The 72,089-nt window shown below is 35.1% G+C and overlaps 3 protein-coding genes across 8 annotated transcripts; all 3 read left to right on the forward strand.

Moving 5' to 3' along the window:
• The first annotated feature begins 9,765 nt into the window (after nt 1-9,765).
• LOC132549965 (aprataxin and PNK-like factor) lies at nt 9,766-32,711 on the forward strand. Of its 6 annotated transcripts, none has more exons than XM_060213951.1 (16): nt 9,766-9,853; nt 10,813-10,911; nt 11,645-11,716; nt 12,042-12,208; nt 12,410-12,447; nt 12,803-12,879; nt 13,113-13,266; nt 14,213-14,272; nt 15,002-15,091; nt 17,452-17,544; nt 17,733-18,050; nt 18,776-18,900; nt 19,963-20,495; nt 21,351-21,443; nt 25,414-25,469; nt 28,030-32,711. In XM_060213951.1, exons 2-16 carry the CDS (start codon nt 10,819-10,821, stop codon nt 28,257-28,259), a joined length of 2,199 nt encoding a protein of 732 aa, XP_060069934.1. In that variant the 5' UTR covers nt 9,766-9,853; nt 10,813-10,818; the 3' UTR covers nt 28,260-32,711. The 6 variants fall into 6 exon arrangements, with proteins under 6 accessions (XP_060069934.1, XP_060069935.1, XP_060069936.1 ...); XM_060213952.1 differs by having other exon boundaries at nt 18,779-18,900; XM_060213953.1 differs by having other exon boundaries at nt 17,455-17,544.
• Nucleotides 32,712-34,872: 2,161 nt separating this feature from the next.
• On the forward strand, nt 34,873-57,309 carry LOC132549963 (legumain-like). The gene is made up of 13 exons (XM_060213949.1): nt 34,873-35,034; nt 42,421-42,518; nt 43,408-43,489; nt 44,094-44,179; nt 47,646-47,721; nt 48,032-48,094; nt 48,975-49,044; nt 49,594-49,712; nt 50,065-50,154; nt 51,036-51,116; nt 52,046-52,171; nt 53,733-53,909; nt 54,597-57,309. Exons 1-13 carry the CDS (start codon nt 34,873-34,875, stop codon nt 54,696-54,698), a joined length of 1,332 nt encoding a protein of 443 aa, XP_060069932.1. The 3' UTR covers nt 54,699-57,309.
• Nucleotides 57,310-66,787: 9,478 nt separating this feature from the next.
• LOC132549978 (galactose-3-O-sulfotransferase 2-like) lies at nt 66,788-68,674 on the forward strand. Its single transcript, XM_060213973.1, has 2 exons — nt 66,788-66,834; nt 67,483-68,674. The coding sequence occupies exons 1-2, from the start codon at nt 66,788-66,790 to the stop codon at nt 68,672-68,674; spliced, it is 1,239 nt and encodes a 412-aa protein (XP_060069956.1).
• The last annotated feature ends 3,415 nt before the right edge of the window (nt 68,675-72,089 follow it).

Genomic DNA, 72,089 nt, shown 5'->3' on the forward strand with positions numbered 1-72,089 from the left:
AGTACCTGTCAGTGTATACAGGGTACATGTCGGTATATACTTGGTAACTGTCGGTGTATACCGAGTACCTGTCAGTGTACACAGGGTAACTGTCGGTGTGTATACAGGGTACCTATCGGTGTATACAGGGGGGGGGGGGGAGCATTTTTCAGTTTTCTGCATCTGTATTTTTTATAACTTTATTTCAGTGATTTTATCGATTCTACTTGCATTCTGTCGAGCAGTAGTCTATGCTGATTTTTGATGTCTATGTATGTTGTCATATACTGATATTTCTTATTGATTGTTATGTACATGTAGTCCGACATTATTTTGTTTCCATTTGTATCTTTTCTAACTTTGATTTATTTCAATACATTATATCGACTTATCCCAGTATTATTGTGTCGTTATTTTCCTTCAAAATACGCTCAAAATGCAGGAAATGGAGCCAAAATTTTCAAAATTTTCTGGGGGAGGTCCCCAAGACCCTTCGCCAAAGCTTCGCGCCTTAGGCGCTCGCGACGCACGGCTTCGCCGGCGTTGCCAGATTTTTACCCCCCCCCCCCCCCCAACTTTAAATCCTGGCTACGCCACTGGTTACTTTATATACACGGTAACTGTTTGTGTGTATACTAGGTAACGATTGCTGTATATACACGGTAACTGTTTGTGTGTATACTAGGTAACGGTTGCTGTATATACACGGTAACTGTTTGTGTGTATACTAGGTAACGATTGCTGTATATACACGGTAACTGTTTGTGTGTATACTAGGTAACGGTTGCTGTATATACACGGTAACTGTTTGTGTGTATACTAGGTAACGATTGCTGTATATACACGGTAACTGTTTGTGTGTATACTAGGTAACGGTTGCTGTATATACGCGGTAACTATTTGTGTGTATACTAGGTAACGGTTGCTGTATATACACGGTAACTGTTTGTGTGTATACTAGGTAACGATTGCTGTATATACACGGTAACTGTTTGTGTGTATACTAGGTAACGGTTGCTGTATATACACGGTAACTGTTTGTGTGTATACTAGGTAAAGGTTGCTGTATATACACGGTAACTTTTTGTGTGTATACTAGGTAACGGTTGCTGTATATACACGGTAACTGTTTGTGTGTATACTAGGTAAAGGTTGCTGTATATACACGGTAACTGTTTGTGTGTTTACTAGGGAACGGTTGCTGTATATACACGGTAACTGTTTGTGTGTATACTAGGTAACGGTTGCTGTATATACGCGGTAACTATTTGTGTGTATATAAAGTTAATATCAATGTGTTCCCTGGTATAGACGATGTGGAAAATTTCTGGGAGATTAGCTTACCTGATTGCATTGTTTTTCTGAATTTAGTTATTTGATATTTCTCCGTTGTTAAAAACTACATAATTTATTGCCCCCACCCCGAGGTTTGAGCGTAGTTTTACATGACTTACATGACAATGCGAGTTATCTATTTGTGATACAATGCTCCTATCTTTTTAATGCAACACATTACCTGATGCACATGTAACTTACCATTGAACTAACACCCCTCCCCTCTCCCCCTTAAAAATATTTTGGATCATAAGTTAGATTAAAGAATATTTTAATATCGTATACTTTTCGTATCACATTTGATTTCATTTACAAATGCAGTAGTGTTTACTTATTTTACGCGTTAATTAAGTCACACATGGACACAAAATCCAAATGTCATAGATACCAATCATATTTCGTGGCCTCATTTCAAGCTGACTATACTACAAAGTGACAGCCAGGGTGTCATACTTAAACAAATAATTGTCAATTACTGTCAGAATAACGAGAGAAATATCGAGGAAAAAAATAAAAGCCGAAAAGTAGCGTTCTGTGTGGCTATCATAGTTAACTCGTCATATCTTCCTCACTCAAAACATAGGGGGAGATCGCACCTTATACAAAACAGTCTTTAGAGAAATTCATGTGTAGGTAAAAAAAAGAGAGAGACTGACAGAGGATGGAGATGTTTGATGTGATTAAGGAGCAGAGAGGGGAATACTGGCATTAACAAGACCGAGTAAAAGTTAATTAAAATCCTCGATTTTCCGTACACTCTCCTGCTGGTTGCTCCGACGTATCATTTACTGCTCCAAATCGATTCCCCCAAGTTTCTAAACCAGAGACCTTCATCAATCGTAAAATGTAATATGTGACCCTACAGAAATTCTAATGTAATCTTTAGCCCTGTTCATCCCGGTAAAACACCTCTAAAGGGACATTTAATAAAATTTTCCAATCTTAAAGGTGGTTTCTACTCTTGGTTCTGAAATTTTCGAATCTAATGTAATTTCATTCGGTATGTACAGAAAAAAAGACTTTATTAGGTTACCAGGAGAGTGCCGATTATTGCACGATGATTCACGAACAAAAGGTCAAGAGGGTTGGTCACGTGATGCACGTGTGACGCACGTTATTCATACAGACGACCCATGGGTACGCTAACTTTCTTCACAGCAAATAGTTTTAAATTGTGTTTTTTTTCTCTGTGTGTTTAAAGCCGGGAAGAAATTAAGACTTAGTGGAAACACATGCAGAATGACCACAACTTTCAGCAATAGAAATATTTAATGGAAGTAAAATCGGAAGTCGAGTACAAGTAATTGAATATCATCCCAATATGGCGGATTCGATACTGAGGCTTATCTATAAGAAACTTTTTAAAAAATACACAACGTATATAATTGCGTACGTACATTATTTAAATGTATCAATATGATATATCGCGTTCAAATATTAACAATTAAGTAATTAAGACGATTACAATGCATCAATCATTCTGACCTTTGACCTTGTGTTTGAACCTATTTCTGCAGAAAGACCTGCTTCTGTCTGTTTGTCGATGTCTCTTCATTATGCATATACTGACATTTCAGTGACAGACATTTTAGAACAGCACTGAAGAGTCACGCAATCGGTACCACAGCACCCATTGCTAGAACTTAAAGACAAAGAAAATATTTATAAATAACATATTCAACAAGTGACACAGCACCTAAACGACTTCCTGACCTTTCTAAGTAATTTAATTGTTGCGACCGTACATGCAAATGTAGCAACAAAACTGAAACCGATTGTCAAGCAAAAGGCGTCTAGCAAGACTATATTGTTGACTGGAAACAAAGTACAAAGTCCTAAAACTATCCAGTAAAATTTTTGAAGAATGTACAATATTTGAATCCAACACTCCTGGGATTGAAATCGGCCTCGTTTTTTGTTCCGTCCTAGAATCGTGTATGCAAATACGTTTTTTTATCTATAATTTATCATAAATTCACTTTTCCATCACAGACAAGTGATGATTTGAAAAAGGTACCTGTTTGATAATGCTTATTAATTTAGACAAGTCTGAACTAATGTCAAAGTGTAACTGTCCTAACTAAACTATGATATGAAGTATAACCCCCTCCAAAGAGTGGACACCCTCTCCCTAGAGTAAGCACTTTCTACAAAGAATGCACACCATCTCCTCCGAAGGAACACTCTCTGAAAAGAGGGACACTCTCTCCTTACAGGGAACAGTCTACAAGTCTATAGGGGAAATCCTCCTTCTAGATAGAACACTCACTAAAAAGAGGGGAAACTTCTCCCTAGAGGAAGCACTTTCTACAAAGAGTCAACACCATCTCCTTCGAGGGAACACTCTCTACAAAGAGGAGACACGATCTTCCTCGAAGGAACACTGTCTGCAAAGAGGGATTATCCTCTCGCCCGAGGTATCACTCTCTGCCTAGAGGAGAAATCATCTCAGTAGAGGGATTATCGTTACAAAGAAGGTACACCCTCTACCATGAGGGAACAATGTCTTCAAAGAGGGGACACCTTCTCATTAGATGGGACACCAACTCACTCGACGAAACACTCTCTACAATGAGGGGACATCCTCTTACCAGAGGTATCACTCACTAGAAAGAGGGAACATCCTCTTACATGGGTACACTCCATTCAAATGGGGGACATCCTTTCTCTAGAGGGAACACCGTCTCACTCGAGGAAACACATTACAAAGAGAGGACATCATCTCCCTAGAGGGAACTCTCATTCTAAGAGGATACACACTCTCTCATTAGGAACTACTCATTACAAATAGGGGCACCATCTCTCTAGAGGAAACATTCTCTTCAAAGTGGGAAAACCCTCTCCCTAGAAGGAACACTTACTAGAAAGAGGGGATATCCTCTCTTTAGAGGGAACACTCGCTTGAAAGAGTGGAAATCCTCTCCCTAGAGGGAACACCTTCTACAAAGAGTAGACACCATCTCTCTAAAGGGAACACTTTCTACAAAGAGGGAACACCCTCCACATAGAGGGAACACTCATTACAAAGAGGATAGACCCTCTACCATGACAAAACTATCTCTGTCCCTAGAGGGGACACCAATCCACTCGAATTAACTCTCTCTACAAAGAAGAGACATCATTCGCCAAATAGGGAACACTCTGTACAAAAGCACAGTACCCTCGACCTAAAGGGAACACTCTCTTCAAAGAGGGGAAACCCTCTCTCTAGAGGGAACATCATCTCCTTCGAGGTAACACTCTCTTCAATGAGGTGACACCCTGTCCCTAGACGGGAATACAATCTCACTCGAGAAAACAGCCTATACACAGAGACACCCACTCCTTAGAGGGTATATTCTCTGTAAAGAGGGGACATCATCTCTTTTTAGGGAACACTCTCTACAAAGATACAGTACCCTCCCCTAGAGGGAACACACATTTCAAAAAGGGGACACAATCTTTTTCGAAGGAACACTCACTACAAAGAAGGGATATCCTCTCAATTGAGGGAGCACTCCCTACAAAGAGGATACACCCTCTCCCATAAGGGAACACTCTCAACAAAGAGGCAGTACCGTCTCCATAGAAGGAACACTCATTACAAAGAGGAGACACACTCCCCCTACAGAGAACACTTATTACAAAGAGGAGACACCATCCCCCTAAAGAGAACACTTATTACAAAGAGGAGACACACTCCCCCTAAAGAAAACACGTATAACAAAGAGGAGACGCCATTCCCCTAAAGAGAACACTCATTACAAAGAGGTGGCACCATCTCCCTAAAGAAACACTCATTACAAAGAGGAGACACCATCTCCCTAAAGAAACACTCATTACAAAGAGGAGACACCATCTCCTTAAAGAGAACACTCATTACAAAGAGGTGGCACCATCTCTGTAGACAGACCACTCATTACAAAGAGGAGACACCATCTCCCTAAAGAAACACTCATTACAAAGAGGAGACACCATCTCCCTAAAGAGAACACTCATTACAAAGAGGTGGCACCATCTCCCTAAAGACACCACTCATTACAAAGAGGTGGCACCATCTCCCTAAAGAAACACTCATTACAAAGAGGAGACACCATCTCCCTAAAGAAACACAAATTACAAAGAGGAGACACCATCTCCCTAAAGAAACACTCATTACAAAGAGGAGACACCATCTCCCTAAAAATAACACTCATTACAAATAGGAGACACCATCTCCCTAAAGAAACACAAATTACAAAGAGGAAACACCATCTCCTTAAAGAAACACTCATTACAAAGAGGAGACACCATCTCCCTAAAGAGAACACTCATTATAAAGAGGGGACACTCTCCCAAAAGAGAACACTCATTACAACGAGTAGACACCATTCCCCTAAAGAGAACACTCATTACAAAGAGGAAACACCATCTCCCTAAAGAGAACACTCATTACAAAGAGGAGACATCTCCCTTAAGAGAACACTCATTACAAAGAGGAGACACTCTCCCAAAAGAGAACACTCATTACAACGAGTAGACACCATTCCCCTAAAGAGAACACTCATTACAAAGAGGAGACACCATCTCCCTAAAGAGAACACTCATTAAAAAGAGGATACAACATCTCCGTCGAGCGAATACTTTAGAATGAAGAGACATCCCTCTTCCTCGTGGGAGCACTCGCTACAGTGAGGGAACACCCTCTCCCTATATGGAACACTCTCTACATTGAGAATACATTATCTCTGAAGAGGGCATGCTCTCTACAAAGAGAGTACACCGTCTTCCAAGAGGGAACACTCTCGACAAACACAGGACACCGTCTCCCTTGAGGAACAGGAACACTCTCTACAAAGACAGGACACCATCTCCCTTGAGGAACACTCTCTACAAAGACAGGACACCGTCTCCCTTGAGGAACACTCTCTACAAAGACAGGACACCGTCTCCCTTGAGGAACACTCTCTACAAAGACAGGACACCGTCTCCCTTGAGGAACACTCTCTACAAAGACAAGACACCGTCTTCCAAGAGGGCAAACTCTCTACAAAGACAGGACACCGTCTCCCTTGAGGAACACTCTCTACAAAGACAGGACACCGTCTCCCTTGAGGAACACTTTCTACAAAGACAGGACACCGTCTCCCTTGAGGAACACTCTCTACAAAGACAGGACACCGTCTCCTTTGAGGAACACTCTCTACAAAGACAAGACACCGTCTTCCAAGAGGGAAAACTCTCTACAAAGACAGGACACCGTCTCCCTTGAGGAACACTCTCTACAAAGACAGGACACCGTCTCCCTTGAGGAACACTCTCTACAAAGACAGAACACCGTCTTCCAAGAGGGAACACTCTCTACAAAGACAGGACACCGTCTCCCTTGAGGAACACTCTCTACAAAGACAGGACACCGTCTCCCTTGAGGAACACTTTCTACAAAGACAGGACACCGTCTCCCTTGAGAAACACTCTCTACAAAGACAGGACACCGTCTCCCTTGAGGAACACTCTCTACAAAGACAGGACACCGTCTTCCAAGAGGGAACACTCTCTACAGACAGGACACCGTCTCCCTTGAGGAACACTCTCTACAAAGACAGGACACCGTCTCCCTTGAGGAACACTTTCTACAAAGACAGGACACCGTCTCCCTTGAGGAACACTCTCTACAAAGACAGGACACCGTCTCCTTTGAGGAACACTCTCTACAAAGACAAGACACCGTCTTCCAAGAGGGAAAACTCTCTACAAAGACAGGACACCGTCTCCCTTGAGGAACACTCTCTACAAAGACAGGACACCGTCTCCCTTGAGGAACACTCTCTACAAAGACAGAACACCGTCTTCCAAGAGGGAACACTCTCTACAAAGACAGGACACCGTCTCCCTTGAGGAACACTCTCTACAAAGACAGGACACCGTCTCCCTTGAGGAACACTTTCTACAAAGACAGGACACCGTCTCCCTTGAGAAACACTCTCTACAAAGACAGGACACCGTCTCCCTTGAGGAACACTCTCTACAAAGACAGGACACCGTCTTCCAAGAGGGAACACTCTCTACAGACAGGACACCGTCTCCCTTGAGGAACACTCTCTACAAAAACAGGACACCGTCTCCCTTGAGGAACACTCTCTACAAAGACAGGACACCATCTCCCTTGAGGAACACTTTCTACAAAGACAGGACACCGTCTTCCAAGAGGGAACACTCTCTACAAAGACAGGACACCGTCTCCCTTGAGAAACATTCTATACCAAAGAGAAACATGAATATAGCACGTCGCAAGACAAGACGGTTAGCGTACAAAGGGAAACAACTCGCAAAGCGAACAAAATTCGGAATTAACTTATTATCCCCCGCGAAACGTGTTTGCGGGGAATATAAATTTGGGTTTCGTGCGTGCTTGACTGAAAGTGCGTGCGTGGGTTTGTGCGTGTGTCCTTCCATCAGAGGGTTTTCCGGTCTATAACTTCAAAACCGTTCAACTCAACTTCATAAAACTTGCAGTACATATCAGATTAGTGCCTTAGTTGTGCCTGTTGCTATTGACGACATTTCAATTTCTATATTTGTGTGTTACCATGAAAACATATCCCAAAAAAACAAAATTAGTGTTTTCTTTCCTTTTCAGGCTTCCACTTCAAAGCCATTGCACTGAACTCCACAAAACTGTCTGTATATATCAGGTTAGTGCCCTAGTCGCGCCTTTTCTTACTGAAAACATTTTATTATTTTATCTTTTTTTCTGTTACCATCAAATTTCGATTTCTTGTGACTTCTTGTATTACTCCAGAGCTTTTAGCGTGTTGCATAGATTTGTTCATGGACAATACCAAGCTCTATTAAAGTATTAACAGTCAAACACACAGGATCTACATCAAGATATAAACTCTTGATATATATGTGTGTGTGTGTGTGTGTGTGTGTGTGTGTAAAATAATGTTGAAGTTCAGGATATGCAGGGAAATTTAATTGATAGTTGAAAATGACAAAAGAAGACGTTACATTTTGCACTAGCGCTTCCACTGTTAAGATCTTTAGATGATAGTAGCGGTACATAATTGAGTGACGTCACAAATTGTTAAACCGGTATATGTATATATATTCATATCATATTTGGGTTTTACATCAACAGCTGGGGTAGGGGAGATAATGCCACGCTTTACGACTCCATGTTTGTCTATCAGATCAGAAACCAACTTGAAACACATGTTAAGGTCATTTTTAAAAAAAAAGTCTAAGTTAGTTCAGTTCAAATCAGTTGATAGTCTAGTTTAGTTAGGTTAAGGTTAGGTTTAAGTTTACTTTTCAAACTTCCGCTTCACAGGACTATAGGAAACTATATGACAGTACATTTCATTGTTAGCGCCTATGTGGTCAAGTTTTACTGGATGTTGTTGTAGCACCTATTTATTTTAGCTTTGCTCTTATTTTGCTGCTACGTATTTAAACTTTAATAACAAATTAAGTCTTAGATATTTGCAGCATGATTCTATTACGTTTTGGCATGGACGGACTTGCGTCTATATCTAACTCATTGATTTTCATTATACTGTACCTATCTTACTACATATCACTATCATTTGTAAGCTTTTACAAGATACAAGAAATTTTATTTTCTGTCGTATACAGTAAAAACATATAATGTTAGCGCAGAAGAGTTATTATTACGACAAACTTATAAAAATATAACGCAAACGGAACAAAATCACAGAATGAATAGTGAAATAAAAGTCAACACTACATGCATAACGTAATAGGCATAATTTAAACATAACAAAAATACCACATTGAGTTAATGGTACATAGCACAACTAAAAATACTATAGCTTCATGTTATTTCAAAATCAAAATATAATCACAACACTAATTCATTTAGAGACTGATTTCTGGGTAAAAATCAGAAAATAATCAAGGATTTATTTTTTAGTAGTAAAAATAATGTTGAGTAAGAAAACAAATCATCTTTGCACAGATAGGTCAAGTACAAATGTGGCCATTCATGGTGTGGAACAGCCTCCGGAATTCTCAAAAGTGTTCACATCTCCGCAATTCATTTGGGAGGCTGTTCCACACCCGGACAGCCACATGACACTGGAAAGATTTCTATCCATACATTGAAGATTTTTTACACATGGAATGTGTTGTCTCTCCTTGTAAGCAGATTTTAAAGAATTTATTAAATCCTACACATGTTTATATTATCTGATGTACTGGACAAATATTGTTACCATTCATATAAAACACGTGTTGTGGCGTTACATATTCTATGATTAGCCTTCAATAAAATTCCTTGTGTCTGTTATTTTGTGTGCAATTTTAAAAACTTTCATCACACGAAGAAGCTATATTTACTCAACATAAGTCACAAAAACTAAGACAATAAAAAATGATCTAATTTCCGTGTTCCAAACTTGCGCAACTCGCGGCGAAAAATAATCGTGTTATCGTTCTTTTAGAGAGCTCTTATGGCTTGGAGGCAAGAAAAATGCAAGGGAAAACAAGAAACATGCGTTAGTGAAGAGAAGAAGCTTGTCTTTGATCATCTTTTCCATGGTGTCACAAACAAAATGTAATTGCGTATACATTGCAACGTATGCATGATTGTTATTTAGCACTTGTTCTGTTTCTACTGTCCAAAATATCTCCCGCGTGTTTGCAAAGCATCTTTTTGTTTACCCGTCCATCATCACTTTCGGCCCCGGCGGCATTGTCCTTTCTGTACTGTGTGTACAGTTTCTCATATATGCATGCTCATCATTAGTTTATAACGGATCATTCTCTCTAGTGTTGATAGCAGTGTAACTGGATATTATACCAAGTTACACCATACGTGTATATAACTCCGTAAAAAAATGAAAAATACCCGCAAAAAAAAAAAAAAAAAAATGAACTGTGGCAGAAACATTCTCGGTATTCGAATACATTTTAAATTTGTTGCACACAGAAACGTAAATTGTGGATATCATATCACTGCATTAACACATATGTGACAATTAAAAGCAGAGTTGCAACATTCAGTTTCACAAACTGCTCATTGCCATCTGTGGACACGAGTGCTTTTTTTTCATTAAAACATGGAAAATGACTTAACAATTAATAATATGATAACAACTAGACTGTTTATCCCAAAAGGGCAGAATTATAATAGCTCTGGTAGAAGTAATCTTTATAAAGACATTTACAATTCTTGTATCATTTAAGGTCACGCTCATGTCCACAAGTAATCCTTTTGGGACTTGTTTATAGTTCGGACGTTTGCCTGTGTTTCTTGTCGGAATCCCTTGTAAGGCCCTATAAACTATATTCTTCATTGTCAAACATCCGATATAAATGAGTTCCAAGGAGGAATCCAAAAAGGGATTAGAACACAAGTGAGAAATTAGTAAATCATCATAGACATCTTCTGAGTCATGCTAAATGCTGTCCAGATGAAAAAGGATATAACATTTCCCAAATTATGACACAGCTATACTTTCCAGTAGAATTTCTAGTAAATATAGAAAGTAATTTACAGTATTTTTTTTTCAGAAAAAAATGTCCGGTATATCACTTATATCATTGGAGGGCAGTGACGTGATAGATGTACCACTTACAAAGACCGTGATAGGAAGGGGACCTTTCCTGCAGGTGAAGTTGTCTGCTATCCTGATTTTCAGTAGGCGTTCATAGCAGCATGAATGCAACCTGTGTCACTGTTTTTAAGCCAACTCCATGTAGTACTTTATGTTCTCTGCAAGAACTATTGAAATGATTTGTATTATTACACTGATGTGGGAATTATTCAATTTAAATGTTATTTCAGCTTTGAAAGGAACATTATTTAGTTTCATTCCAGCATTCCATGAAACTGAAAAATATTCCTATCAAGACTTATCATTAAGATTGAAACCCATCCTGTGATCATAAGTTGGATACAAAATTTGCATGCAAACAACATTTTGATCAGGTAGTGAAACCATGTTTTCAGTCTGAAGTTCAAAATGTGTAAAAAAAAATATAGAATATAGAATTTTTCCCCTGATGTTAATGTTATTTATTCATTGTTTATTATTGTTGTAAGATATTTGATTATTTTATGATGCCTGAATTTCATTTGCTTGCAACATTGAATGACAGCAATCCACACACATCAGGTGTATGTATACGCATTCATACATTAAAAACAAATCCTGGACACATCCGCCACAAGGTGACATGTTGCCATTGACTCCTTCAATTATTATCAAACGTGCAGAGTTTGATGGGTTTTTTTCACTGGGAAATGAAAAGAAAAAAATGATGAATCAGAAAGCTGCATTTAAGTACACAAAATGGAAAATTAATTATTATTATTCAATTCTAAACCTACTCTTTCTTTCAGGTCACTGATAAGAAGGTTTCAAGGAACCATGGCATACTGGAAGTAGAGAATGGAGATTTATACCTGACACCTGTGAGTATATTTTTCATGTGTATGCTTATTAGTAAATTTAAGATATTGTCTAGTGTTTCCTTCCTTCCTTGCAGCTTTTATCCTTGAGGTGTATAGATTTTGACACTAAAATTAGGGGGGTCTTAAACTATATTGTGATATTTTTCATGAGTGTGTTTATTGCCCAGTTAACATTTGTTGTATTCAGACATTTGAATGGGAAATACTACCAAAAACAGCAGAAAGTCTTATCAATTCTCAAAATGTGTATTTGTTCTGAAAAAGAAAATCTTCAACAGTAATACTGCAGTATAGCTGTAAACTATACTGTTTGTTTCTCTTTCAGACTCACAGTAATCCATGCTTTTTCAAGAAAAATGGAGGAGGCTCAGCAGTGGCTCTGCCTAAGGATGAAAAGCGATGCCTCCGGGCAGGGGATGTATTTGGCTTACTACCAGATAAACTCTTCTTTAAAGTAAAATCAAACAAAATCACAAATGGAGCCAACAAAGGGTAAATGTTGTTTCATAGAAAATTTGTTGATTTATTTGTGTCTCCTTGGCCAGATATTTTAAGAAATATTCTCAGTATTGTTTATTCAAAAAGTAATAAGAAGTGAATATTTTTATGAGCACACTTGTTGTCAAAACAGAAACTGATTGGATGGAAAATATTTAGTTATTGTTATTAATGGTATGTCATGTTTATTTCCAGTGGCGTTCAAAACGATACTGCAGCCCCGAAGTCAGCAGGTATGTTACATCACTTCTCAGTTGTTTTTCACTTCTAAAGATCACGAGATTTCTGACAAGAAACGTCACTGACAAGAACAAGAAAACCTCTGTGACTTGGTCACATGAAATCTTTTGCGTTATGAATATCTTGCTGGCCCAAAATTTAAATTGCATGCACCATTTATGTTTTTTTTTTCTCTTTGATATTCATATTTTGATCAAATGATTTTTGAAAAATATACAAAATAAGGACAATTTTGGTTTTAGCTAGGAAAGAGTGTATTCTAAAACATCCTTGCAACTGGCTGGTATTCTGTATTCATACTTGTCAATTTAAACCATGTGAACAGACGTACAATTTTCATCTTTTCAGATTCAGAAAATGAGGAAAAAGATGAAGAGGAGATGGAAGAGGAAGATGATGAAGAAGATGTTGGTAAAAAAGGAAAGGTAAATGCAACATGTATTTCCTTATCAGCTTTGTGCATTGTGTTTCATAAAGTTTTGGGTAATTAAAGTTGCTTAACGTGATTTTAATTCATGTAAAGTTGTTCAGTCAGGTTTATAGAAATCTTATTTAGAAGCTTTGGTCATGACATAGAGTTGTGTAACAGATTAGGATTTAAGTTTTTGGAATATCCTATTTGTGAAAATTGATTATGTTTGTAATTCTGTGGTTTTAGAAGACAGTGCGACCTCCAGGAAAAGGTGATATGAGTATGCCAACTGACAAGAAGCGAGTTCTGCCAAACTGGATGGTACAGATAGCCAAAGTATCTGGGGGTCCAGCTAGTCCGACCAAGAAGGCAACTGCTAAACCTGATCAGAAAAAAACAGGTAGGACTAAATATCTTCTGAGAAACTTATTCAGAGGGAATCTGGATTCCTCTGATGGCCACAGTTGATGGATGAGACAGTTCTGTTAAAATGGAAAGACAACAACAGAAATTTTACAGTGTGTCATTGCTTTATGAATGGTGGATGTGGTAGCATTAAGATATTTTTTCTATCCTTATTTCACTAATTTGAGTAATGTCAATTCCAAGTGCTAAAACTTGTTCCCTGATCTGAGCTACCATAGATCACTTCTTTTATTAACTTACCTGGCCTGAAGGGCCAAGTGAGCTTAAGCCGTTGTGCATCGTCCGTCCATTGTCCAGCATCAAATTTTTCCCTAAAACAACTTATTTTCAATAACCAGTGCACAAAATGTTTTGATATTAGACCGGGATGTTCCAGGGATGAAGCCTGAAAAAGTTTGCGAAAAGAAATGACCTTGACATATATTCAAGGTCATGGGGTCAAACTTGTTAAAACATTTAAACAACTTCATCTCATGAACTTTACGGCCTAGAGGCAAGATATATGGCTAGTATGTTCCTTGGATGCAATCTGACAAAGTTTGCAAAAAGAAAGGATCTTGACTCATATTCAAAGTCAAAGGAGTCAAATTTGCTAGTATATATATACCAGGTGAACGATGCAGACCCACTGGGCCTATTGTTATTATTGTAATATCTGTATTGAATGTTGAAAGTTTTGTGATTTTCGTTTAAAGCAATCAAATTATATTGGAACAAATGAGGATTTCGCGGTCTGGATGTGAAAGGACAAATAGTACATATGTGTCTCATTTTTTCACAGATTATATATTTGCTTTTACTGTAATGTACCATGACATTGAGAAGATACCATCCATGTGGAAATAACTTGCAATGTGGTAAATCAGAAGTAAATTATCATGTTGTTTTAATTAATCAACATTCATCATATTGGTTTACAGCAACACCAAAAAAGGGAGAGTCTGATGAGGAACAAAAATCACCCAAGAAAAGAGGCAGAGGTATGAGTTACATATTTATCATATGGTTGGATTATCTTTCTACTCTCTGTGTGGCTCCAAGTTTAGTTTTATTGCAAAATAATATACAATATAATGTATGATAAAATCATAAAGCACAGCATGTGTATAGCTCACAAAGGTCATTTCAGGCCCAAAAGTCTGTATATAATGAAGTGAAAAACATATGTTGTAGATAATATTTTTACATGTCTACTGTTTTATGGACTTTCAGACTTTGATTTGACTTGGATTTATCCATATATTGGAGCTATACACATTATCCCAAATTCAATGACCAGTATATATTGATATACATAGAAGTCCTGCTCTAAATAAGATGATTAAGTTTGCTCTAAAGAATTTGCTGTGACCTACATTGTTTGCTTCTCAACATGAGTAGACTCTACATTAGCTCAAGAATGTTCAGAGGAAGGCAAAACTGTTAATCACTTAAAGATGTGTGATATTTCTTTCCGATTATCCAGCTTATGTATTAAGTCTTGGATTGTTGATGATAATGTGATGAAAGGTTTAAGAAAACCATAAGATATCTAAAACCCCAGAACAAACGACCTTGTAGCAATGTTCCAGAAATGAGATCTTTGTCAGGTATGCAATATAATTTTATAGTATATAGGTTAATGTATGGACAAATAGAAAGTCTAACTGACTTAGATTTTTATTCCCTGCAGCTGTTTTATAATAGTACTTCTGATATATTTCTTACAGGAGCAGCTCCAAAGAAGAAAGATTTCAGCGAATCAGAAGAGGAAGAGTCAGAAGAAGAATATAAACCCAAGCCAACCAGTCGAGGCCGTGGTAAGGTTCAGTGATAAACATAATTTATCTAGTTGAGGCAGATGTAGGCTCAAAAGATAAAGACAAGCTTACTAGTCGAGACTGAGGTCAGGTCCAGTGATAAACACAAGCCAGTTAGTCAAGGCAGAAGTCAGGTCCATTGATAAACCCATTCCAACTAGTTGAGGCCTTAGTAAAATAATAACAAATCCTTTGTCGGGTAATCAGGGTTGAAATTAGATCAATTAAGGCTAACCTGAAATTAGTTATGGGCCAATGATTAAACACTAGCTAACAAATGTCAAGGCCGAGGTAAAATTCAATGATATGTACCTAAATTATCAACTAGACCAGGCCGAGGTAAAATTTAATTATATACACCTAAGTTAACAATTAGACAAGGCCGAGGTAAAATTTAATTATATACACCTAAGTTAACAACTAGACAAAGTCAAGGTAAAATTTAATGATTTATAACTAAGTTAACAACTAGACAAGGTCAAGGTAAAATTTAATGATTTATAACTAAGTTAACAACTAGACCAGGCCGTTGTAAAATTCAATGATATATACCTAATTTAACAACTAGATGATGCAGAGGTAAGATCAAAGTACTATCAATATATGCCATGCTTGACTTATTCAGTTTCTGTAAATACACTGCCCTTCCAATAAAATGCTTCTGACTGATGGTGAATGGTCTTGTCTGAAAAGTTTACACTGAAAATTTATACCAGTTAAAAGATGTTTGATTTTCTGGCAAATTCGAAATGCTCTATGTTGGAAAGTAGGTCATGTCAATCCAATGGCCCTCTGTCAATTTGATGTGATTCTCCTACAAATCTGAATCTGATATGGTGTAGAAGTTAGTCACAAAGATTTTGTTCTTCTAAGTTAAACCATATACAGTCTAACCTGTATTATTCAGTCACTGTTGGGAAATTATGAAAGTGGCCTTTATAGAGAGGTGGCCTCTTAATTGAGGTTCCTTATTTTCGAACCCAAGTTGCGGTAATTTGCACATTGACATTTGAATACAGTTTAATAATAAGCTATAAAACATCATCTGTTATTATTTAGTATCTTCTTAAAAAGTAATTTGAAGACAGACCAATCTTTATTTTATGACAACTATAAATACAAAAGAACAAAATTGAAAGAAAGGCATGTACAAGTTTTAATGAAGCTATTGAAAAATTCTTAATCGAACAACCTTAATGTACAAAACATTTTCTTCATGGTTTGGTTTGTTAATGCAAAATTATTCCCAATAATTGTTAATATTTGTTTGAATATATTACATTTACGACCAAGAAAACGTAAACATGAATTATTCATTCTTAATCCGCCTGTGTTTTTAATCAAACACTCGATGCCATGTCTAAACGGCATCACGTAAAGACTAGTATCTAGAGTGGGCGGGAACTTTATAATGACGTTGCATGAAAAATGGCAGTGGAGCGGAAGCGCTCCAGTATTGTATTTATTGTTCTTACAACCTTCGAAAACGAACCACTGCGTTGTTTTTGCTTTCTATCCATTAAAATATTTTTTTATGAAATTTCTCATCCTAGTTACCTGTTATCGGGAATGTTTCTGGGTTTTACTCTACTCCTCATTAATATTCATGACCTCAGGTCACGGATAGCCGCTCTCTATTCTAGTGAAATGTTGATTTTACGAAGGGAAAGCACTCACAACTAAATTAGGTATTTTTCAACAGTGCATTTATCCTCTCTTAATGATCAATATTTTGTTCAATACAGAAACTTTCAATCCAATATATCTATCGAACGTAAAATACCGGTTTTCGATCCATTATATTGAGTACCGGTACAGAGCCCTATCTTCAAGAGTTAAAGTTTTACATTTGCTGCTCATATTTCGAAGTGATTTGCCACAATAGTGATAATATGCCTGTATTGTGTATACCAGTGACGTAAATGAAATCAAACTCAATATAAAATGCATGGTGAATTGTGTTTACGTGCCATCAGCTGTTTTCTTTGTAGGAATGTTCACGTAGCGAGAAAACATAACTGGCTGGCTGCGTTAGACAGATGGCCATTAAATTAGGTATCATTAAGGAGCAAAAACGATTGGGAGGGTCTGAAAACGGTCGTTATAAGCAGGTTGCCGTCTAACTAAGTTGGCTGTTATGACAGGTTAGACTGTAGTTATAATTCATGGACCATGGAGTTATAATAATACCTGACAAAGGACGTAAAACCAACAACAACAAAGTCACACAATGTCCTGCACAATCTTGTTCAATTACAAAATAGGAAGTTGAAAATGACTTTTACTGTAATTATATCTGTATCTTTGTCAGTAACATTGGCACAAAGCTTTTCACTGATGATCTTGTCTTATGAATGCAGCAGCAACTCAGAAAAAGAAGGCAGCCAGTGAATCTGAGGAGTCTGAAGAATCAGAAGAGGAGTACAAACCAAAGCCTCGTGCTCGAGGCAAGGGTAAGTTTCTAAATTTGATTTCATGTCAACATAGACAACATTAATTTACTCTTGCTCTAGACATAATGTAGCAGCACTCACGATATCAAATCTAATCAAGACTCCAAACATTGATACAATTTTTTTATGGAGAAAGCATGGATCACATATTTATTTGTTTGAATATATGCTTTATTTTCTCTGATTAGCTACTCCTAAAAAGAGGAAAAAAGATGAGGATGAGGAGGATGAAGATGAAGACGAGGAGGAGGAGTACAAACCTAGAAATGCTGGAAGAGGACGAGGAAGAAAACCTGTCGTCAAATCTCCATTAAAACGAGCGAAGAAACAGAGTGACTCTTCTGAGGAGTCAGAAGAGGAGTCACCAAAAAAGAGGAAGGATGAGTCCGAGGAGGAGGAAGAGGTGAAAAAAAAGCCATTTAAAAGAGTTAGACGAGTGCGAGATTGGAATACCCCATCCACAAGTCGACCAGCTCGGTCAGCAGCTACAAAAAGGGGCAGTTATGGTGCGTATATTAACTTTACCTTGCTCAGTAGTCATAAAATGGCAACAAAGAAAATACCAACATGTAAATAATCTGAACTCAAAAGAAAAAGGATTGACATAGATATATATTACACCATAATTATGACATAAAAACCAATTAGTAGTTTACATGACATTAAGACTTTTTGAGATTATTATGACATAAAAACCATTTGGTAGTCAGCATGACATTAAGACTTTTTGAGATTATGATGACATAAAAACCAATTGGTCGTCAGCATGACATTAAGACTTTTTGAGATTATGATGTCATAAAAACCAATTGGTAGTCAGCATGGCATTAAGACTTTTGTAAGCTAATGGTGACATATAAAGTCAATCGTTAGCTTATGTGGCATTACATCTTTTTGATCTTAAGATATATAGTGGTCATTGGCCAGATTAACCAACAGATTAAATTCTTCACAGTTAGGGAAATAATAAGAATTATATCTCTACAACCCAATAATTTGTTTACTTTATGCAATGGACTATGTTTGCCATCATTGATCTTTTTGAAAAAATCAGTTGTAGATCATGGATTTTGAGATTGTCACTACTTCTATCACATTTACCATATCGCCAAAAAGGAGAAACTCAGGTTAACTTTTGTTGGCCACTTTCTGGATTATTAAACATTCTATGAACTTATGCCAGGTGTGCAGTACAGGTCTATTGGGCCTCTTCTTTATCCATTCATTGTAGTAGATGAATTTGTCGCCCCTGATGACTTGTCTGATGAAGAGGAGGATGTGTCAGATGGCAAGGACAGTGACTTTGTACTGGATGATGATGACTCGGGCAGCGACTGGGAGGCATCAAATAAGAAAGTAAGTGTTTTGGATTCATATTCAAGTTAAAGGGAAGAAAAAGGTTCGTTTGTGCAAAGCAAATTCAAAACTGTCTAAATGGAATGTATATTCCATCTTGGAGGTATGGCCTAATATTAAACTGAAGGAGAAGTGAATATTTAAAAATATGGAATAAAATATTTGGCAAATATACAAGTAAAGGTAGAATGATTTTATTGAGTTTGAAGGGCCTGATTGGTTTTACCGGATTCTTCTTATTGTAAATCTCGCTTTTTCCACTTTCCTTCGTAAAGGTTGCTGACACTTTTCTCCAAAACTATAAGCTGGATCTTCATTAAGGTCTGACAGATTAATACTGATGGCCTCCAGATGAGCAAAAAATTATCACTTACTGATTTGACAAAAAGGCCTCCATCTTCTGGCTCCTGATTGAATAATACCTTTTCACACATAAATTTTGTTCTATTCAGCATATCAACATCAAAGTGGATTGAAATTATTAATATAGAACACTTTCTTAGATGGTGTAGTGAAAATATACATGGTCAGCTAATGGCTGTCAAATGAAGCCTTCTGATTGGTCAAAATTAAGATATCGTCTGATTTTTGTGAAAATTGATGTGTAGTTGAAGTGTGACATCTGAGACACGAAAGTGACATCTGCTTTCTGTTTGAACGAAATGACTAACAGGGGATTAGTCAAAAGTTTTTAAAGATGTACCTCAGGGTTCCCTGCCTGTGTCAGCTTTATTGCTTAAAACGTTTTAAGGTGTATGTTAGCTGTTCTGAAGAACTTTCTTCTTTGTGTTTAAGTGCTTTAATTAATGTAGTTCTAGACTGAACAAATAGATTTTGTTGTAACAGGTCTTGTTACAGTTAATACTTGATTTTTTTGGTTGGACCATCCTTGAACTGAGGGAATGTGAAATAGAAGAATTCAAGTGCAAAAAGGTCAATTCAGTTAATATAATTTTTCTCAAGAATTTAACCTCATATTTCTCTCAACCATGTATTTCACATTATATTTACACTTTAAAATCCACAGCTTAAACTTATTGGATATTCATTGTTATATTATAGTCAAAAAAGGCACAAAAGAGGACACCAGGTCGTAAGAGAGGACGTCGAAAGCGAGGTTCTGATAGTGACTCTGATGAAAGTTATGTTCCTCGTGTCAGTAAACGCAGAGCAAGTGCTGCAGCAACTAGGAAATTCAAAGACTTTGATGATGATGATTCAGATGAAGAATACAGACCTAGACCTTCAGCACGACGAGGAAGAGGACGACGAAAGAAAGAAAGTAGCGATGAGGAGGATTCTGAGGAGGAATACAAAGCCAAGAAGGGGCGACCTAAGAAAAAGAAGAGTGAAAGTGAAAGTGAAGAAGAGGAGGAGGAGGAAGAATCTGAGGATGAAAAGCCTACAGCTAAAAAAACCCAGAAAAAAGAAAAAGATGAAGAAAGTGAAGAATCTGATAGTGAGGAGGAAAAGAAGAAACCATCAATGGCAGCAACAAAACAACAATCAAAGCCAGTAACGAAAAAAGAGAGTGATGATGATACACCGAAAGTGAAAAAGAGAAAGAAATGCATGTTTGGGAAGAAATGTTACAGGTATGTAAGCTGTAATCATATTAAGTTGGGAAGGCAAAAAACAGGAAATTTAAAGATTCCAAGAGATTACCAGATCATCACGTATTATAAAGATAAAAGGAACATTTATACTTCTGTAAATGTTATTATGATACACCGTATAAAACATTAGGAAAAATACTGTAGAAAACATCAGTTTCATTTTCTTTAGGTTTCAACAAAGGTAAGCTTCTGTGAATATCTGGTCATTCTACCCATAATTCATTCATCTCATGTCTTATTTAAAGGTTGAATTTTATATTCTGGTTTGCCTGTAACCATGGAAATAAGGAATTTTTCACAAAGATGAACATACCATGATACAGGTATAAGAAAAATGATAAGTAAAGAAGGACATGTATGCAATACAGATTCATATCATATAGTACCAACCCTGGTCTTGTGACTTATGTTATAGTACCAACCCAGGTCATGTGATTTATGTTATAGTACCAACCCTGCTCATGTGACTTATGTTATAGTACCAACGCTGGTCTTGTGACTTATACCATTAGCTCATATGGCCCGAAGGCTCTTTCATGCCTTTAAATTGCTACTAATCATAAACGACCAACAGGATTTTGAACAAGTTTGGTCAGGAGCATTCCTGGGGGAAAGGGAGCAAATTTTGAACTAATGGTGGGTCTCAACCTAAGCCTAAGGGTGGGACCCATGATTGGATAATCACCAAATTTTGTTTGAAGCAATCTTTTGTGAAGAGGAATCAAATTTGTCAGGTGAGCAATACAGGCCTTAAGTGCCTCTTGTGTTATAGTACTAATGCTGGTCTTGTGACTTAATGATGGTAAATTGCTACCAAGTTTTCTTTTATTGCAGAAAAAACCCAGTTCACTTTGCCGATTTTTGCCACCCAGGAGATGATACATTTGACGAGGAAGACAGTGAAATGTCAGATGATATGTTAGCCAAGTAGGTAAACATATCCATTGTAGGCAGCGGTGTCAGATGACAAATGTATACATGTCTGTTGTAGGCAGCTATGTCTGGCGACTGGTGTATACGTGTCTGTGATAGGCAGCTGTCTGGCGACTGGTGTATACGTGTCTGTGATAGGCAGCTGTGTCTGGCGACTGGTGTATACATGTCTGTGATAGGCAGCTGTGTCTGGCGACTGGTGTATACATGTCTGTGATAGACAGCTGTGTCTGGCGACTGGTGTATACATGTCTGTGATAGGCAGCTGTGTCTGGCGACTAGTGTATGCATGTTTGTGATAGGCAGCTGTGTCTAGTGACTGGTGTATACATGTCTGTTGTATGCAGCTGTGTCTGGTGACTGGTGTATACATGTCTCTGATAGGCAGCTGTGTCAAGTGACTGGTATATACATGTCTGTTGTATGCAGCTGTGTCTGGCGACTGGTTTATACAAGTCTGTGATAGGCAGCGGTGTCTGGCGACTGGTGTATACATGTCTGTGATAGGCAGCTGTGTCTGGCGACTGGTGTATACATGTCTCTGATAGGCAGCTGTGTCAAGTGACTGGTGTATACATGTCTGTTGTATGCAGCTGTGTCTGGCGACTGGTTTATACATGTCTGTGATAGGCAGCTGTGTCTTGTGACTGGTGTATACATGTCTGTTGTATGCAGCTGTGTCTGGCGACTGGTGTATACATGTCTGTGATAGGCAGCTGTGTCTGGCGACTGGTGTATACATGTCTCTGATAGGCAGCTGTGTCAAGTGACTGGTGTATACATGTCTGTTGTATGCAGCTGTGTCTGGCGACTGGTGTATACATGTCTGTGATAGGCAGCTATGTCTGGCGACTGGTGTATACATGTCTGTGATAGACAGCTGTGTCTGGCGACTGGTGTATACATGTCTGTGATAGGCAGCTGTGTCTAGTGACTGGTGTATACATGGCTGTGATAGGCAGCTATGTCTGGTGACTGGTGTATACGTGTCTGTGATAGGCAGCTGTGTCTGGTGACTGGTGTATACAAGTCTGTGATAGGCAGCTGTGTCTGGCGACTGGTGTATACATGTCTGTGATAGGCAGCTATGTCTGGCGACTGGTGTATACATGTCTGTGATAGGCAGCTGTGTCTAGTAACTGGTGTATACATGTCTGTGATAGGCAGCTGTGTCTGGTGACTGGTGTATACATGTCTGTTGTAGGCAGCTACAGTAAATTTCCGCGTATGTTGCACACTTTTTCAAGCTAAAATTGTCGTGTCAAAAAGGGGGGGGTGCAATATGCGCAGGAACATCCCATTCTTGGGGTTATCATTCCTGAGTTCTGCGTCCGCCATATTGGATTACCTCCTTTCACATAGTTATATGTAAGAGTCATCAGTCCTATATGATAGTTTGGAGATAAAAACAACAAAAAAATGAAATTAATTTTGATTGTTTTAATCATCGGCCATAAACGCTAGCATTACGGTTAATCTGTTTTTTTTCCTTTCCTGTCGTTCGAATAGTCACAGTCTTACTATGTGTTGGGGCTATAGTAGTATCTGAAGGTAGATCGAAAGTAAGCGGTGTTTGGTCGGCATTCCCAATCTTTGGGCGATTGTCGTTCTCCTCGGGATACTCAGCATGTGTCCCATTGATGCCTAAAGTTGGTGACCCCATGACCTCTCTTGATCTGCATGGCCTGCAGGAGCAGTTCTGTTGCATTGACAGCGATGCCGGCATGGTGATCTCATACAATGTTGAGCAGCTCTCTCTCCGTCTCTTGAGTGTTTCTCGCTGTCGCACCTCTGTCAGCCCATCTGGTCAGTGGTTGGGACTTTAGACGTTCTTTTTTCTTCCATGCCCTGATATTTGACTCTGGAATGTCGAAGTGGCAACCGGGGGCATGAAACCCAAGTCTCTCGGCATAGTCAATGGCGTTCAGTTTTTCTTTCGCTGTAAACGATGTGCGCTGTTTCCCCATGTCGAAGTCAGTGTAAACAATCTATAATTAAGTATCTTTGGACACCGCGTTAGTTACAGATATCGGGACAGGGAAGGATTGAAAATTATCAGACAGTTAAAACAACATCTTTTCTGACCAAAAGCACGCGTTCAACCCAAGCCAGGTGTCATCAATCTCCTCGTACTCAATGTGTAACCTGTTAAGAACGGTTAATTATCCAATTAGCCAAGCCTTTCATGCTTTCTAAGTCAGGCACCTGTGTGAATTTGTTTACATGTCTGTGATAGGCAGCTGTGTCTGGCGACTGGTGTATACATGTCTGTGATAGACAGCTGTGTCTGGCGACTGGTGTATACATGTCTGTGATAGACAGCTGTGTCTGGCGACTGGTGTAAACATGTCTGTGATAGGCAGCTGTGTCTGCCGACTGGTGTATACATGTCTGTGATAGGCAGCTGTGTCTGACAACTGATGAATGTCTGTGATAGGCAGCTGTGTCTGGCGACTGGTGTATACATGTCTGTGATTGGCAGCTGTGTCAAGCGACTGGTGTATACATGTCTGTGATAGGCAGCTATGTCTGGCGACTGGTGTATACATGTCTGTGATAGGCAGCTGTGTCTGGTGACTGGTGTAAACATGTCTGTGATAGACAGCTGTGTCTGGTGACTGGTGTATACATGTCTGTGATAGGCAGCTGTGTCTAGCGACTGGTGTACAATGTCTATGATAGGCAGCTGTGTCTGGCGACTGGTGTATACATGTCTGTGATAGGCAGCTGTGTCTGGTGACTGGTGTAAACATGTCTGTTGTAGGCAGCTGTGTTTGATGACTGGTGTATACATGTCTGTGATAGACAGCTGTGTCTGGCGACTGGTGTATACATGTCTGTGATAGACAGCTGTGTCTGGCGACTGGTGTATACATGTCTGTGATAGACAGCTGTGTCTGGCGACTGGTGTATACATGTTTGTGATAGGCAACTATGTCTGGCAACTGGTGTATTCATGTCTGTGATAGGCAGCTGTATCTGGCAACTGGTGTATACATGTCTGTTGTAGGCAGCTGTGTCTGGCGACTGGTGTATACATGTCTGTGATAGGCAGCTGTGTCTGACAACTGATGAATGTCTGTGATAGACAGCTGTGTCTGGTGACTGGTGTATACATGTCTGTGATAGGCAGCTGTGTCTAGCGACTGGTGTACAATGTCTGTGATAGGCAGCTGTGTCTGGCGACTGGTGTATACATGTCTGTGATAGGCAGCTTTGTCTGGTGACTGGTGTAAACATGTCTCATGTAGGCAGCTGTGTTTGATGACTGGTGTATACATGTCTGTGATAGACAGCTGTGTCTGGCGACTGGTGTATACATGTCTGTGATAGACAGCTATGTCTGGCGACTGGTGTATACATGTCTGTGATAGGCAGCTATGTCTGGCGACTGGTGTATACATGTCTGTGATAGACAGCTGTGTCTGGCGACTGGTGTATACATGTCTGTGATAGGCAGCTTTGTTTGATGACATAGTCTAACATTTTCACTGAATCATAGAACCTAACTTCTACTAGAGATATCATATTGACACATTATTATTAAAATTTTTAAATAAGATTGTGATGAAAGATTTTATTGACAATATAGTATTGTTTATTTCCATTTTTTTTGAATGTCTGAAAATCAAATAGATTTTTTCAGACTCAAATCTTTATCCTCATTTTCATGGTTCTTACCCAGTCTTACAAAACAGAAATTTTCAAGACACTTTTCATTTATCACTGTAGTATTTATTCATTGATTTTTTTTGTTTTTGTTTTTTAGGGTTTCATTTTTTCCTTTTATTCATTTATTGATCTATTTTATTTTTTTCTACTTTTATGATAATGTATTGGGTAGAGAAAGGGTTTTTACTAAACATTTTTCACCAATATTGACCATTCATTATTTCGAGTGATTTTTTTTCCACACAAAACTCCACTTTGGTACTGAAATAATGATATCTATTTTTCATTCTAGAAAATTTGCTAAATACAAGGACAATATGAAAGAAAAGGCAGGCCTAAATAGAAAAAGTGAGTACATTATTTTTGAACATAATCCACAGTTAGCCTCTCTCCCTTATTTTCAGTAAATTACCTTTTTTCATTTTTTTTTTTTTTTGTTGTGTCTAGATTGAACAGTGTTGAGGATATTCTGTTATTTCACAAGACTGTGTTGCTCACAACTTAGATAAATATTGCAATACTGGTAGATTTTATAAAAACTTGCAATACTTGTAGATTATTACCATCATAAAAATTTTTTGCTGTATAATAGAATTTAAACAAATTTAAATTTTATGAATAAACAATCGATACACTTTATAAATTCTGTAAAATTCTCAGTTTTTTGTACAATTCCTTTAACTCCTGTCATCGGTTCGACTGGGGGTGATGTCCCTTATCCGTTAACTACTTTATAACTTTTATTTGATAATTATTTAACCTTGTACCCTTCATTAGTATCCTAGGTAATTTATGTACTTAATTTTTTGGCATTTGATAATTTTGTAAGCTTGCTATTGGATATCAAGATAACAGATAACCACAAGCAACCATTTTTAGATTTCAGATTTTAAATGTTGTTGCCATTATTTGTAAATTAACAAAAACTTTGAATAATTAAAGATGAGTTCAATCTGGCTCCTATCAGAGAGTTGTGTATGCCACATTTTGAGCTTTATATGATGTTCAAGATGGTTGCCAGTGGCCATCTTGAATTTGTTCATTTAAAATATGTTATCAGTGTATATCTGAAGAACTACAGAAGGGATTCCCTGGAAACTTTAAGAACATGTTTAGGTCTAAGCTTAAGTGCCATTGGATATTTGAAATATTCAGGACGTTGAGTGGTAGCCACCACCTAAACACAAACACTGCCTCTAAAATCTCACAAAGTGACAATCCAACAATTAACAAACAGACACCAAAGAAGTTATCACATACTTAATCTACTTTACAGGTATTAGCACTGGAAAATAAATGTCTCTAGAAAATGTCATATCATGAGTAATTTAGGTGTACATGTATGTGGTTTGAATTTGACACAAGTACTAGTCTACTGAAAGGCTGGAAAGCAGGTGTAAAACTTGTTCAGTTGATAAATAGATAAATGTGTAGTTGATGGGGTCTAAAAATTGTTAACATGTGTAGGTGACTACAAGAAAATTTATGTGGGTGTTCTATACCCACAATGTGCATGTATAACTGCCTTTGTCATATGTAGATGCAGGGACCACACTTAGACCACCCTTAAAATACTATCTGTTAAGCATTGACCGACCCATCATTGAAGAACTTGGGTCAGTAGGTAGGAAAATATTTTTTTTATCAATTGGAAGGGAAAAAAGCTCATTGTAAAATCAGCGTTTTGTTAGGCCCAGCTCACAAATCAAAGTCATTCATATGTTTCAGTGTTGGGAAGAGTAGGTAGCAAGTGTTTATATATGACATTGAAACAGAAGACATAATATACAGGATATTGCAGGGAAGACAGAAGATGCTGGAAATGATGCTAAATAAAAACTGGATCTGATCATATATCATTACTTATTTCAGTTAGGGTTATATTTTTGGGTTGGAATGTCAGTGCCAAATATGCAATATATAGATTGATGCCTTAGACAAAGGTTGAACCTGTCCTTACTTTCAACACCTTTAAAACTGATTGTCAAACAGACCAGCATGTTTATTTTCTATAAACATCCAGTTGGTTGACTGATATTACATTGACAGAACACATAGCTTTGCTTGCTTGAAAGGATATCAGGAGGAAATGATGGTGGGACGTAGGGATCATAATGATTTGCCTTCATGCCACCTCCCCCCATGTCCCCCTTTTTATGCTCCCTGTAGGGAGACCATATATTTGCCGCTTTGTCCGTCCGTCCATCATAATTTTGTCTGGAGCATAACACAAAAACTATAAGAGGTATCAACATGAAACTTCATAGGTAGATAGATCTTAGCAAGGAGAGGTACAGTGCACAAATACAAACACCAAGAACCATCACTCTCATTTGCATAATTTAGGAGTTATTGCCCTTTGTTATTTTTCATACTTTAATATTGTCTGGAGCATTACACTAAAAGTATAAGAGGTGTTAACATGAAACTTCATAGGTAGATAGATCTGAATAAGGCGAAGTTCAGTGCACAAGAACCATCACTCTTTTTTGCAGCATTTAGGAGTTAGTGCCCTTTGTTATTTTTTCATAGTTAAATTTTGTTTGGAACATTACTCTAAAACTATAAGAGGTAATAATATGAAACTTCCTAGGTAGATAGGTCTTATTGAGTAGGAGGGTGCACAAGAACCATAACTCTCATATTGCCCTTTGTTATTTTTCATACTTAAATTTTATCCCAAATGGGGAGCATACCATGTTGTTATTTCTTGAAGTTGCACTCCTTTCATCATTAACTGATTCGGTGGCAAATAGTACAGTGTAGTTTGCTTAAAAGAGTTTTAGAAGTTTGAGGATTTTTTTCCATTTTTTTTTTATTATTTTACTGAAATTATAAGGAATATTTTGTCTCCTATTTCAATTTATTATTTTTATGTCAGTACCGGTAATTTTGTTGACTATTCCAGGTAGGAAAACAGATTCTCTGGGTGATGATGATGGTCTTCCAAATACATATGATTATGAAGACTCCTTCATCGACGACACACGTTCCTCAGGAGACAGCGATGAGTCCGAACCGAATCCAGGAGACTCTGATTCAGATTTTGACCCAGAAAATTCAGAAGATATTCGCAGGCTTGTCAAAGATGCCAAAGGATTTATCAAGAATAAGAAATTGCAGAACATAAAATCCTAATGGAGTTCAATCTGGACATGATTTTTGAACAGATTTTTAATTTGTAGACCAACCGGTGTGGTTATAAAACAGATAATTTTGACAAAGATGGCAGTTTCTTTTTATTTTCCATCTTGTAAATGTTACAGTAGACAGATAATCTTTGGAAAATTGTTGCCATATTGGTAAAATGGTTGATACAATCTGTTTACATTGGAAAGATATCACGCCCTTCACACACAGCCAGAATAGATATAAATATTTTATCATTAGATGGATTTTTTATGTCATGTTGATGAGGAAGAAAATACATCATATTGCTGATTATTTCTGTTGGTTAAATTTCTTTTTTTTTTTTACACAAAACGATGATTAAAGAAAACTTGTTTTGCTATCTGAGGATACAATTGTAAGTATATTTGATTTTTGCAGATATTGCTCGAAATGTCAGCTTTCAAACAGTAATCAGTGTGATTTTGTTCTCAGTTTGGAGGTGCAATAGTGATAATGAAACCAGTGTAGTAGAATAGGCTCTGTTACACTTTGACAATTTCATTTGCATGTGTCATATCATTACATCAATTAGGTGTATAACCTATGACTTGAGAATAGCTATCATTATTCCTCAAAATTAACCAGCTCTATGGAGGTTTTTCTGAACAGATTGTTATAGTGTTGAATGAAGAATATTAAATGTAGCCAAACATGCACAATGGTGGCTTTTAAGTTGTTGCGGGGTAAATGTTATCAATGTCTTGTGTCCTAGTATTCATGCCATCATCCCATGACAGTGTTTTATTTTATAATCATCTAGTACAAGGCAATTGTATGAAAATTTGCTATTTTGTGAATTGGATTTTTGTATGGGAAAATGTTCATGTCTTGTGTTGGTGAATCTGTATTCTTGTAATAGGAGTAGTTGCTTGAAGCCATAGAACTATGTATATAACGCATATCAACATTGAATTAGAGGAATCATCAATCTGCTTAGCTTCATGAAATATTCTTAGATCTTTTATTTTTTCCTTGGTACTGTGAAATCATATTTTTTGATGGAGCTCAATTTTTTCAAAAAAAAAAAAAAAAAAAAAATTTCGTGGACACTTAATTTTGTGAATAAATATAGCTCAATATATCTACTTACACTTATTTTAACAGCTTGTGGACATATTGAATCCTGAATAATGAGTACCCACAAAATCCATCAAAATAAATTCCCAACAAAAAGTTATGACTTTGCAATATCACACGATACTTAACTCGTACATTAGGAGACTGCCCAAAATGTGGAAATATGTGACCATGTTGAAAATGTAGTCCATCTAAATATTTTTTAGTATTAACACATACAAAATGCAAAATTAAATTTTTTTCTGATATATGTTGAATTTATTCAGATACCTTGTGTGTTGTAAAATAGCACTGTTCTACTCATCACAGAAATAGGTCACCTGGATTCCAGTTTGCTAAGTTTTTGTCTTTTTTTGATAAAAACAAGATATTTTGTTTGTTCACACTTTTGTTAAGTTTCAGTAAGTGTTTGTGTTATCTCTGTAAACAAATTCAAGTCTTGGTTCATTTCTTGTAATCAGTGAAATGTTCTTTTCTGCCTTTTGTTTTTAGTTTATATTTTTGGTAATATTTTCATTTAAGTTCATGACAAATTAAAAAAATATAAGTCAGTATAAGAGTCCAGTCATCATCATGGTCAAGATGAAACATGCAGTGATGGTCAAGTGGACAGTCTTTGGGGAAAACTTTGAGACTATAGAAGTCTTGGCAGTGTTTTATGATACATTGATAGTGGTTCAGAGTTCTCCAGGATGTCCATGCTTTAAAAAACTAAATGTATTTGTTGTTATTAACGGTATGCTTGTACACCAGTACAGTATTGGTACAGTTTGTAATTTGATTGTCACTTTTAATGTACATACATGTATCTTTTGTTAGCTTTTTTGTCTACGAAAATAAGACAAATGACTTTTTGATGCAAATTGGCTGGCCATTTTGTGTTCCTCTCTGATCTGAACGATGTTTTAGTCAACTTAAAATATGTGTTACTTTCAAAGGGACCTTGATACAAGTCTGTCAAAATTCAAAAAGAGGAAGAATGGTTCAGGCATTGTTTTTTTAAAGCAGTTTCCTAGCAAACAATCTATGATTTTGAAACTTTTAGAACTGAACTAGAAAACATCAGTGGCCCTCCTTTTGTTCCATGCAGTGCAATTGCCATGGTTTCAGAGTTAATCTCTAAACACTTTACATACAACTTTGTTTTACTTTTAACACCCTCCTGGCAGCCATCTTTGCCTCTTGTGGAGGCATCTACTGTTGTATCTTGTAAGCTGTATTATATATCATTCTGCTTAGGTATAATTTTTATAGAAATATTTGGCATTGGAAACAAAAGAATCCATACATGTATTTGTGTCTGGGCCCCATCACTGCTGTATTGAAAATCCTTTGTACTCTGAATACAAAAGCGTTTAAAACAAGCATTTAGATTATTATGCTTGTTAGAAACTGTTGATGATTTTGGAATATTAAAGGAATAGAATGGATCAAAATACACACTCCTCCATTCACATGCATTCTTGATTCCTTGTTTAATATTAAATGAACAATACAGAGAAAATAAAGGAAACATTTAAATTTTAGATTGTGTGTCCTGGAATCAGTTCAGCATTTATAACAAGGTTCAGTTTGATTTTAAGATCATCACTTTGGGTAATTGATCCATATAAAACAAGTTAATGCAAGACATTAAGAATAATACATGTATCAGCTGATCCAGATCTTGATTGCATTCATCATGAAGTACTGTAAGATTTGATGATTACCCTGTAAGATTTGATGATTACACTATAAGATTTGATGATTACACTGTAAGATTTGATGATTACCCTGTAAGATTTGATGATTACACTGTAAGATTTGATGATTACCCTGTAAGATTTGATGATTACACTGTAAGATTTGATGATTACACTAAGATTTGATGATTACACTGTAAGATTTGATGATTACACTGTAAGATTTGATGATTACCCTGTAAGATTTGATGATTACACTGTAAGATTTGATGATTACACTGTAAGATTTGATGATTACACTGTAAGATTTGATAATTACCCTGTAAGATTTGATGATTACACTGTAAGATTTGATGATTACACTGTAAGATTTGATGATTACCCTATAAGATTTGATGATTACCCTGTAAGATTTGATGATTACACTGTAAGATTTGATGATTACACTGTAAGATTTTGATGATTACCCTGTAAGATTTTAATGATCCCTCTTTGGAATCATATTGTTATATAAACTAAAACCACCGCCATTGCTTACCTTTATCATCTTGATTTTATTGTCGACTTGTTAATGACATAAAGTAAAGGTTTATTGATTACAAATCATTTCGTTAGAAACACAACAGCCACTCAGCCATGGGCAGCATGGCTAGCGACTTTTTCTTCGAAAATATTAATTATCTCCCCTTAATTTGTATTTTCTTTCAGGCATTGTCTGTTTATTAAAGAAAAAAAATGTAGTTATGGAGTGCGCTTATATTTTACATGTCAAATTAAACATTATGTTCCATCTTTGCTTGCCAAGGGTTCATCTCGTATATAATAATGAAAATTGTGCATAGTTGATTTGGCTAGCAAAGATAATTCTATTCTGTATCATCAATATACAGTATACAGACAGTTCTCAAAGTCTTAATATTCTGTAGTATGGAATACAGCTTTCTGTAACAAAACATAGAATGATATTAGATAATGATAGATACTGGTGGATATGAATGAATTACACAGCCAACATTTTCTTTTGTCCATGCCCACAGGCTGAAATCCAGTCTTTAAAAATTTAATAAAAACCTACCTTGTGATTGGTATTTCATCATTTCAATTTTTTTTCTTTTTGCATTTCATTAATTGATTCTGTCTGGAAAGGTATATTTAAATGTAGAAATTAAGATTAAGTAAACATTGATCCTAAAATGATGATATTAGACACTATAGAAAATTGTCAAGTTAAGGAAGTGTTCATTGTATGGTTTGTAATTGTACATATATTCAGACATATTTTTTGTATGGTATATTAGACATTGTCATAATTCTGTTATATTAATCAGTTATGAAAGATGAATCAATTTTTTGTTTTTGTGTTCATTTACAATTTTCTCTATGTTTAATAACTGATTATTAGTGAAAATTTCAGTTCCTTAGAGAGCAATGTTTCTTGTTTACAAACAATGCTGAAAATAACCTACCAATTCAGATCTTAATGTAAGCTCTTGTTGACCCCAAGATGGATTTAGACAAGCTGATGAGAACACATGGGTCTGTTACTGCAGACAGGGGACTTAAACACTGAGAAAGATTAAATATATCCTATGTGTATATATACATACCGAGAAGCTAGGCTTCAAATGTGCATGAATGTTTATTAAAACATATGACAATACTCACTGATTTAGATTTGTTTTTCTGTAGAATTTTCTTGATGGAGAATAAGATATATATGGTGCGCTTATTTCCCCGTTTCAAAACTTGTCTTTGTGCCATTGTAAAGCAGGAATCAAAAGTATTTATATATTTTTCGTAGTGAAATATAAGGTTTTACAGTGATATTTTCCCTTGGTCCCTAGTTGTGCACTTTTGATTTTTTGACTGATCAGAAAACAAAAATGGCCAACAGCCAGACATTTTGGATTTTGAAAAAAGTTTGTTATCACCATTTCTTGAGAAGTAATGGATGGATCTTTCTCAAATTTCATCTGTAGGTTTCCATTGGTTTCTAATTGTGCCCGTTTGATTTTGGGACTGATCAGGGGAAAAAAAGGGGCAACAGGTGGCCATAGTCCTGGATTAAGTATCATTAAGAGCAAAAACAGGGGGACAGAAGAGAACAGAAGGGAAATGATCCAATTTTAAGAACAACTAAAGATCAAACAATGATGGGCACCATGATTCTTCTGGTTTAAATTCCAACGATTCATTGTTTTAAACATGTGAACAACTAAAAATATGTAATTTATGGGTAGCGAAATTAAGGATGGTAAAGTGAAGCTTTTCACAATTTTCTTATCAAGAAGACTTTTGTTACAAAATAGGGTGTAGGTATATTGTTACAAAATGTGGTTGCGATATTATTGTAACTCGGATACAGAAGTCAATCTTTGACTGACTGGTTGATTAATTTTATCAATACGTAATATCGGGTATACTGGATGGGAATTATGAATGCGCACCGATATTTCATATTTTACAGTGGACAGCACTGATATCTTCTGATCCTATTAGTCTATTCTGTAACACAGCTGGATTTGCATATGGGATTGGTTGAAATAAGTTAGCTTAAACAAAAGTTTGTTTAGTGTTCAATAGTAAATCAATAAAACACATAGGTAATTCACAGGGGTGTGGATAATTACTTGCATATATACACTTAGGTTGGTGTAGTCTGGGCCCCAAGAATCTTATCAGTGGGTGTACAGCTTCGGCCAGGTAATTAATTAGAGACTATCCCCACTTCCTTGATAATCAAACTTATGCAATTTCCTGTTCAGGCAGTGGCCACCTAGTAGTAGATTAATTATTAGGGTCTATTTCAAGTGACAAATTAGCAGGGGGAATCTTAACCTTGTATCTCGAGTACAGGTGGCTATACTTCAACAATCGTATCATCTAGCAAGTGAAGTCCATATAAGGGGATGGCCGGACAAACTTGGTCCAGAGTAAGATAGAAGGGGGTATATCTTTAGGTTAGAACACACAGCCTTGGGGGAGCCCACCAGATGGACAGTTCTGATACGAGACACAACGTGAAGTACTAGTATGAGTATATGAACTCTACATGTTGATGAGATGTTGCTTTTGTGCATGTAACATTATTATTATTCAACATGTAATAAACATGGCTATTACCAACAAGTACATGTGTTTACACCTGTGTTACACTTTTTCTTACCAATAACTCCTTACCCCACCAAGAATGTCCCCATTCCCTATTCTCCCTATTCCTGACATTTGAAGAAATTAATCGAGATTTTTTTAAAAATATTCGATGGAAAAATATAATTAGTAGAGAAATAGTGAAATGCTTCATTTTACCATGTCATGTGTTTGAAAGAATTATTCGGTGTAACTTACGAAAGTTTGGTGAAAATGTCAATAAGTAAGAAAATCGTGAAATGCTTTACTTGACTATGGCAATATGGTAAAGTGAGGACCCCCTCCCCACCATCATTTTCCTTGCCTTGTATTTTTTTTGTTTTATGTGTGGAGGAACAGAATTAAACAAAGTCCTAAAAATTGTGGTGAAGCATCAATTGAAAACATTATAAAGCTGCTTCACTTTACTATGAGGCAATAGATTCATTCCACTATACGGTTGACTTTATCAATGGCTTCACTTTACTATACCTATACTATATATTACTATTTTTTTAATCATCGAGCTAAGCACCAGTTGTATGTCAACGTATGCGTCACCAGCAAAACGAAACTAATGTTTCCTACCTTTCGGAATACCTCTTTGTGCTGCCTGTATGCTGCGTCCCGAAAGACTAGTAAACAAAAACGTTCGACAGGCATGTGATCGCGTTCAGTCAAGTAAAAATCAAATGACAACCAGGATGTGGTCCGGAGCAGTTCTTGTTATTTTTTCTGTTACTGTGACATTTGCCATTCCTCCTGATTATCAATTACCAAAATTGAAAAAAGATGGTAAACAGTGGGCTTTGCTTGTGGCTGGGTCCAATGGCTGGGGCAACTACAGGCATCAGGTAATCTTGTGGAAAAACTGAGACGTAATTATATGTCATAGATCTTAAATATATCTATGGTTTATTCAGCTGTTTACGTTGGTTCATTAATTGAATATCTTCAGGTTACCAAGCTTAGATTGTGAAATTAGTTTAAGGTGTATTTTTTTAGAAATGCTATTTAACAATTTAGGAGAGCCTCACCTGAAACTTTATATAGATAATTGTACAAGATACTAGCTGCTTGAATAAATGATTATAATGTTTCTGAACATTTGATTTACACAAAGTTGTAAATGTGTGACATTTTTGTGTATCTTGATATTTTCAACAATAAGCTTGCCTCATTGCTTCTTCCTTTACTTTATTTATCCACCAAGAAGTCCGTGTTAGATTTTTAAAAATTCGTCCTCATTTATAATCTATTCCTGTTCAACGGGATGAGGAATGAGCCCATTCCCTATCACTTTGAGTCAAAGTTTTTATAGTGTTTTGTTTGGTTGGTTGCAGAAATATAATATGTGCAATATAGATGATGCATGTGCATTACAAATACCCGGAAGGGTTCTGACTATCTGCATTTTAAGATAAAATTTTGGATAGATAAAACCCTTCAGACCAGGTTACAACGTGGTCTGTAAATGACAATTTTTCTTACTCTTTGTGTGCGGTTATACATGTGCTATTGCTATTCTTTCTAATCCTAAGTTTATAGGTAAAGTATACTAAAATCTCTGACAATTAATTGCCACTGTTTTCTGATCATCATTATTTATTAATTACTATTGTTTTCTGATCATCATTATTTATTAATTACCATTGTTTTCTGATCATCATTATTTATTAATTACCATTGTTTTCTGATCATCATTATTTATTAATTACCATTGTTTTCTGATCATCATTATTTATTAATTACCATTGTTTTCTGATCATCATTCTTTATTAATTAGCACTGTTTTCTGATCATCATTATTTATTAATTACCACTGTTTTCTGATCATCATTATTTATTAATTACCACTGTTTTCTGATCATCATTATTTATTAATTACCACTGTTTTCTGATCATCATTATTTATTAATTACCACTGTTTTCTGATCATCATTATTTATTAATTACCATTGTTTTCTGAATAACCTGTGATCTGCAAGAAGGAAAACTTTTAGTGTTAAAATAATTTTGTTTAGACCTCAAAATTTTATTTTGTTGAAGAATGCCTATCTTAATGTAGGTTATGTAGCTTTGACCATGGCCAGAGTTTCCTCTACTGCAAAATTATTCTGACTTTTGATCAACTTTTTATATGGTTCTAGAATCCACCACTGGTCAGTGAAATATCAAAATTGTTGCCACTGACTTAACGATAATATCAAGAGAAAAATCAAAACTCAAAATATGTCATTCTATTCTATCTCAACAAATGCTCCCAATTTTGTTTAATTCATATTTGAAAATACACACTAACCACTGGTTAACTTTAACCAGCCTTTAAACAACTGGGGCCAGACCAATATGTAAAGTCAACATCACAATATCTCTAATGAGATTTTCTTCTAGCTCCTACACAAGGGATCCAGTTCATTTATGCATGGAAATGTCTAACATTTGATGAAGGAGCCGAAGGAAACTTAGACAAAACATTTACTAGGTGACATATACAGTAATACCCTTTCTGCGTTTCATATGGCTACTGATTACATACATTTTACCCATACTCTCACGATTTTGATAGGTTGTTATGGCTATTTATTTAGAAGTACTGGAAGGATACTTCTGAAACATGATGTGTAGGGGTCTCTTGGTTCCTAATTGTGCCTATGCAATTTAAGACTGATCAGGAAAACAAAATGGCTGATAGGAGGCCATCTTGGATATTGACAGTTGAAGTTTGTGATCACTATTTCCCCGAGATGTACTAAATGGATCTTTCTTTATTTTTATATGTCAAGGTTCTCCTTGGTCCATTTTCAACTTTCATATATTTAAGAGCAAAAACAGAGGAAGAAATACACATCAAGATAAAAAATGCTTCGCAACAAGAGCTGTCTGGGATCTCTTTTATAATTTTATTTTAGAAAGTTGGACAAGAGTTTGGTGGACATGGGTTTAATTCTAGTCCATGTCCTCATTTCTTTATATGTTCTTGTTACATATAGTAAATTATATATTCATAAGATAACAAACTTTATTCCTAGATTAGATTTAAATGTTCTGGATTATTTAGAGACCAGCATAGCCTCTTAATCTGGCATCTTTTAACAGAGAGCTCTTTTTAGAGGGCTCAGTCAGTGGGGCCGATTATGGGCCATATTCCCAATGGGATTTATTTCATAATACGGCTAAATTCCCTTGATATATAGTTTACACCTTAAAATGTCCATCCTAATTTGAGATTAAAAAAGAATCTCTTTTGAGTTGAATGAGTTGAAAGAATGCCCTGAAATAAGACCATGATTCTAGAGTTAACAATAATCCTTGTGATAGGACAAATACATCATAACATGTAAGGTACTTGAATACTTATCTTTATTAGCAATATACACTTGGTGGTTTTCGGGGCCTGGTACTATGCGAAACAATGGACTTGACCTTTGGTATATAAAATGAACTTACAGGACATATGTTAATTCTGTGACCAGGTGTTGACTTAACAAAATTAAATCTATTTGATAATGTATAGATAAGTAGTTAAGTGGTTGAGTTAAGATGTCGTTGTGTGATATATAATACTATCCTGTCCCATACTGTGCCAGGTCCTGTGATGGGATCCCTTCACAAGACCATGACTATTACACTGCTTATCTTATCAATATGTTTATTACCTTATTTAACCAAGATTGGTCAGGTTTGAAATTTGTTAGCTTTACAATGAAAATTTACTAACTGTATGATTTTATACATGAGAATGCGTTTCAAAGTACAGGTATTTTTAACTCATTTTCTGAAGATCAGTTTTAAATAAACAAAATATGTAGATTTTTAGTGATGAATTATATCAAAACCTTATTAAGACAGGTGAATATTTACTTGAAACCAACCAATGTTGTTTAAGCTGTCGGTGCATGGGTAATTGCCACATGAGTCCTTTTGATGGCCAAGCCCTCCTCTCACATGATGTTTCAGGAAACAAGTTAGTAAATCCTAATGATTAACTAAACAATGAGGGCGTGATATTTAGAATTTAGGTTTTTTTTGTCATAGTTACATTAAAGGGTGCATTTTTCAAAGAAATCAATGAAACCTAATATAAATATTTTCTTAATTAATCCTATTTTCAAGCTGTCATTTTTTTCGTAATCTTGCCAGTAGTGACAGATAGAACCTCAGCAATTGTCACAGTCAACTTTCTTGCATGGGTTACCAAAATAAAAGGCAAATATATTTTTGAACTTTTAAATGTAGATTGTAAAATTGTTTCGGCAAGTAGTGCAAACAGAATTAAACCTTACTTAAAAAAACTTATTAGCAAGTCACAAAAAGGCTTTGTAAAGGATAGATACATAGGGAAATGTACTAGATTTATTTTAGATATAATCGAAAAAACACATGAAAATAATATACCGGGATTACTTGTATTACTAGACTTTGAAAAGGCTTTCGATTCCTTAGAATGGACATTTATTCAAAAGCATTAGAATTTCAAGGATTTGGGCCTAATTTAAGAAGATGGATAAAAACGTTCTATAATAACTGTTCAAGCTGTATTTCTAATAATGGACATATTTCACAATTCTTTGATATCGAAAGAGGAGTTAGACAAAGGGACCCTTTGTCTCTGTATATTTTTATCTTATCTATAGAATTGCTTTGTTCATCCCTTAAATTTAATTCAAACATAACAGGTATAAACATAGAAAACTCTGACTATATGTTGAGCCAATACGCAAACGATTCAACGTTATGTCTAGACGATGATGAAACTTCATTAGAAAATGCCTTGAACACTCTTGATCTTTTTTCTGATTGTTCTGGTTTAAGAACAAACATGGACAAAACTCAAATAATATGGATTGGTGTTAAACAGGGTTGTGGTGAGCAATACTTACAGGAGCGAGGTCTACATTGGAATCATAATGGAAAGTTCAAACTACTAGGCATATGGTATGACCTCACAAGAGCAGATATCACTGAACATAATTTTGAAGAAAAAATTAGAGCAGCTAAAAAACTATTAAATGACTGGTCCTTCAGAAATTTGAGCTATTTGGGTAAAATTACAGTAATAAAAACATTAGTACTACCAATATTTCCACGTTTATTTTCTACACTTCCAGATCCACCAGAGACATTTTTCAAAAACCTTCAAAAGATTCTTTTCAACTCTTTGTGGTCTTGGAAAAAGGACAAAATTAAAAGAAATATATTGATAAACACATATGAAAATAGAGGATTAGGAATGCCACATGTAAAATCATATTGCCGAGCTCAAAAAATATCATGGATAAGGAAATTGTTGGATCCAGAAAATTATTCAAATTGGAAAATATTAATATCAAGTAAGGTAGAAATAATGGGGGGGGGGGGGAGGGGGGGGGCAGAGATAAACTCTGGAACTTGAATAGAGAAGGACTACAGAAAATTTCTATAAAATTTAACACATTTTGGTGCAATGTAATTCAAATTTGGGCTTCTTTGAAACGTTCACCTCCCACAACCCCCAAATGGTCTATTATCCCAGCCATTATGGCTAAATGAAAAAATACAAATAAGCATGTCATATATTATAAGTGGATAGAGCATGATGTGTTTTTCATAAATGATTTAATAAATGAAAATGGAGAATTCCTATCTTTTGAAGACTTTAAGCAGAAGCACAATATAAATACTGATGTGGTTACTTATCAAGGGCTACACTCAGCTATTCCGAGGAGTTGGAAAAAAAATTTCATCCATGATGATGAAAAAATTACTAACACTGAATGCAAATTAGTTTCTCTTTTTAAGTCAAATGAAAAAGTTGTGAAAATGTTTCTTTTTATCATGGATCATCAGGAATTTCCAGTTAAAATTTTAGAAAAATGGAATGAAAAATTAGAAACTTCATTTAATAGAGAAGACTGAAAGTCTATATACAAGGCACCGTTTTTACTAACTGACGATACAAATTTACAAACCTTTCAATTTAAGATACTTCATAGAATTTTATACACAAATTCTAGACTTCTGATCATGAAAATCATGGAAAGTGGGCTTTGTACTTTTTGTTTGGCTAATAGAGAAACACTTGAACATCTTTTCTGGGAATGCCCCTTTTCTCGCTTCCTATGGGAATCCTTAAAAAATGGCTTTGAGTCTAATCTAAATGTAGTATTTCATATGACTTGTCCTTTTGTCCTTTTAGGCTGTAATAATGATCCTCAATTTGATGATATAAATATTTGCATTCTACTGGTAAAAAAATATATTCATACATGCAAATGCAAAAATACTATTCCATCTATTGATGGAGTCAAATCGATGTTATCATATTATAAGCAGATTGACATTCAGAGTGCATTTTTTTATACCCAGACAAATGCAGACCATATCAGAGAAAAATGGAGATCTATCACCACAGCACTGGATCTAGATCATTAGATTTATATAAGAAATGAATTAAAAAAAATATATATATATCATGTTTGACGAGTATATTAATAACTTGTACATATGTAAGAGTTGACATCAATCATGAATATATATAAATATTCGCGTATAGTGCGCACTCGCGTATAGTGCGCAGGTACTTTTTGGAGATCAGATTAAAAAAAAAAAAATTTACAGAAAAATTAATTGACTGGTCACTGCGACGAAACATTTGATGTGGTCTGATCCATTGCTAATTAGGAAACCACAATGAGCGTGACCCTAACACCTTAAGTAAACAAATTTACCCAGGTGACCTAACAAGCATGAAAGGCTTGGCTGATGGTATAATTAACGGTTAATGACAGTTACCACGTTGAGTATGAGGAGACTGATGACACCCGGCTTGGGCTGAACGCGTACTATTGGTCAGAAAACAATGTTGTTTTAACTGATTATTTTCAATCCTACCTTGTCCCCATAAAAGCAGGTGGTTTGTTCAGTATAAGTATGATCTTTCATGGTATCTGTACCCACCGCGGTATCCGAAGGTATTTTATGATAGATTGTTTACACCGACTTCGACATGGGGAAACTGCGAACGCCATTTGACTACGCCGAGAGACTGGAGTTTCGTGCCGGCGGTCGCCATTTCGACATTCCAGAGTGAAATATCAAGGCACGGTACTTGTGCTATTGTAATGTTTTATGTGAACTTGGAAAAATAAAATAATAATAATAATAAAAAAAAACATTCCTGCATGGGTTACCAAAATAAAAGGCAAACATATTTTTAAACATGCAAAGATTAACCATAAATATCCAGACAGAGGCCAAAGTTATTACAAAGATTTGAAGTAGATGATATCAGACTCGACTCTTTTATAATGATAAAATAAATTTGAAACCTCGGAAAAAAACAAAAAACACAAATAGAGAACAATTTGAGCAGTATGTTTACCTTATTTACTACCTTTATTAGCTCACCTGACCCAAAGGACCCCTGAGCATAAGCCATGGCACAGCATCCGATGTCACTTCTAGTCAGGAATGACTGACCAGGTTTTGATCAAATGTGGTCAGAAACACCCTTTGGTTAAGGGAACCAAGTTTGTCTAAGTATTGGTTCTTGGCCCCATATTTTTAAACATGCAAAGATTAACCATAAATATCCAGACAGAGGCCAAAGTTATTACAAAGATTTGAAGTAGATGATATCAGACTCGACTCTTTTATAATGATAAAATAAATTTGAAACCTCGGAAAAAAAACAAAAAACACAAATAGAGAACAATTTGAGCAGTATGTTTACCTTATTTACTACCTTTATTAGCTCACCTGACCCAAAGGACCCCTGAGCATAAGCCATGGCACAGCATCCGATGTCACTTCTAGTCAGGAATGACTGACCAGGTTTTGATCAAATGTGGTCAGAAACACCCTTTGGTTAAGGGAACCAAGTTTGTCTAAGTATTGGTTCTTGGCCCCCAGAGGCCATGGGGCAGGGCCCAAAAGGTAACATTTCGCAATTTCTTTAAAATCCTACTCCTCCTATAGGAATAAACGGATATTGCCCAAATTTGGCCCGAAGTATTTGTGGGTGAAGTGGACTGTATGAACAGTGCATCCCAGCCCCTGGTTGGTCTGAAGCAGTTTTTATGAACAGTGAGTTCTGTTTGAGCACAGTGCCGTGATGCACAGTGGAAATTATATCAGCATTTTTTGTCATATTTGAAATGCTTTGTTAAATGGCTAAATAGCAAATTTAGCCAGAAAAGCAGTGCAGGGCCCTTGGGTGTCTTGTGTTTTGGAAGGCTATAATTTTTTTTTTATTTTAGGCAGACGTTTGTCATGCCTACCATATAGTACGTAGCCATGGGATACCTGAGGAACAGATCATCGTAATGATGTATGATGACATAGCCTATAATGCAGAGTAAGTACCTTCTGATAGACATGTATACAGTGATAACATTTACAGAACAAGTGTGTTAACACGAGTCTTATCTGGTTAATTAACACACTTCAAATTAATTAGGGTGTAACAATTAGTAACCTGATAGAAGTAATTATGATAATGTACAAGTTGAGGATACAGGTCACATTACCAGCCTGGGCTTGTGGGATGTTAGTTACGTAGTAGAGTGTCCAGCTAGAGACTGAATGATCGCTAGTTTAAATCTCAGAGGAGGAGGCAGGTGTTCAGCATTTCTCCTTCCTATTACAATAATATAATATGAATGTTGAGATAACACTGGTTAAAGTGACAGGATAATTTAATACACACTATACAATTAAATCCAACACTCTGAAATTAGTCATGAAAGTAATATTATTTTGTCTGTGGTAATAGTGTTCTTTTATCTCTAAGTTTCTAAATTAGGATTTGATGTCATATTCCCATGAAATATACAACAGCTAGATTAAGTTGTTTTCAAAATGAAAATGTTCTACTCATGAAATATGGCCCATGAATTCTAGTAGATATGTAATGACTAGTTATTCTATTTTACCAATGGAATATTTACAGGCAAGTTATTCTTTTTTCACCAATGGGATATCTAATGGCAAGTTATTTTGTTTTCACCAATAGAATATTTAATGGCCAATTATTATATTTCCACCACTGGGATATTTAATGGTAAGATACTCTATTTTCACAATTGGATATTTAATGGCAGGCTATTGTATTTTCACAATTGGATATTTAATGGCAGGATATCCTATTTTCACAATTGGATATTGGAAAATCACTTCAGATTCAAAGATGAAGTTAATAGTGGTATATGTAAATTTATCTCATGTGCAAAAATTTCTTTGTTTAGAAATCCCTACCCAGGGGAGATAATCAACCAACCAGGAGGTGAGAATGTTTACAAGGGAGTGACCATAGACTACAAAGGAAAGGTCAGACAAAAAATCAAACTATTTATCTAAAATTGTTTGAGTGATTAGTGTGCTTACAGTGAATTGTTATTAGAATAGTCAGAGCCTAAAATAGAAACATTGATTGTGTTTTCAGAAGTTTGATATTCAAAGAAATATGTGTACTAAATGAGTGATCGGATTTTACATCATTAACTTATACATGAATATTATAAGATTAATTACTGATGATTTTCAAATCATAAGTTTCCATTACTGAATATACATGATACTAGAATATCATTTATTATCAATGTTTTCATTTGATTAAATTTTGTTTTAATTGCGAAAATTCTGAATGTAAATCATAAGCAAACCAAAATCATTTTACAGTAGAATCTTGATATCATAATTTTTATTTATTATTTTTATCTTCGTTTGTTGGATTTTCTAAGTTGTTACAGTTTCCTTCTCAAAAGTATTACTTAATAGTGCAGCATAATGTAACATCGTCAGATTCTGTGGAGAAACACACAGCAATTTTCACCTTTCAAAATCTTTTACTCAAATTCAAACAAGAATAAAGGTATTTTTCTTTGACACCTATCAATGTGATGAATAAGTCTTCACTCTCTTAATTTTGAAGGATGTCAATCCAAAGACATTTCTAGATGTACTACAAGGAAAAGAAGAAAATGTGAAGGGCGTTGGCAGTGGAAAAGTTATAAAAAGGTAGGACTGCTGTCCGTAAATAAGATTCAAATTTGTGTTACCATAGCAGACATTTTATGTGTGTTCCAAATCATGTAACAAAATATATTCAAAAGCTGTGATTTAATTACAAAAGATTCCTATCTAATGTTGATTTCTTTCACAGCTGACATAAGTTAAATAATATTTTTACACATACAATAGTTTCACCTTTAGATTTCTTTTAAGAACAGACTGAAATATTTTCATTGTCTACCGTTTTTACTCTAACGATTTACATGCTTTTGAGGAATGTTGAAGAATTATTACATGAAATAACAGGTGATTGAATATCACTTTTATTGGTGATAATTTGTTCAGGTTTTCTGTATTTATCATATCATAGAGATGTACATCCTACCCTGTTCCAGTTGAAAGACTTTTCAGATCTCACTGCTGAAAGATGTTCCCTGTTTATGGGTGTATATTTGGTTTCAAACATATCAGTGTGAATGTTTATTAAAAATTTCTAAAGTTAATGTCAGTCAGAGAGTCTGTCACCCTTGAGGCTTGAATCTGTGGTCAGGTTATTAGTAGCCTGGAAGCTAACATTGTATCAACTGATGAACTGTAAAGGTCATTTAGTCTGACCTTTGGTAAGATATGAGAGAAAAGAAGTCATTCATATGTAGATATATTCCAGAAAAGGAAGATTGTAGAATTTGTGTCACAATCTTGGTAAAGGGAGAGAGAATAAGGAAGATTGTAGAATTTGTGTCACAATCTTGGTTAAAGGAGAGAGAGAATAAGGAAGATTGTAGAATTTGTGTCACAATCTTGGTAAAGGGAGATAGAGAATAAGGAAGATTGTAGAATTTGTGTCACAATCTTGGTAAAAGCAGAGAGAGAATAAGGAAGATTGTAGAATTTAGAGAGAGAATAAGGAAGATTGTAGAATTTGTGTCACAATCTTGGTTAAAGGAGAGAGAGAATAAGAGATATTGAACATGTACTAAACTATCAGGCAAATTTATTTTGTTTTCTGCTCTATTACATGTTCTAGTTTTCCACTGGTATAAGTGCATAAACATTTATCAATTACAGCAGGTGTCTATAGTCAACATTTATCAATCAAGCAGGTGTCTATAGTCAACATTTATCAATTACAGCAGATATCTATAGTCAACTTTTATCAATTACAGTAGGTGTCTATAATCAACATTTATCAATTACAGCAGGTGTCTATAGTCAACATTTATCAATTACAGCAGGTGTCTATAGTCAATATTTATCTATTATAGCAGGTGTCTATAGTCAACATTTATCGATTACAGCAGGTGTCTATAGTCAACATTTATCTATTACAGCAGGTGTCTATAGTCAACATTTATTGATTACAGCAGGTGTCTATAGTCAACATTTATCGATTACAGCAGGTGTCTATAGTCAACATTTATCTATTACAGCAGGTGTCTATAGTCAACATTTATTGATTACAGCAGGTGTCTATAGTCAATATTTATCTATTATAGCAGGTGTCTATAGTCAACATTTATTAATTACAGCAGGTGTCTATAGTCAACATTTATTAATTACAGCAGGTGTCTATAGTCAATATTTATCTATTATAGCAGGTGTCTGTAGTCAACATTTATTAATTACAGCAGGTGTCTATAGTCAATATTTATCTATTATAGCAGGTGTCTATAGTCAACATTTATCTATTATAGCAGGTGTCTGTAGTCAACATTTATCGATTACAGCAGGTGTCTATAATCAATATTTATCTATTATAGCAGGTGTCTGTAGTCAACATTTATTGATTACAGCAGGTGTCTATAGTCAACATTTATTGATTACAGCAGGTGTCTATAGTCAACATTTATTAATTACAGCAGGTGTCTGTAGTCAACATTTATCAATTACAGCAGGTGTCTATAGTCAACATTTATCTATTATAGCAGGTGTCTATAGTCAACATTTATTGATTACAGCAGGTGTCTATAGTCAACATTTATCTATTATAGCAGGTGTCTATAGTCAACATTTATCGATTACAGCAGGTGTCTATAGTCAACATTTATTGATTACAGCAGGTGTCTATAGTCAACATTTATCTATTATAGCAGGTGTCTATAGTCAACATTTATTGATTACAGCAGGTGTCTATAGTCAACATTTATCTATTATAGCAGGTGTCTATAGTCAACATTTATCGATTACAGCAGGTGTCTATAGTCAACATTTATTGATTACAGCAGGTGTCTATAGTCAACATTTATCAATTACAGCAGGTGTCTATAGTCAACATTTATTAATTACAGCAGGTGTCTATAGTCAATATTTATCTATTATAGCAGGTGTCTATAGTCAACATTTATCAATTACAGCAGGTGTCTATAGTCAACATTTATTAATTACAGCAGGTGTCTATAGTCAACATTTATTGATTACAGCAGGTGTCTATAGTCAACATTTATTGATTACAGCAGGTGTCTATAGTCAACATTTATTAATTACAGCAGGTGTCTGTAGTCAACATTTATCAATTACAGCAGGTGTCTATAGTCAACATTTATCTATTATAGCAGGTGTCTATAGTCAACATTTATTGATTACAGCAGGTGTCTATAGTCAACATTTATCTATTATAGCAGGTGTCTATAGTCAACATTTATCGATTACAGCAGGTGTCTATAGTCAACATTTATTGATTACAGCAGGTGTCTATAGTCAACATTTATCTATTATAGCAGGTGTCTATAGTCAACATTTATTGATTACAGCAGGTGTCTATAGTCAACATTTATCTATTATAGCAGGTGTCTATAGTCAACATTTATCGATTACAGCAGGTGTCTATAGTCAACATTTATTGATTACAGCAGGTGTCTATAGTCAACATTTATCAATTACAGCAGGTGTCTATAGTCAACATTTATTAATTACAGCAGGTGTCTATAGTCAATATTTATCTATTATAGCAGGTGTCTATAGTCAACATTTATCAATTACAGCAGGTGTCTATAGTCAACATTTATTAATTACAGCAGGTGTCTATAGTCAATATTTATCTATTATAGCAGGTGTCTATAGTCAACATTTATCAATTACAGCAGGTGTCTATAGTCAACATTTATTAATTACAGCAGGTGTCTATAGTCAACATTTATCAATTACAGCAGGTGTCTATAGTCAACATTTATTAATTACAGCAGGTGTCTATAGTCAACATTTATTAATTACAGCAGGTGTCTGTAGTCAACATTTATCAATTACAGCAGGTGTCTATAGTCAACATTTATCGATTACAGCAGGTGTCTATAGTCAACATTTATCGATTACAGCAGGTGTCTATAGTCAACATTTATCAATTACAGCAGGTGTCTATAGTCAACATTTATCAATGACAGCAGGTGTCTATAATCAACATTTATCGATTACAGCAGGTGTCTTTGATCATAGTTTATCAGTTATAGTTGAAGTGTACTTTTCTTTTGCTTTGTAGTAACTCTGAAGATAATGTTTTTGTCAACTTTGTGGACCATGGAGCACCAGGTCTCATTGCCTTCCCAGATCAGTTTGTAAGTATCCTTTTAAGGGCTTTCAGAAATTCATGCTGATTGTCTTGTCAATTTATCCTTTGTATTACTTTTTTGATAATTTATTCAGAGATTATGGTTTTCTGTTGGTAGGGCTTATCACTATAATATATAATATATAGTTATTTGCTCATGAACTGTTTTTTAAAAAAATGAATCCCTTTTCCTTTAATGTTTGATGTTTCATTACAAATTCTCTAAATATCTGACCTTGATGTTTCATTATAATTTCTCTGTATATCTGACCTTAATGTTTCATTATAAATTCTCTAAATATCTTACCTTGTTTCAGCTTCATGCCATGGATTTAAATATTGCCTTGGACCGAATGCATGATAATAAACAGTTCCATCAGGTAAAAGCATATATTACTCACATGGATTTGATAATAAGCTCATCCTTTTCATCGCTAAAGTAAATGATTTTGATAATAAGCTCGTCTACGTTAAGGTAGACTGATTTGATAAAACATTGGCTCTTTTTCAATGCTAAAGTATATAGTTTGGCTCATTGTCTTTTTCATGCCTGAAGTTGTTTTAGGTCTTACCACAACAAAAGGGCAGAAGTCAGACATAAGTTCAACTTTTCCATTGTTGTCCTTACCCTATATCAAGAAGTTCCATTCAGATGTTTAATCGGAAAATATAAGAACTCAAGACAACAAATTTGGTGTACACAATGAAGTTAGGTTCTAGTGTGTACAACTCGAATCAGGACAAAAATGCACTGCATTAGCTCAGCCAGAGTTAGACTACGTAACCTCAGGTGAAGACCCAAGGTGTGTGGTTTGACACTTCTTACCCATGCTGAGAAACTGACTAATCTGTGCTGACTCGGTTGTGACCTCGGAGTGAAACACTTCGCTGTAATTGCTTTGGATGAGATACAATTGGTATCCTGTATATTGTTCAGTAAGGTAGTCACCGGCTACTACAAGGAGACCCCGCCTCAAAGTTACCCTAGCTGTTCAAGGGAAGATAAACCAAACATACAGGACAAAAATAGAAATTTAAATCTTTAAGGATGAAAAAAATTTTTCCATAAATTAATTTTCATAACTGGCAAGAATTTCTTCAAAAATATTTGAATCAACAAGATTTTTAATTGACATGATTTATAAACAATGTTATCACTATGAAATAAAAAAAAAAAAAAACTTCGGCAAGTTCTCATATTTCTGTATGGTGAGACTTCAGAAGTCAATTGTGTGAATTGTGATTTTGTTATGTTGACAGCTGTTGTTCTATCTGGAGACATGTGAGTCTGGATCCATGTTCAGCTCTTTAATCCAGAAGGACTACAACAGTAAGTATCTATACATCACAAATTAACAGAACCTTTTTCTCAATTTGTGGACTAGAAACACCTCAACCCAGAGTTTAAGTTAGAATTCATGTTCAAAACCACACAAGCCAGGAACATAGCATTCATTTATCTCTTTATAAGGGTCTCACTTCCAGATTTTTCATGACAATTTTTTCTCAACAATGAAAATAGATTTTGTAAGTACACTTTCATCAGCATTAAATATATGGGAATACTATTGAAGTGAAAAGGCGTTTTCTTAGAGATTTTCAAAGAAGCCTTTATAAGAATGCCATGGAAATACCTCAAACTGAACAGTTAAGTATTCTGGGATATGAGTGTTAAGGACATGATTTACAAACCCTCTGACAGGTTTTGTGATAAAACCTAAAACAAAAAGCAGTTTATTATTGATTTTGATGCTAAGGTCAAGGTCAATAGGCTATTTTAAGATTTTTTTTCTTATTCGTCCAGGGAAGCCATGTATGTTTGCATTATAAACAGACACATTTGTTTTGACTATCTAACAACTGATGTTTTTATTTACAGTTTTGGCCGTGACAGCTGCTAATTCGACACAATCATCATATGCTTGTTATTTCGACAAGAAGCGGCAGACATACTTAGGAGATTTATTTAGTGTAAACTGGATGCAGAATTCAGACAAGGTGAGTCTTCTGATATCTCCAAACAAGACTTTTATCTACTGAAACTGTGCTTAAATATTGAATTTACTTCATAAATGGCATTCACTTTGACTATACCGTCTAATTACCATATTACCAGTAACAATTATAAACACTGAATTGATTTACATGATTTATGATCAAAATGCAATTGTTGCAATGAAAGAGGAATTTCAATTAATATTTAGGAAGGTTGACAATTCTTCATTCTTAAATTTATCAAGTTTAGACTTCAGTCTGCTGTTAATGGCCCCCAATGGGCTGGTTGTAGATTCTCAGAAATGCAATAAACAACATGTATATCATATGTTTAAAGTAAATGTCTTGCTCCCAGCGTAATTTGAATTCTGAGACCATTGAGGAACAGTTTCAAATTGTTCGGAAGGAAACCAACCAGAGCCATGTGATGGAATATGGAGATTTGGTATGTTGTTTGGATAAACATTTTCTTGACTAATTCCAAATTGAGACTAATAAAAATTAATCAGTTTTCTGGCTGAATAATTGTTTGAAAAAGTGAACATTGTTTGAAACTTGAAATTTGAATAGGTCACACACATATACATTGTGTATTATTTCATAGTCTTGAAAGCATCTTCAAACATAAATGTTCTATGAAGATGTTCACCCCAATCTCATTTTTATGCTTTTTGCCTTTGAACAAGAGCGATTACTCATCACAAATCAGTTTTTGTAAATGATTAAATTCAATGATAGTGAGGGTACAGCTAACACACATCAGGTGTTATTTGGGTGTTAAAAATTTATCTGTGTGACCCTGACTGATGCTGCTGCTAAGTAAATTGGGACCATATTAGTTGAATTTTGCTCTCCTTAACTTATCTGAATGATTGAACTTTGGAAAGATGAGAGTAACAGTTGATGTAAGTAAAATATGAAAAAAAAATTAATGAAATCTTACTTTATTTCCAACATTGACACCTTCTAATTTTTAATATAATATAACATAATATCAAAAAGGGATTGAAAATCAAGTATGGAGCTCTCCTCAAAGATAATCTTTGTTTCTCATTTCTGTTTCATCATATATTAACTTATATTTCAGTAAAGTTCAATCTGTCGATGGATTAGGTCAATGTTTGCTGTAAAACTTAATTGATCAATGTAGAGTTAAGTTTCTTGTAACAAAAAATGTTTTTCAAAAGAGGTTGTTTGTAAAAATTTGGAGACTTTGATGGGGAATCAAGTCATGTGAAAATTAGTGAAGATGAATCCCTTTTTTGATTATTGAGAAAAATCAGTTTTTGTAAATATCTTTTTTCTTGTAACTTGTTTTTCACACAGGAAATGAACCTGTTGATGCTGTCAACCTTTTTGGGATATGAACAAGACAATCACATTGTTTTAGATGCTCCAAACCCAAATGTGAGTTTCTGTAATGAAATGTTTCAAATAGACAACCAGCATCACCAACCTCTAGGCATCTCATATTTGATGAAAGTCCTTCAGAGTGTTACAGGGTGTTTTAAAAATCAGTGGTGACTGGGTGTTTAAATTGGTTATCAAGGAAAAAGACCTAACCAATGCTACTGGTCTGTTATCTGTATGAATGTATGGCAGATTATGATCTGGGTTATGTTGGAACAGTATTTGACTGTATTTGATCCAAAAATTAATTTTAAAATTTTGAAATAATGATAAAAAAGGGAAGAAATATTAGGTGATTCTTGTGTTTTTCACAATTTAAACAGGTCATGATATGACAAAATCAGTTGGAACCTCTAGATGACTTGAAGAAAATTTTTAAGTTTTGAAATGGTTTCTCACCAGCTAGATATGCTTTATCCAGGAAAAACAAAAAAGCAACATGGGATGTAAAATATGTGCAACACTTCTGCTGGTTGTGTTATAAGAACTTCAATTCTATTGACTTCACCAATCTGAAGAAAATGTTTCAAACTATGCAACACATTTACAATATGTCTATGACATATATAAAATAATTACTTGACTTTGTAAATAACATGTCTGAAGATATAATACCATAGGCTTATTAAATAGGAGTTACATTGGATGTTATTAGATATCTTTTTTATAACTTGATGAAAGACAATTGTGTTTTTGATACAGACTATATGTCTTTACTTCATTATTTGGGTGAGTTTTTAGGATACAAACTTTTTTTCTTTATTGTATGTTTGAGTGAATTATGTGAATTTTTAGGATACAGACTACATGTTTATGCTGTTCATTTGAGTGAATGACAAGAGGTTTTAAGATAAAGATTTCATATTTTGTTATGGATTGGGATTAAAAGAAAAGAGATTTAAAACACAAATGATTTTGTTTTATAGCTGGATGCTGTTCCATCAGAGGATGTCAACATTACAATCCAAAGATATGTTTACCGCATGGCGAAAGCAGAAAATAATGAGCAAGAAATGGCAGAGAGTTTGGACAGGATAAATGCAATTATGAAGGTACTGATCCTAACTGTTGAAGAGATTAAAATGGTTTTGTTACAATTTATAAACATCTTTATTATCTAAAATTTCTGTATCCTGTATATCAGTATGACAGATTTTTGAGAAATTGTGCCAGCATTCCCAGTATAAAGACTCTCTTGGTTTCCATTAGATTCCCTGTCAGTTGTCGACCTTCGTGAATATAGATATAGGACTAAAAGTCAAGGTCATATGTGTCCTCTCAGGGAATTAACATGCTTTGTTTGATATCTGCCATTTCTTGTCAATAAGGGTTTAATATTGCCGTCAATATCCACATCTTCATTATCAATTTCATCTGTGATATCCTCTCTTTGAACAACAGGCATTTCTGTGTTATGTGTCATATTTCTGTACACTAATGTCAAGACATCTGGTACAAAAATGCCTGTAAATTGATGGTACTTTCATTATCTTTATTTGTTTTTCCTCCAGTAACTCACTGTGTAGCTATTCAAATCACCCTTCGTCCATGGTCGGTTGTCTGGCCTATTGTCCTTAAACAAAATTTGTTATCGCTATTTTTTTGCAAAGTACAGGATGAATCTTTTTCAAATTCCATGTGTAGGTTTCCCTTGGTCCTTAGTTGTGCCTATTTGATTTTGGTACCAATCAGAAAAAGAATATGGCCTAGAGGTGCAATCTTTGATTTTGACTTGTTTGTTATCACTGTTTCTTGAGAAAAACTGCATAGATCGTTCTCAAATGTTAAATGTAGGTTCCTCTTTGCCCCTAGTTGTGCCTGTTTCAGTTTGGGACTGATTAGAAAAAAACTAAATTGCTTCCAGGCGACCATTTTGGATTTACCTAGAGATTATCTTAGCTTTTTCTGCAAAGGACTGTTCAAATTTTTTATCATTCAGAGCAAAAAAACAGAGAAGAGAAAAGATCCAACTTTCAAAGAGCAAATAAAGATAGAACAATGTGGGCACCAAGATCCCTCTGTGATCTCTTGTTATTTGTTTTACAATGATATTCATTTGTGTCCCCTATTAATGATGATGTGATACTTTTATACACCTTACACATCCTAGAAAAGCAATTGAAAAGGAGAAAGGAAAGGTAAAAGAATGTAGTTGATTGGCTGAACTGAACTGTTGTAAGCAGCCAATGAGTATTCACCATTTCATCATGTGATGAACAAATATCGTAACTTTTTTTCTAATGTTTTATTTTCACTGTAAAAGTCCTGATTGCATAATCTTGCTGTATTCCACTGAACGATCTTAGGAACTGAGCTGCCTTAAAAATGGGCCCCACTTCAAAGTGGTAGGGGGGTTGAGTTCTCCATGTCTTCTACTGGGGGACATTTAGGAGTCTAAATGAGAGCTGTTGTCCCAATGCAACATCTGCCATAGGAACAACATTCTTTCCTCTCATCTCTTTCTGTTCTTTGTTGTCCACTCTTGGTGTCACTTTTCATCACCCCAGCTGTTGTAAGGAAGTTAGATCCTGTAAAATAGATAAATTTTGTTGTGTGATTTACACGGAAACACATGTGAAATGTAGAAGTACTGTAGTGATGATATTGTTACAGAAACGAGAGGAGACTGACATTACTATGAAACACATTGTGTCACTCGTGGCTGGTGATAACAACTTTCGGGAACAGGACCAAATGTTGATGGGTGAAAATAACCTTTACAGGCATGACTGTTATGTCACTGTTGTTGAGTACCTGAAGGACAAATGTGACCGTCTGGACCTTCCATCAGTGAGTAAAATATTTCATTTTTCACAGTTGATTAATAGGAGACATTATGACTTGTGCCCTGTCAGCTATCTAAAAATCTAGACATCCAATTCCCTGACAGTAAATATCTGTAGTTATAACCAACTACCCTAAAATAACTTGTTCCCAATAATGTTCACAAAAATATATGTAGCTTTTCTTAAATACTTCTCCGAAGTTTCAGTGGCTGTTTCAAATCACTGCATAGGAAAATCTACAACTATTTCCATTTAATTTACCCCACAGGAATATCACAACCTATTCCCAATTATTGCAATAAATTATCTTTTCCCAATTGATTTAACAGACATATCTGTATCTATTCTCAGTTACCACAAGTAAGTAAACATATTTATACTTAGGTAACCAAAATGTCTGTGCTATTCCAAATTACTGCACTCAAATATCTACAACTATCCCCAATTCATATACCTCATCTAAATGTCTGTAACTTGTACTGCACTGACTAACTAAACCAAAATAGCTGGCAGCTTTTCTTGAGTACCGAAATATTCAGGGCTGCTTTGAATCATCAAGCTATTTAGTGTTCATTTTTGAACTGACAGCAGACAAATGAGGACATGATGTGTTTGTACAGAATACTTTGTCTGTATCTTTATAATTTTTGGCTTTTTTATATACCTTAAATATACTTTTCCTATTTTGTAGAACCGATATTCCCTCAAACATCTTCGAATAATGGTAAACCTATGTGAGCGTCCCTACTCAACTGACGCCATCATCAGTGCCATAGACAAAGTTTGTCTGTGAGTCTGATACAGCCATGTTACCAGTGGAAGTCTCTCAGATGATGCCAAGTCTTCACAATTTATCACCAATTTTATGCTTAAAGGAAATCCAATTTATTGTTATGTAAATATACAGCATGCTTAAAGGAAATCTATTTTATTGTTATGTAAATATACAGCATGCTTAAAGGAAATCTATTTTATTGTTATGTAAATATACAGCATGCTTAAAGGAAATCTATTTTATTGTTATGTAAATATACAGCATGTATAGTATCTCATTAGTCTATTACCAGAATAGTCTGCTCTGTTGCAGATGTAGAAAAATTGTGATTGGTAAGAAAACTGAGATCTCATATATAATCAACAATTTTTTTAAATGTTTTGGACACAATCTTTCATAATTTCAATTTTTAGTGTGGAGTTTTGATTTATGTGTGTAGATATTGAAATCCCATCTATCTTGGCAATCTGACAACAGCAGTGGTAATTGTAAAACAGAATCTTTGTTAATTTAATGTTATGTTTCTTCCATTGTTTATTAGATATGGACAATCTAGCATGATGCCAATTTGTAATTAGATAAAAATAAACCTGAATCTGCAATGGATTAAAACCATATTGATGCAGATAACTTGTACTTTTTACAACATCTTAAGCAACCAGACTAACAAAAGTTGTTATCAGTAAGAATAGAGTACTACGTCATATATATCCTTTGTATAACACAATGATTTCATGGCTAAAGAACTCATGTTATGTCCAGTGGCCTATCAAACTTCAATCTTGATGCTACAATAGAATTACAACATTGAAATGACACTAGATATGAAAATTTTCAATGAATGGCACCTGTTTTGAGAGAGTGTTTTTGAAGTATCGTCCAAACTGTGAAGCAATGATAGCAGAATAGGTTATAGTATATAGATTTTATAATTCATGACAGTTTTTATCACATTTATCCAACTCTAGCTCCGTAATTACAAAAAGATACAAAAAGACAGCCAGCCACAATCCTATCTTTTTGTAATTTGAAAGATGAGTTAGATAAACTTTGATAAATCCTGTTGCTTGTGTTGTCTCTGTAAACTTTGATAAAAACTGTTGCTTGTGTTGTCTCTTTAAAACATAAAATAACTACACATATGACAGCTGTATATTTACATTGATAGTAATTTATATATATTATTTTTCTTTGTATTTTTACTTTATTGTTGTACATGAGTATTCATTTTATTAGCTTTTTGTTAATTGGTAAGTGAATTCCCCAATCTCTATCAGGATTGTAACTAAATGTCCAAACAATACAGACTTACATGATCTTATTGGCACCTTTTGTATGTATAGCTAATCTGTAGATCTTAGTTTCCTTCAAGAAATATTTTGATCTTTAAACCCATTTTCTTCTTCCCATTTTATTAATATTATTATTGATGGTTAACAGGCATTTTGCTGAATAAATTATCTTTCTACTTTTGTAATATAATCAAATATGTTGTTAATGCAAGTATGGATTAGGTCTCGATTTTAGCCTGAATGCAAACTCATCTCGTTTTAAACCATGTGATAAAGAGCTCACAACTTATTTGGTATTCAGTTAATTATCATACTGATCTTGTTTAAAATGGATTTTAAAAGTAAGCTAGTTAAACAGTGTATCCTTAAGAGTTTTTGTTTGAAGTTATATAAAATTCTGGAAAAATTCTTAATATATGATTATGTTCCTTGTGATGCCATAGTAGATGAAATTATATATTGTTAATGATGATATAATTTTGTCAACATGTCTAATATTTTCCATCTTTTGTATATATTGTCTCTCAAGGAATTTGAACATTTTTATGTAACACTGGAATTTGGATCTTAACAACTTTACGGTATATTTTATCATAAGATTTTGTGTGGCTTGTTCACAGTGTGAAAATAGATCAGAGAAAAGGCATGTCATCTGAATGGGTATTTTCTGGAATTAATTCATAAATGTCTTTTTCACCATTGACTAGTTTGAAATGTCATTTTTCTTACAGCTATAGTTTCAATAATTTTTTTTTATCTATCAGTTTATTCACTAAATACATGAATATGTTTTCCGTCAACTAGTGTTGTTAAATAAAAAAACTCTACCGGGTCATTAACCAGATTTCTATGATGCATTTAAACATTATGTAGTAATGTGGAATTATGTAAATTGCACTTCAATGAAAATAACATGGAGAAATCAAAGTAAGTAGTGTGAAAAGCTATGATATATTAAGATATCAAGGACTATGTCATCAAGCATGTAATAATGTATTTTGTGGTGTGCAATAATCTATGTTATTTTACAGATATTTTCCATACATTCCTTATTACAATGTGTACATGAACACTTTTGTCAAATTTCTACCAGAGTTGTCGTTCCTTACACTTAGTACTACAGAGTGTAGGCTCCGACATCAGATCGTTCAATCAAGGTTGATGTAAAACCAGAAGACTTATTGTCTGCAAATATATGCTGTATATATATATATATATATATGCCATATACTGAATATTTTGTGATAGCAGCAAAATGAATGTAGCAATCCCTTGTGTTTAAGAGGTTTTTCTGAAACCCACCAAATTATTTTTTTATTAAATTTGACATACAAAGAGTATTGTATTTGTTTATTTCATATCTTATGTCCACACGACATCAATATAGACCATGTACAATGTACATAGATGATGTATAGTGTAGTAAGTTATACAGAGATAAGAATCAGAATAAACAAACGACCCTTTAATGTTTATCAATAGAATAGATATAGGATCCATGAAGTAATAACGACAGCACCGACAAAGTAAATTGTTCCCGAAACAATTTTGCCAAGTTTTAGTAGCAGAAAACTGAGATTACTTTCCATATTAATTTATAATGAATTAAAACGGTTCACCTGAAATTTCATCACATAGGAAACTGAAAGCTTTATCGTTTATACAAAATGTATAAACATATATAGTTCAATTAGATGAGAACATTGGTTAGATGAGAACATTGTGTATCATTTAAATATGTAAACATAAAAGGCCAACAAGGCAAATAAACTTGATAATCGCCTGAAGATAGCCGAGAGACGGCTTGAAAACGTTAGCGATAATCAAGTTTATTTGCCTTGTTGGCCTTTCATGTTTACATATACATATATATATATATACTCTCCTGTAAAGGTATGAACCGAAAGGCCTCGGGAATAAGTCGTTAATTTTTTTTCGTTTTTTATAATTCTTCTGTCATACATATTATATATAAACTTCTGAAGAGCCTCAAGAGAGATTTAAAAGCCTCAAGACAGCTACTATCTGTATTTATTTTTTTCCTTACTCTATCTTGCGAAAAGATTTTTTTTATTGTTTTTAATACATATATGTATATATATACACACACACACGATATACCAATATATTTTAAGACGGCTTCACAAAATGTTTTGTTGTGCACGGCCATATTTAACCTTCTCAGTTAAGTAAAACTGCTCAAAATGTGTTCAGGTTTGTTTATTAAAATTCCTAATTGATTACACTTATAGTATGAACAATTAAAGACCAATGGGAATGATCCATTATGTATCTCTTTACAAAAGATGCTAACAAATTATAACTGTCAAAATCAAGATGGCTGTGTGTCAGTCAGGGACAATGTACAATTGTAAACTGAGGGAAACACCTATGAAAAAACTAGACAAGGACAGACGACCAAGGAGGAAGGGTGATCTGAACAGCCTATCTGCCTGATGATGCTATAACATATGGGCTGAAAATGTTAAACAACACATTATTAACAGAACATTTTATTTTCTCATAACATAAAAAATTAATCATCACAATAAAATATATTAATTTTATTATCACAATTCCTACCTGGAAATGAAAAATAGAGAAAATCACAAAACAAAAACAATAACAACAACCCCCTCCCCCCTCCAAAAAACCCTAATGAAATATGATGCAAAAATATCATTCACAAAAACATTATTCGTTTATTGTAATAAAATCAAATATGAATGTAAAACTTATCATGTAAAATATAACTCACAAATAATAATCAAACTCCCATTCACCCCACCAGTATCACCCTGCATGTAAAATATAACTCACAAATAATAATCAAACTCCCATTCACCCCACCAGTATCACCCTGCATGTAAAATATAACTCACAAATAATTACCAAACTCCCATTCACCCCACCAGTATCACCCTGCATGTAAAATATAACTCACAAATAATTACCAAACTCCCATTCACCCCACCAGTATCACCCTGCATGTAAAATATAACTCACAAATAATAACCAAACTCCCATTCACCCCACCAGTATCACCCTGCATGTAAAATATAACTCACAAATAATAACCAAACTCCCATTCACCCCACCAGTATCACCCTGCATGTAAAATATAACTCACAAATAATAATCAAACTCCCATTCACCCCACCAGTATCACCCTGCATGTAAAATATAACTCACAAATAATAACCAAACTCCCATTCACCCCACCAGTATCACCCTGCATGTAAAATATAACTCACAAATAATAACCAAACTCCCATTCACCCCACCAGTATCACCCTGCATTTAAGTCCCTCACCTTGTACAATATTTATATCCCAACTACCAAACAATGGTAATCTCTGTTGGAATCAAGTTAGCATATGCAATCTAATAAAAACAATCAAAATTCATCTTCGGACGTTTAAATTGACCTACTCTTGACACAGCCCATCACCGAGGTAAGAAGTTCCAGTGTCAGGTATTGAAGGTGATAGATCCCAAAATAACTAAATAACCAAGAGAGAAGCGAATCGAGACCTTGGCTAGCGAAGATCGCATTCTGCACGCATCTTTTCCCTAAAGGGGCGTTAATCTGAGCGTACACCGGCAAACAACACACCTCTCCCTGCTTCATAATCGATGATGTCCTTCTTGGTCGTCTATTTCCTGCAATTTCCTCATTCGCCTCAATCGCCGCCATGTTACATTCTCTTTTTGACACGATCGCTATACTGTGATATGCTCTCAAAACCACTGAGCTGGTTTAGATTTATTGAAAACATTGATTGATTTGACATCCGGTTGAAAGTCCAATGAGGATTCCTTTGTTTTGAAAACGAGTGTCATCAGACTTTCATGTTTATTGGTGACATCTCCGACGAGAATAGCACTTTGGACATGTGTTCCACACTCAACAAATGAGAAATAAGCACAGGTTTCCTTCGTCCGTCCAGTTACTACCCACCATTCCATATTTCCAAGTATTGTGTATCAGACGTATTGTTTCTGACGACGACGGCTTATCCTGCTGTCGTCTAGTAGACTCAAAAAGCATTTTCTCGAAAACACCAATACTAGCTTATAGCAGACCGAAATAGAAAGATCTGGTAGTTAGCGGTAAACTAGTTACAACCTCCCATGCTACTGCCACTGGCTGATTTAAGACAAGCAGAAGTATAGGTAAGGGGTACAAGTTTTGTTCGACATTCAAACCACTGGCCCCTTCAACTGGTAGAACTACCATATCCTCCAGCCAGTGACTTGTTCATCGGCATGATTACTTGTACCAAGTGTCACGTAGTATGTACTTTTACATTGTGTGAAATACCGTCTCTTTGACTGAGCTTAAGGGGCAATTTTCTTCGGCCCAGTAGGTAGAGCCATGTACTATGACTCTGGAGATAAAGGTTCAAATCCTGTTGGAGCACTCGTCAGAAATACTCGAAATCCCACGCCTTGTGGAACAGGGGGAAATACTCATATCTAGTCCCTGTCTGGTCTACTGTCTCAGCTCTTTCCTCTAAAGCGTGCCTTTGTTTTTGTTTCGTTAAATCTGGTAATTCTCTAGGTGTCTAGGAAATTCCTTGGTGAAAGCACTGCGTGAATTTCTGCTTTATCTTTGTCACTTTCTGCTATTTTCTCTATCGCCATGTAAAATTCCTGACCTTGTTGGCAATAGCTCTCATGCTTCTGAAGAACACTCCAGTGTAATAGTCGAGGGTTTTCATTGATGGTTTGTAGTAATAGTTTTGTACAGAAAGAACCAAAATACATGTATAAGAACGAAATTGTCACTACTCTGATTCGTTATGATAAGATAAAAACTACTAGGTTTGTTTCCTTTTCTATCCATCGTGTTTTATCCCTCGTATTGCTATAAATTGTTATTTCTTGAACATTCAATAATGTTCTCTCCTTTCTTTATTGTACTTTCAATTTTTATTCAAATAGTGGCACGGTTATACACCTGTATACTTGATATTCTTTTGAAATTATAGGACATTGAAATCTGCTAATGAAATATAGAGTAAATGCACCTCTCGACCAAGATTTGTATATTTTACGATCACTTAGAATTTCCCTCAGTCGCCTTCTAGGTTTCTGAAATAGGCTCATAGCATCGTTGACTACTCTCATTATCAGACATATGAAAAACACTAAATTTATTAAATTATGGGTTAGTGCATCAAAATTTTGATAATTTGGGTTTTGCTTAGTCTTTTGTACAAATTTTAAAGAAAATAATAAATATATGTTTCCTGTTTGTGTTTGACAGATCAATATCTTCCATTATAAGGGATTCAAACGATGGCTCCGGCACTCCATCACTAAGTGAATTATTATACCATTAATGGTTAACTTTAATTGAAATGCATCAAAAGATTAACATATTTCTTGGAAGTGTTATTTAGCAGGTGAAATACGAAACATCCTCAGAGCCAGTACAGACAACAGAAAGCGGATAGTGACATATGTTAGAATTGAATTCCTAAGTAATATAAACCTAGAAAATCTAGCCTTTATTTGTTTTATATCGGTATCATCCATTAATTTTCTTTGCTTCATAAAAAATTCCCGAAGTGCTAATATCAGTTATCTAAGTAGATACTGATGTTTTATTACTCGTTAAGCCATAAATTCACTGGAGATAGTGGTCTGTGTTAAACCAAAAATAGCTTCGTGGTCACAGGCCCAAAATTATCTTGTCATTTGACAACAGATTGAGAACAGTACAACTGTGCATAACCAAATTAGTTTTGTGAGGTTTAGAACAGTATATATATGTATAACCAGGGTAGGTTTGTAAGGGTAAGAACAGTATATCTATGTATAACCAGGGTAGGTTTGTAAGGGTGAGGACAGTATATATATATATGTATAACCAGGGTAGGTTTGTAAGGGTAAGAACAGTATATCTATGTATAACCAGGGTAGGTTTGTAAGGGTGAGAACAGTATATCTATGTATGACCAGGGTAGGTTTGTAAGGGTGAGGACAGTATACATATATATGACCAGGGTAGGTTTGTAAGGGTGAGAACAGTATATCTATGTATGACCAGGGTAGGTTTGTAAGGGTAAGAACAGTATATCTATGTATAACCAGGGCAGGTTTGTAAGGGTAAGAACAGTATATCTATGTATAACCAGGGCAGGTTTGTAAGGGTGAGAACAGTATATCTATGTATAAACAGGGTAGGTTTGTAAAGGTTAGAACGGTATATCTATGTATAACCAGGGTAGGTTTGTAAAGGTTAGAACAGTATATCTATGCATAACCAGGGTAGGTTTGTAAAGGTTAGAACAGTACATCTATGTAAAACCAGGGTAGGTTTGTAAAGGTTAGAACAGTATATCTATGCATAACCAGGGTAGGTTTGTAAAGGTTAGAACAGTACATCTATGTAAAACCAGGGTAGGTTTGTAAAGGTTAGAACAGTACATCTTTGTAAAACCAGGATACTTTTGTGAGGGTTTGCTTAAGGACATACACGCCGTTATAGTGGACGTTAATAAATAAGGTCTCCGTTTTGAGTCATGATAACCCCATCGATAAATCTAGCTTTACTTGATCAGCAAATACATACCTTTTGGAAACAGAAAATATATGTGTTATCAAAGAGCAGAAAAGTGACGATAATGGTAGAAATATCGTATATCCACACAGGAATATATGACGAACTCATCAACCGCTTACCTCGATATACAACCGAATCAGCATGAACAGCTTTACAATATAATAATCGTCAACAGCGTTAACACTATGGTCATGTCATTGTTCAATTTGTAGATATTAACATCATTTTGAATCGATATTCATGGACGTGTTCACGATATCACGGTAACCGCCAGAGATACAGGTTGATGAAGACTATGGGAGAATTTTAACGTCGCCAAAAAGACCCCATTTTAGTATGCAGGGGTTTCATCGTCAGTTATCTGGTACGTGAGAGTTACTTGAATTGACCAAGACTTACATGGTGACAACGATGAAGTAGGAGACGTTTTCATACACTGAAATTGAATTGGGTTCGGCACACTTTTGTTTTGCTCATTGTTCTGCACAAATCTATCAGTATCTCGCTAATAGCACTTACCCACACACATCACCACCACCACCACCACACACACACACACACAATTTACACATAACAAATAACATAATAATAATGTTTGTAATCTTCAAGTTGATGCTACGAATTTCGTCTTTTAACTTGACAAATGGTTCCATATGGATCTTTTTCAGGTAAGCCAAAGTATACAATATTAATATAATGTCCCGTTAAAAGTAAGATGTGTTTGATATCTTATATAGTTCCATAGTGATTGTCCTCTTTATCCACAATATCTCCACAGTTGTTAACAGTGTCAATAGATCTGTACAGGCCAAAAGAAATTAACTTATTTTCAATAACATAATTACATGGTCTTTCACTGGGTTTGCCCTCCGTTGTCCCACTTTTTAACAACAAATGAATTATTAACACTGGAAGATAATAGAGGTGTAATTATAGTATGTTCTGATATAGCACCTACATAGAGGTAGACTATTTACGTGTTCTGATATTGTACCTATGGATTATTAACCTGTTATACGGACTTAGTCTGTGTCAGTACTTTTCATAACAATAAGATTGTACATATGGTGTAAATTGTAATACATTTTTGCCCAATTTTGGTAGTACGTGTATATATAAACTGGTTACCAGGTTCCAGTTACTGTTTAATAAGAATACACCAAAATAAAAAAAGAACTTGTAATTATTTTATCGGATACTTATCAATAAAGTATACTGTTACAGTATATAATGCATACAGTTACATTTTGAAGTTATGAAGCAATATGACGTCATTCAATCATTACATGTATTACTTTGTTTCAATGTACATATCAATAAGATCCATTGATACAAAGCCATATATGAACACATTGTGTACAAACGTAATGGCATAAATAACGGGAATACGTGTCACAGTTTGTATAATTAGCATATTTTTGAAATACAAATAAATATATTTAATGCATATACTTAATGAATAGCGCCGATGTAATATTAGAAAATTCATAATAAGGACTGATAATCAATGGTCCATAATTAAAACCAGTTCAACCACGGTGAGAAGTCAACACTTTAAATATATAAGGTGGGATGTTTGTGTACTGGATAGCATCAAATTTTAAAAAAATTCCCAAACGTTCAATGAGTTGGTTGACGAGACTGCCAATGTGACGTTAACGTTTCACTCATGGCTTTGAAAAATCGTTGGTATGTTGCCCGATTCTTGCGAGAAGTAGACTGTAGTCTGTACACATGTGGATGCATCTGCAGGTCTGCTAACCTGACATGGATACTATAGATCCTGTGAAACTGAGTCGAGTATATGTAATATGTTCCTTCACAGGGAACGTGTCGGCGTTACAGAGGTCACATTGTCGGGTGTTGGCAAGTCTATAATCCTAGATTGGTCACAATCATCAAGTTCTAGGAATCCTCTCCGGTAGTTGTTTGGGTCAACTTTCCCTTCAGGCTTATGTCTGTCAAAGTTCTTCTACTCCTGTAACACCAGAGGCCGCTGGTCAGCCGATTTATTATCAGACGATATTATGCCAATTACGACCGGTCATAAGTTTCTTGTCGAATAAACATCTAAGATTGTTGGACTCCATACAGGGAGATGATTTTAGCATGACCCTGTATGGATGGTGTGTTTCCAGTAAATGTTTCCGTTATACAAAATGTTCTATCTACCAAACATTTGCGAAGAAATGCCAATTGAATGTTTGCACTTATCAAGTTGGTGATAACTGGAGAGTATGTGACAGAGGTTACTATCTGACCTTCTATACTAAAAACGCCATACCGCTAGGATATTCTCACTATTTCTACCACTACAATATCAAAATACGTATGGTGTTGTAATATACAAATCAATGTTATGTTTTAGCATTGATATGTGAATAATGTTCTATTGTCAATTTGAGTTGCTTATTAAAACTATTTTCATTTTGTTTCCAAAATTGTAACCATTCAAACTATCATCATTACTTTCTACATTATTAGATAAATATACACTATTATATAATATCATATTATGTTTGTCAATTTCTGACGTTGTTGTTTAAATGTAGCTGAAAAAACCGTATATATTGTGTACGTTTGTTTAAGATGGAAGAAAAAATGTATAAAATCAGTTTAGAATTGAGGCAAATAGATCATGTGTAAAAATCAGTTTCAGATTGAAGAAAAGGTTAAGATTAAGGCAAATAGATCATGCATAAAATCGGGTTAAAATTGAGGCAAATAGATCATGTGTAATATCAGTTTTAGATTAAGGCAAATAGATCATGCAGATTAAAGAAAATATATCATGCATAAAATCAGGTTAAGATTAAGGCAAATAGATCATGCATAAAATCAGGTTAAAATTGAGGCAAATAGATCATGTGTAATATCAGTTTTAGATTAAGGCAAATAGATCATGCAGATTAAAGAAAACAGATCATGCATAAAATCAGGTTAAGATTGAGGCAAATAGATCATGTGTAAAATCAGTTTAAGATTAAAGAAATTAGAGAATGTATAAAATCAGGTTAAGATTGAGGCAAATAGATCATGTATAAAAATCAGCTGAAGATTGACGAAAATAGATAAAACGAAAGTTCATCTGAAAATATGTGTATTTATATAAATAGGTATGAGATATGATTCGGGTAATGCGAGTTAATACAGGTAAACAGGTAGGAAATAACATTGGCAAAATAGGAACAGACAATAACTACTGTCGCAACATTACTGTATTCGTGTTTTCTCAAGTTTTCACTGTATATAATCCCTGTTTATATAGCAGGACGAGGCAAGCAATGGATCAATTAGTGGTAGTAAGCGTTTGTTTTGTTCTTACCTTTATTTAGTAAAACAAAGATTACGGTATGTGATCTCTGGAAAGTCAAAGCACTTATCTGTTATGCTTGACACAAAAGTGTCATATACTAATTTGCTTTCTTGTATGCGTAAATGTATACGAATTTCAATTGAAAGTTGGCTGTCTGATTTGAATATCCCACAGAGAAATGCTGTCACTTGTTCCGTTATATAAAAATCAACGCCAGTGAAAATTACAATAAACACCAGTCATTTTGTAGGAAAGCATTTCAGAATGTTCAGTTGATCAGTTTTGATCAATTTAGAACAACGTCAAGTTTATAGGTATATTCTGAAAACATGGAATGCCGGTTACGGCAAGCCAGCAGTGTCTACTACCTGTTATCTTAAAGATTGTACAAAAGACACATAGGTTTAAAAAGAATGTTATGTACCACTGATCTTGTTAAAATTGTAGTTTCCTTTTAAACAAATTCTTTATCTTTTGACGTAGGCTTAGTGTTAGGGCTGTTCGATCAAAATGAACTGATAGGCAATCGCCCTTCGGGAAATAAACAAGACACAGTAGAGAACATAATAATTAAATATTTAAAACTAACGATTTCTTCAATAAAAGATAATATCACCTTGATTCAATCATACAAACACGTACATAACAAAACACAGGTATTTGGTGGGGGGGAGGGGGGGAGGGAATGACCAAGGTAAAGTGGAGCATTCCACTATTTTCTTACTACTTAACTTTTTGTCGACAGGTTTTTTCTAATCATTTCACTAATTTCTTACTAATTATTTCCACTGTACCTATTCTATATTTAAAGTAAAGGAGTTAACAAAGGATTGTATTTCCATACAGTATATACCGATTTGGAGTCTAACTGATCGAGGAAGAGACAGTGACGTGTAGAGGCTTTCTAACTTTCCCTGCATTCAGAATGTTGATCAAAAACAACTTCTGTACGGATACAAAGAAACGGCTGTGGTAAGTTACTGAACACTTGTATCTAAACACATCAAAGTCAAGTTCTCTGGTGGTCTCATGGAGTGAGACTGCACGTAAATTGATCTACACTCGACAGGCGATGGTCAGTGGTCATGTCTGATGTATGTAGAGTTTACATTTATTTAAGGGGGTTTACCTGCTGCCTGTCTAAATTATAAATGTTTTAGTGTTAAGATGACGGGAGAAGAGTTTTATTTGCCAAACTAAGATATAATGGCTATGGCTGGTGTTTATATAAATAGCCAATACCACATGTTGACAAAGGTTGCCATCGTCGTCATATTACAACATCTTCCTTTGTCTTTTAAAAATCGGTCGGAAACCACTCGATGAAAAGTGAAGCCAAATGTTGTGCTTCTTGATAACAGAATGGTTATAGCTGTTCGGCTTTATTAATGTTGTCGTCGTTATCCCACTACATTCTCGCGCTACACTAAAGTGATAGCGAAAAATGTATCTGCGAAGTTATGAAACTCGAGTATATTTAATATCATTTCACATCCAAATTTTCAACTATCATTCACTCGTTTTAAATGGAATTAAATTCCTTAAAAATCTGATCTCTGGAAATAACCGACCATACGGTATGTGATATTCTTATTGAGATGAATGTTTGTTGTTTTACAGGTTGTTATTATTTATTGGATCGTGTGTGTTGGTCACTTTGTACAGTTTATGGACATCAAACAGTACCGCCGACTCCTTTTTCACACAAAAGTTCAAAACAAGCAAGGAATTACTCTCTTATCGACATCGTAACTCCTCATATGCAAACACCAAACAACACGATTCCTTCAATAAGAGTCGATATATTTCAAAAGGCTGGCCAGCTAATCACATAGCATTTCTAAAGATTCACAAGGCCGCCAGTACAACGGTTGCAAGTTTATTTCAACGTTACGGCAAGGAAAACAATCTCGTGTTTGCTATTCCAAGAGGCCACGGTGGGGGCGGTACTGCATTAACATCACGCTTCTTCTTCCCACCACCAAAACGTGGAACTTACGATATAACTTGTGGCCATGTTCCATATAACAGAGAAGAATTTAGTCGAGTGTTACCTAACGACACTTTGTATATAGGGATCGTGAGGGAGCCATTCAGTCAATTCCGTTCCTTTGTAAGATTTTTTCGACCTAAAAATATTCTCAGTTTATCTGGGGATAACCCTGTATTGAGATATTTATCTCAAAATGAATCACACATGGAGTTTCAACGCTATACTGTTACCAGAGTTCGAAGTAAAATACATGATTTCAATATGATGGCCAACGAGTTCGGATTTCCTGAGAGTCTATTTCAGAGCAGAGATCCAAAACAAACTCAGATATATTTACGCAAACTAGATGAGGAGATGGATTTGGTATTAGTGGTGGAATATCTGGACGAATCCCTGGTACTGATGCGGCGACTCTTAAACTGGGATCTTAAATATATTTTGTATATTAGCCTACATGTCAACAAGATCGAAGATCCTCGACTCCAGTTTGGATCAAAAGAAGAAAGTCTGTATAGAGCAAGATCCTATCTAGACCATGCCTTGTATGATTTCTTTGCTCACAAATTGAAGGAGATTCTTAGACGCCAACGTGTTGATTTTTATGAGGAGCTTGCCTACTTTAAGAAAACTAGAATGAAGTTCAATCATTTTTGTTTGTATTTTGATTCTGGTACCCTGGTCAATACCACAATTTCATTCGAACGCAGTGAGTGGAACCAGCCGTTTGTCATCACGAGAAAGCATTGTCAGCAACTAAGTAGTGCCACTTTTCTAAGACGGCAAGCTAAGAGTCAGGGTATAGTCATGAAAAATCGCTGAATTCAGACATTACTAAAAACAAAACACTTTTTTGAGTAAAATAAAATCGAAGGCGTGTCAGAAAAATAGGCGTTATTGAGTAATTGTCTGTTGACATTGGGATAAACGTATAATTTCTTAAATGAATAATTTATACCTGTTAAAAAGTACATTAAATAGATTGATAACGTAGAAATATAAGATTATTAAGTAACCATAACAACTCATTATATCAAGTATCCTATATGCTTTAATAAAAATATAACATGTTTATTGACCACAGAACTCTGTACCATGTGAACCTTGATCTATCCAAGTATGCAAGTTCTGGTACCCTGGTCAATACCAGAATTTCATTTGAACGCAGTGAGTGGAACCAGCCGTTTGTCATCACGAAAGAGCATTGTCAACAACAAAATGGTGCTACATTTGTTATACGGCAAGCTAAGCGGCAGGGTATAGTCGTGAAATATCAGGATTTACCCCTATTTCCGCTTAACTCAGACATTACTAAAACAGACCTCCTTCTTGAGGTAAATAAAATCGAAGGCATGTCAGAAAAAAGGCGTTATTGAGTGATTGTTGGTATTATGACAAATGCATAATTTCTTAGATGAATAATTTACACGTGTTAAAAGGTACTTTAAATTGAATGATGAAGTAACCAATTTTAAGTAGAAATATAAGATTATCAAGTAACCATAACAACTCAGTATATCAAGTATCCTATATGCTTTTACAAAAATATAACATGTTTATAGACCACAAAACTCTGTACCATGTGAACCTTGATCTATCCAAGTATGCAATATCACGTTCTCAGTATACAACAGCGTTACCACCAGGTATAGAACTAAAACAGGTAAAACAGATGGTGTATATATACAAAGGAAATAACAGTGTGTATTTTTAAAATATGTAATCTGACAGAACTCGACAACACAATCACGTCAACAATTATCCACAGAGCTTACGGTAAGCTACCAGATTTCGTGCAAAATGGAAATGTTCTGTAGGTAGAATTTCGTTATTGATATATTAGAAAATACATACATAGTTATACGTTATTGTTTGACAAGTCGAAAGATTTTAAACACCAGTCATTAACGAGATATTGAGTGCAAAGGCTGGCCTAGGTTGCATGATCCTCCCGTTATTCTTCTAATTGAAATCCTTCTATTGGCTGCTTCATGTCAGAGAATAAAATCTTCTAAGCGTTCTTATTCATATTCCCGTCATATGATTTATGTGCAAACTACAATTTCACCCTTATCAGAATGTTTTCATTCCAAAATGGTAATTTCAGTTGACTGGCCTTATATGTGACAAGATCACATACTCGGAGTGTTGTTGTTGCTCCGTGATAGAGTCGATACTAAATAACACTTTCGAAGTTGTTTGCTATAAAATACTTTCCTCTCGTTCATTGAAAAATTCAAGTAAACGTTAAAAATCCCAGAGCTTATACATATCAAATCCGTTAAACTATATTTTTGTTGTCTATATAATTTGAGATTCTAAGGAAGCAAAATAAATTAAAATAAAATAAAATGATTCCTAATAGAGACCAAACCTCTCATTTCACAAATTTGGTTATCTTTTTAAAATTCAGAAAATTAACTGGAGAATAAAATTTTTCACGAATTCCTCAGTACTTGTACTGATATATACTGCAGTGTAAAAGAAAATCATCCGTTTATTAAAAACAGAATCATGATAATAGATAAATAAATTGTGTATGAATGTCTATTCTCCCAGTTACGAAAGAGATATGAATATTGAATTTATGAATATAATAGCTCTTCTTCAGATAGAATTTCAATTTTGATAGGATAATTGCAGAATAACATATAAAGCGTGTAACATGCATAATTTACTGGTCTAAAAGTGTTTTTTAAAAAGTCCACATAACTCATTTCAGTGATTCTATAGGAATAGCGGTAAGGCATGCCCAACAGTTAGGAAAGCCAAGTGCGTAAGGTTATACATTATATCAGTGATTTGTGTTGAAGTTGAGGAGCTAATATCCAGTTGTTCCTAAAGGAGGGGTATGATTTAAAAAAAAACTCTATATCTTCTATTTGGTCCCGACCATCAGACCACTAGGATCCATAACCAATACTTATACAAACATGGATGACCTTCCCAAAGGATGCTTCAGACCAAATTTAGTTAAAATCTGTTCAATCGTTCATGACAAATAACGATTTTCAATAAAAAGTTTACAGATACCGCACTCCGGACGCCATGCCATGGTATAGGCATAACATAATAGACTAAAACCCAAGCGGTTTCAGGTACAAAAGATCTATAGTAGACTCACTCGTCAGAATAATGTCAGAGGTCAAAAAAAGTAAATACCATAAATAGTATTCATTTACAAATAGATTAGCTCATATGGCCCAATTTGCAGATGATACCGATATTTGGATTACCAACAAAGTAATTACAAACAACGGCTACACTTCCAAAAAACCCTGGACACAATTCAAATTGACCTGTTGACGGGGTATTCAAAATATCCCATAAAATCAGTTGTTATGTCCTTCTCTAGAAAATTAGAAAAAAACATATATGTATATCAAGATGACATGCGTATCGAATACGTTCATAAAGTCAGAAAACTAAGCATGATGCTAGACACGAAACTAACACGGAAACCACATTAAATTACATAATAGAAATGTGTAAAAAAAGAAATATAAAAACTCTTAATACACTCACTTTTGTTTCAGGCAATAATCTTCTTTTTTTTTTTTCTTCTTTTTTTTTACACTCAGAAAATAGCAAATCAGCAGGTCTCACATAGTTACATAGCGACTCAGTTTATGCTTTTTCATGTTTTGTTAATATCGCTGTACATATTTTCTGAAAAATTGTTTCTTCCTTCTCCTTGCTTCCCCCATCTCTCTCACCTCTCTCTCCTTCTCTCTCTCTCCCTCTCTCTCTCTCTCCTTCTCTCTCTCTCCCTCTCTCTGTCACTCTTAGTTCTGTCTTTCCCTCTCTCCCCTCCTTCTTTCTCACTCCCTCTTAATCTTTCCTTTCCTGTCTTGCGTCTTTTCTCCTTTCTCTTTCCTCTATCCCTTTTCTCTCATCCCCCTCTCTCTTATTCACTCTCCCTCTCTCACTCTCACTTCTTTCTATCTCCCCCCTTCTCTATCTCTCCCTCCCTCTCTCTCCACTTCTCTCTCCTCTCTCTCCCCCCTCCCTGTCTTTCCTTTTCCCTCTCTCTCTATCTCTCAATCACCCTCTCTCTGTTTCTTTCTCTTAACTACACAAATCGAAGATCAAAGATAACACATTTGTTAACATAGTATGGACGTTATAAAAAAGAAATATATAAAAAAAGAAATGAATTATTTTGGTTCACTTTAAGATATATTTTAAATCACCAATTTATTGTTTTTGTGTAGAGAACGATGTCGCTGTCACCATG

This window comes from Ylistrum balloti, unplaced genomic scaffold, assembly GCF_031769215.1.
Source record: "Ylistrum balloti isolate Yb309-2 unplaced genomic scaffold, AGI_CSIRO_Ybal_v1 Utg370094, whole genome shotgun sequence".
NCBI lineage: Eukaryota > Metazoa > Mollusca > Bivalvia > Pectinida > Pectinidae > Ylistrum > Ylistrum balloti.

Bases quoted from the DNA above. Each gene is read 5' to 3' on its own strand.
- LOC132549965 (XM_060213951.1), top strand. From the start codon at position 10,819: ATGTCCGGTATATCACTTATATCATTGGAGGGCAGTGACGTGATAGAT. The intron at 15,092-17,451 runs GTAAGGTTCAGT...TTATGAATGCAG, and splicing joins GCCAACCAGTCGAGGCCGTG to CAGCAACTCAGAAAAAGAAG. The intron at 21,444-25,413 runs GTAGGTAAACAT...TTTTCATTCTAG, and splicing joins TCAGATGATATGTTAGCCAA to AAAATTTGCTAAATACAAGG.
- LOC132549963 (XM_060213949.1), top strand. From the start codon at position 34,873: ATGACAACCAGGATGTGGTCCGGAGCAGTTCTTGTTATTTTTTCTGTT. The intron at 35,035-42,420 runs GTAATCTTGTGG...TTTTTATTTTAG, and splicing joins GGGGCAACTACAGGCATCAG to GCAGACGTTTGTCATGCCTA. The intron at 43,490-44,093 runs GTCAGACAAAAA...TTAATTTTGAAG, and splicing joins CCATAGACTACAAAGGAAAG to GATGTCAATCCAAAGACATT.
- LOC132549978 (XM_060213973.1), top strand. From the start codon at position 66,788: ATGTTGATCAAAAACAACTTCTGTACGGATACAAAGAAACGGCTGTG. The intron at 66,835-67,482 runs GTAAGTTACTGA...GTTGTTTTACAG, and splicing joins GATACAAAGAAACGGCTGTG to GTTGTTATTATTTATTGGAT.